The following is a 72,089-nucleotide window of genomic DNA, read 5'->3' as shown; positions in this document are numbered from 1 at the left end:
GGCAGTAAGGGGAGACAGGAGCTGTCCACGAGGGCGGAAGGGTTCTGAGCCTATCCTAGAGGTGGTCTGATTTTTCATCACAACCCACGGTAACACCTTCTGGCTGATCACCAGGCACCATCTTAGTCATGTGTGGCCCCAAGACCAGGAAGTGAGCATCAGTCTGCAAGTTAGGTTTCCTTTTCTCCATCATAGGTTTCTATTTCTCTGATGTGACGTGCCCTACAAGAACCCTTCAAAAATGTCCATGAGAGAAAAACCCAGCAAACATATCATCCACCCTCCATCTGGAGGGAGCAGTGACAGGTGACAACAGTATCAGAGATAAGATTCTTTCCTTTCCCCAGGTTCCTTCATCCTCTTGGCCTTGCCTGCAATATTCAAAAACAATATCCTTGGGATTGCAGAGACCAGGCATCTAGCTGAAAGCAAGCTCAGATTGGGTGAGGAATTCACCGTGCATTGATTATTAGACTCTACTCCACCAGAATGATATAATATTGGACTCAATATTTTGATGCTCAATCAAAAGAATTATTTGTTTAATATCTAAAAATCCTTTTGTAAAAAGATGGTTTTATCCAATTTCTTCTCAGAATGGAAGAAAAATTGAATTTGAAGGAACAAAGGGAGAAAAAGTGAAATTGATTCTTCTAACCCTCTTTCAAGTCAAGCTCATTCAATAAGCAGCTTCCCTCATTGTTTATTTTGTTTTCTCTTCCTGGACATCCTACAGCTATGGAAGTGTCCTGAGCTGAGGACATATGATGTAAGGTGCAGAGCTAGAACACTGCTAAAGTCCTGTATGAAGAGATGATTTTTTTCAACTCTTCTCTTGAGTGCCTTTTAAAACAACCTGGTCTAGCTGATGACCAAGCTAATAAGAGTTCTACTCTCTCTGAAGCAATCACCCTGACTTCAATAGTAAATACAGTGTGGCCACCATCATTGCCCCATGCCATTAACCACCAGTGCTGCAGGCACCACAACTACTTCCACCAATATCGCCACTGTCCCTATCCGCCATCCAGCACCACCACCACCACCATCACCATCACCATCACTGGGTTCTATTAACATTATCACCTCCACAGCTGTTATCAACTGCACCACCATCCCTAATCATCTCCATACCACCATGGTCTCCACCACTCTATCATGACCAACACCAGGATGGCCACCACCACCTCCACCATCACCTCTATCACTGCTGCTACCATCTAACCACATCAACCACCTCCAGCACCACCAGTTTATCTACCACAACTTCCTCACCAGAATCCCACAACTCTTACTACCCCTGCCGCCATGTCTCTGCCATCTCCACCACGACCCTCAGCAGCAGGGCCACCACCACCTACACCACCGGCATCATTGCTTACAGTTATGCCCTCCACCACCACTTCTCCACCATTGCCACCTTTGTCATTGTTGCAGCCACTGCCACCATCACTATCACCTCTGCCACAGTTCATTATGCATTCATTTCTGTCAAGCCTAGTGCCAAATACTGCCCAAGTAACATATTACTTAATCCTCAACTGTCTCTGAAAGTAAATCCTATTATTATCTTTATTTTACATGTGGAGAAACAGGCTCAGAGAGGTTAAGTAACTTGCCCAGAGATACAGAGCTGTATTTGAATCCTACTCTCTTACTTGGTAAAAGTAAATGAAATAATATGTGTTATTCTTAGCAGAATTCTCATTTTATCAGCATCTTTTTATGAGATCCTCATGACAGACATTCTTCCCTCTCATGATTTATCATCTTAAAGATATTCTTAAGGAGTTTAAATTAACAGAACATATATAGCAAACAGAAAATTTCTAAAATTATATTACACGGCCAAAAATATCTCCAAACCCTGATTTCAAAATATGTATGAGTATTTTCAAATGTGTTGTCATGGGAAAGGGCAACCAGTGGTGAGGGGTGGGCGGGACTACCCTGATCTTCTTAAAGAAAGAACTCTGCTTTCTTGGTGGTTGCTCCATTATGAATTGACCAATCGATTTACTTTGCCCTCATGTCAACAGTTTGGCACTCCTTTGCTGAATCACCCCATCAGTGAGTGAGTGTCGAAAAACATTTATGATTGTTTAATGAGGAGGAGCATTATCCCAGTCTCAGTGCCATCTATTAAAGCCTCTTTTCTGGGCTCTGGCTCCCAGACTGCTCCCTCTGCTGTACCAGCATCCTCCTCCCCTCTCCCTGGAGGCTATTCCACTTCCTTTCTGCTATTCCCTGTGTTTTTGATTAATAGAGAAACAGTCATCCCATCCACCAGCAAGATGACCTGGAGTTTGAGCTGTTACTGTTTTGTTTTTCCCACTGGCATCTCTATTCTCTTGTCCACACCCCTTTGAACAACAGAGCATGTTTATGGTGACACAGATGTTAGAGTTGACAATGCAGTTGGCTAGGTTAAGAGGGACGGCATTGTTTGGCAGAGGCCTGGGAGCCATGGCTTCATCCTGTGAGTTGAAAGTGGAGGAGGCTTGACTCCTTGCCTGTACATGCCCCTTAGGCTCTGGCTAGCATATGCAATCATGGATCCCTGGTAAAACACAAAGGCTGCAGACTGGAACAGGGTGGTTTTCTAGAGGAGAAGCAGCTGCAAGCTGAAGTGTCTGCGTGTTTAAAAATAATAAAATGCCATTTTATTCAAAACAAGGACTGAGAGACAAACTTGAGTCATTCAGACTTAGGTATTTGGAAGACATAGTCCGAAAAATACAGGAAGTGAGACTATTCCTTTAATGAAACCACTAATGATTTTTATTGCCAATGATAAAATTCAAGATTTCAAGTGAAAATTAAGACTTTCAAGAAATTTATATTTGCCACGGTGGGCTTGGGAGCTTCCCAATTATTAAACGCTTTTTTGATGAGATCATTGATGTTATTAATAAATGAAAAATTTGATGTTGTATAATAAAATGTGATACTTAGAATATCTACATAAATTAATGAATTAATATTTTCCAAATGATCAAAGCATGATGTTGCAAATGCATGCATTACTTAAGTATTCATTCGAAGTACAAAAATGAACCAATGGATTTTAATGTAACTATGTATAAAAAGAGTCCATTGATGTTTCCAATTTTGTGTTTCAACTAATCTTTAAGAAATTACCAGAAGAATGGGGTCTTAATTAGAATAAGATATATCCCATGCTTGTATAATTACATCAAAATGTATTCTGCTGTTGTATATAACTAAAAAGAACCAATAAAAAAGAAAAAATACTGCTCGTTGAGTTTTGGTGTAGTAGTAAAGAAAATATTCATGATTACTGAAAAGGCTATTAAAATTTCTTCCACTTTTCAAATGCATAATTTTATGATGTCAAATTTTCTTCATATACTTCAAATGAAGTAACATATTGTAGGCATCGAAAGCAGATCAGGTTGGAGAACCCAGATGTCTTCTTCAAAGTATATATTAAATAAATTTTTAAAGAATATATAACAATGCCATTCTTCTAATTGAATATTTGTTTTAATATTGGGAGTATAATAATTTTTCATAAAGATGTTGATGAGATTGTTGGTGTTATTAATGGGTTTGCTATCACTTTAATAAATTAGTAGATGAGATATTTTTTACTTTTTCAGTTTTAATCTTAAAATGATAAATATTTTAAGAGACTGCAAATTGGTGCAGCCAATATGGAAAAATCTTAAATGATAAATATTGATAAATAAAACCCATGTAAGCAGCAGTTTTGGGGTTCTAAATGAATTTTAATAACATAAAGTTTCCTAAAACTAAAAATTTAAGATAGCTACTCTAACACAGAAACACAGTAAGGAAAGTACTATATATTTATTGCTTTTTTGGTATGCATAAAAACATTGAACATTAACTGTGGGCATAGCACTATATCAGATCATGTAGGAGGAGATACTAAGAGAGATAAGACAAAGGTCTTGTTGTCAAGGGAGTTATAGTTTGGCATGATAGATGAACAATTATTAAGTAATACAAAGGAGTTTATATCAAAATGGGCCAAGGATTTAGGAATAAAACCAGAGACTCCGCATCTAATGAAAGAAAAAGTAGGCCCTAATATCCATCTTGTGAGATTAGGCCCCAACTTTCTTAATAAGACTCCTTTGGAGCAAGAATTAAAATCAAGAATCAATAAATGGGATGGACTCAAACTAAAAAGTTTCTTCTCAGCAAAAGAAACAATCTGTGAGATGAATAGAGAGCCTACATCTTGGGAGCAAATCTTTACCCCTCACACATCAGATCAGGTAGAGCACTAATCTCTATGGTATATAAAGAACTCAAAAAGCTAAACAACAACAACAACAGCAACAAATAATAACCCAATCAATAAGTGGGCCAAGGACACGAACAGACACTTCTCAGAAGAGGATATTCGATCAGTCAACAAATATATGAAAAAATGCTCATCATCTGTAGCAATTAGAGAAATGCAAATCAAAACCACTCTAAGATATCATTTCACTCCAGTCAAAATGGCAGCTATTATGAAGACAAACAACAATAAGAGTTGCCGAGGATGTGGGGAAAAAGGTACACTCATACACTTCTGGTGGGACTGCAAATTGGTGCAGCCAATATGGAAAGCAGTATGGAGATTCCTCAGAAAATTTAGAATGGAACCACCATTTGACCCAGCTATCCCTCTCCTTGGTCTATACCCAAAGGACTTAAAAACAGCATACTACAGGGACACAGCCACATCAATGTTTATAGCAGCTCAATTCACAATAGCTAAACTGTGGAACCAACCTAGATGCCCTTCAATAGATGAGTGGATAATAAAAAGTGTGGCATATATACACAATGGAATATTACTCAGCAATAAAACAGAATAAAATCATGGTATTTGCAGCTAAATAGATAGAGTTAGAGAAGATAATGCTAAGTGAAGTTAGCCAATCCCAAAAAACCAAATGCCAAATGTTTTCTTTGATATAAGGAGGCTGATTCATAATGGAATAAGGAGCGGGAACATGGGAGGAATAGACGAACTCTAGATAGAGCTGAGGGGTTGGAGGGAAAGAGAGGGAGTAGGGGGTTAGAAATGATGGTGGAATGTGATGATCATTATTATCCAAAGTACATGTATGAAGACACGAATTGGTGTGAATATACTTTGTATACAACTAGAGACATGAAAAATTGTGCACTATATGTGTAATACAAATTGCAATGTATTCTGCTGTCATATATAAATTTAAAATAAATAAATAAATATTAAAATAAAAAAAGAAATTAAAACAATTCAATTCCATGGAAACAAATACCCTGTTTAAAAAAGTGGCTATAGTTAATAATTCTCTATTGTACACTTGAAATTTCTCAACAGAGTAAATCTTAAATCTTCTTAACACACACACACACACACACACAAATGGTAACTATGTGAGGTAAGGGATATTTTATTTTGATTGTGGTACTCATTTAATAATATATACTTATATGAAACGTGATGTTATATACCAGACATATGTATAATTTTAGTTTTAATTATATTTTAATAAAGCTGGAAAAAAGATAATAAAAAAATTTGTATTTTTTCATTAAAAAGGGAGTTTATATCATCTTTCAGCAAATGTGCAAGATCCTATGCTGAGAGCTGGGCCTACTATGATGAATTTGACGTTCCCACATGTCCTGGTCATTTAATTACTGAGTCACATTGTTGATAAGCAGTTCAAAGATGGAGAACCTGACACAGTTAGTTAGGAACATGGTTAATTTGTTAAGAACTGATGATCAGTTAAACAGGGAAGATGTCCCAGAAAGAGTCATATTAATCAGAGACCTCCAGGAAGAAGAGAACTGGGTCTGGAGAGTGGCTGGGCTGGGGGAAAAGTATTCCAAACAGAACAATGTGGGAAATGGACCTAACCAGGAAGACACTTCCTTCCTTGAAGCACCTAATGTGGTTGAAGAGAGGGAAATCAGCCCCTCTGTGTTCAACATGTGTTCTTGGATCATGTTTCAAAATTCTCAGCCAAGAGAGTCTTAATGTTTTACTGTCCTGGGCAAACACCATTATTCCTTTATAGAGTTTCAATGCTTTGCTCTCCTAGAAAATATTGTAATTATTTATTAATGCTAAATGCTTTATTGGACAAACACTTCCTTCAAATAAATGTTCTTAGAGCTCCTATATAAGTGATCTTTGAAAGTTGGTAGCTTTGGATAAGGTCTTTTTTTCCTCCTTAGTGAGTATCACAGTGTCTCTTTTTCCCTGTGTCATGAATCCCTCTCTGTGCTAACCACAGGGCAGTTCTTGGAAGGGGTCTTTATTGCACGCAGATCTAAAATAAACCTATGATTCTGATATGTTAAAAAATCGGGTTAAACTGGTCTCTGAACTGTGGCTGGTAAGGAGTGTCCTTCCTTCTTGCAATGTAGTTCTTATAGAAGGTGAAGAAGCTTTATTTTCAAATTCTAAGTCTGTGTTTTTCTTTTATTTCCTCCCACAATATCAGTCTACAGAAATCAAAGAGAAAAGCAGGATTAAATGAGGATGGTTAAAAAACAAACCAGAACAACAAGAAAACCCTACAAAAGTAAGCAAGAGGCCATATTGTTGGGGGGGGGGGTTATAGATTTGGGTAAATATATTATTTTTACTCTAAAAACAAAGGGGAACTATTGAAGGTTAAGTTTGGGTAATGCATGGTCAAATGAGTGTTTTCAAAATGATAAATTTGTCTGTAGAGACTCGACTGGAGAAAGACAAGAACAAATGCAAAATTACCAATTGGAGCTATTGTTAGTCATCCATGTGAGAAATATCTTTACCTCAGAGACTTCCTAAATATGAGCACTGCGGACAGATTTGAGAGATTATTGCCAGGAGATACAATAGGGCTGATAATATATTGGATGCATGTGTGATGTTGGATGCGATCATGTCAAGCCAGGCCCCCTGCTTATGTAATGCCACAGACAGTGGTGTTGTTCACTAACATAGGAAACAGCAGGAGGACTGGATGTGGAGCAGAAATCCTGAGCTCTGGTTTGAACATACTGATTTTGAGTTGCCAATGAGTAATCAAGTTGGATGTGCTAAATGGACAAGTGGATATGGAGGTTCAAACTTCAGAGAAGAAGGCCGGGGTGTGAAATATATGCGTAGGGTTCTCACTGTACCCATTGTAGTTGAAGCACTGGTAGTAGATGAGCTTGATGAAGCAGAGCATATAAAGCAGGCAGGGAAGAATGCTGGGGTACAGTGTTTAGGATTACTCCTAACCCCAGAGTGAACTAAACAGGGAAGTATTTGCAGAAATGCACATAGATGCATTATTGCTATGATAAAGAAAGGGCTTCTTGAAGAAAATGGTTTTTAAATGTCTTTTTTTCCTGTTTATATAAAGACAAAAAAGTCTTTTGCAATTACTTGACAGGCTCAGGACTCTTAATGAGAAACTTGCATAACCTGGTGGCTTATTGGGTTATGAATCTACTTCACAGCAACATAAATGAACAGGAATTTTGGTCCATTTGCCAATGCATCCAGTTGGCTCAACCTCAGCGTATCCCTGAGATCTGTTTGCTCAGCATAGTGACCATGGGTTTCCATATTTAAGAGCACCACTTTGGGTCCTCAGAAATGACATTGCATGAGTTGCTTTGCCAGATACCTCAAATGAGAAGCAGAAACAGAAGCAGCACTGGAAGACAAAACCGTCCAGACCTTTCTTCTCTCCTCCATCCCTGTCATCTCACTTCTGCCAAGCAGTTAGAACATGCTGAAGAGATGACGGGGACAGAAGAGCACAATGGCCCTTGACAAACTGACCAAAGACTTTGTGGTTCCAATGAAAGAGGAGGTGGCAGAGCTCCCGAGGAAAGAGAGGAGAGAGAGAGACTGGGGCCTGGCAACAACAGCAGCAAAATGGCTTTGGAAACAACCACAGCAGGAATGATTTTCAGAAGGGAAATCATACATACCCCAAAGCAAGGACTATTATAGCTTGAACAGCCCTGATCTGAAATCTGAAATCCTCCAAAATATGAAACGTTTAGAGCACTGACAGGATGCCACATGTAGAAAATTCACACCACGAAACTGTTTCATGAACAAAATTATTAAAAATAGTGCAAAAATTTTCTTCAAGCTAAGTACATAGAATTGATATGAAACATAAATGAATTTCATGTTTAGTATTTGGTCCTATTCCCAATATATCTCATTATGTATACACAAATATTCCACCCCCCCCCCCAAAAAAAAATAACAATGACAACAAAACACTAGAATCTGAAACCCTTCCAGTTCCCAGCATTTTGGATAAGGGATACCCAAGCTATACTTGTATGATGACTGTGAAGGTGAGGAAGGTGAGAAATGGCCAAGATTGGGGCCAAAGAGCCTTTCCCCAGTTTGCAGAGATACATGCTGCGATGGACCTCATGTGGACCCATGACAAGTTCAGGGGAGGAAGAGGAAATTGAAGAGACAAGAGTTGGGTGCAGAAACAAGAAGGATAATTTATAGCTCACAACTAAGTAGGAGCCACTCTTGACAGAAACCCTTGCCCAGGAGATGGAAGTTCTGGGTACAGGGAGGTGAGGAGATAAACTGGGGAACCTCAAGTAGATTCTTGAAATCTCACCCCAACCCCCACCAGCCACTGCAGCCCAAAATATTCCGGGTGCTGGGCCTCACTGGACAGAGGGAGGCGTTCTGAGGGCTTGGGATGGGGCTTCACTGTCCAGCACAACATACAACCTTGAACTTGAGCTTGAGCTGAGTTTCTCCTCCCACCTTGGTGTATGGTGTGGAGATAGGAGCAGGGAGGGTAGAGCAGTGCTTGAATTTGGATTGTTCTGTATTAGAAACCAACAGTTTTTATGTTAATTTCATTTAGACCTAAGAGGAGTAATCAGATGATTTTTAATCTTTTCTTCCCTATACAATTTAAAAAGATAATTTTTAGGGGCATATGCACTAACATTAAGAGAAAGATTTAATTTGGGCAACTTTGATTCTTAAAAACAGAAAATGGCTGGGATGTAGTTCAGTGTCAGAGGGTTTTCCTGGCATGTGTGAGGTCCTGGGTTCCCAGTGCAGCAATCAATCAATCAATCAAAAAATTTAAAAATAAGGACAGAAAACAAGGCATATGAGTAAATACTGTTTGCCTCATTATTGGAACTGAATTTCTTGGATCTTTGTAAAAACCAGTTGTAGAGGCTCAGGAGGGGCTTAAGTCCTGTGTAATCACCCTGTCTCCTCCCCTTCTGCATGGTCATGTTTCCTCATTCCCCACCATCTCCCATATTTTCTGATTTCTTCTGGGTTGGGCTTCCTACTCAGAAGCAGCCCTAGTGTTCTGAATTCTCTAGTCCTGTGGATTCTGTCAGTAGCAGTCATAGAACCCAGGGGGCAGTTTCTGGTCTGTGTGCTAAGAAACTAATGAATTCCATTATCCTTATGGACATAAGTTGAGGAAACAATTTTTTTCAATAATCTTTTCATAAAATAGAAACTCTTGTGAACAAAATTAAGGAAGACTGTTAAAACTAAATGGTGTGTATATGTGTGTGTGTGTGTGTGTGTGGTGTGTGTTTAATTTTCTTTCCACTTTCTTTATTTCAAAAAATTTTTTAAGCTTTAAGTTCATTCTAGGATGTTTGAGGAGAAAAATATCTTCTGAAAATAGGTCCCAAGCACAGGGCACCTGTACATATGTCATATGTGGATTGCACCCACCTCTTCTCCCCCAGCCTCTGCATCCTGGGTTGTTGAACGCTACTCCTCTTATTTTGCTGTATTTCTATAGTTAACTTGGTTTCATTTGGGTGATTCCTTTGTGAGGGGAGGTAAAAAACAGAGAAAATTTTCCTGAAATTTTATTTCACTCCCTCATGCAAAAAAATTTTTAGAATTAAAAAAATTTAATGAATGTTGTGAGAGATGTAAAAAAAAAAAAGAACAAAAAAGTCAATCATAATTAGATAACTCAGAGATGATTATCATGAACATTTTATGTGCTTTTTTCTAGCCACTTAAATTATATTTTTGTATTATACATTATGCACCAGTGAAATCATGGAACACATATTGTTTAATGCCTTGTTTATTTGCTTCTCATGATAGTACATGTGACTTGAAAACATCATTTGTACATGTGCATGTTATTCTATCATGTGGAAAGGGAATGCTTTTTAAATTTTACCCTAATAACATGATTCATAAATAGATTGTTCACTGAGTTCAAGAGATCAGACTAGATTTATGTTCAATTTGGAATGGGGAGAAGATTCCATTTTGAGCAATATTTGTGTATAAAATATCTTGAGTTGAATTACAACTTTCCTCAAATTATGATTACTTTACATGGATGTGGTACTTGTTTTCTTTTTAAAAATTGAAATGTTTCTTCTATTTTATTCAAAACCTGGCACCTTTATGAAGAACTTTGCTTTTTTTTTTTGGTACTGGGAATTTAATTTAACCCATGGGTGCTTTACCACTAAGCCACATCCCCAGCCCTTTCAATTTTTTATTTCGAGACAGGGCCTTGCTAAATTGCTGAGACTGGCTTTGAACCTGTGATCCTCGTGCCTCAGCCTCCCGAATCGCTGAGATTACAGAAGCTGTGGGTTGGGCTATAATATTAAATTCCAAAGACATTATTAAAATTATGTAGGATAAATAAAAGACTCACTAAATATGGGCAAAAGAAGCTGTCTTCTGCCATTTTTAGTTTTCTGTATTTTTTGTATAGAAAATTCCAGGGAGACACTGGGGTGAACACACATTTACAGAGTTGGATGTGGTCACACAGTACAGTATGCACAAATGCCTTCTGCATTTATATTCACAAATAGTTTAGGACATTAGACTTGGAGAGGCTTTATAACGAATAGATAGAGGGGAGGATGTTAGAAACAACAAAAGAGCCGCCCTGAATTGGGAGGATGTAGGAGAGGGCAGAGACCAGTACTGTTTCTAAAGAGGCCTGCAAAGTTGGCACCTGTCCTTCCTGGATTAGTGATGCCCTTGAGAATCCAATGCCCTGGGAGCATAGTTGTTCTTTTAGAATCTTGTAAAGGGCTACTCAAAGAAAACAGACCACTGAACAGTTGTTCCTTTTCTTCTGTAGCACTGAACAGGATGTTATCAGTGGCTAATTTTAGTTCCTTATCATTGAGACCAGATAGCCGTTTCCATTCCAGGTCTGAGCCTGGCCAAACAATTCATAACTGCTCTGCAACTTCCTCACCAAGACATTCTGCTTCACTGAGTTCACCCTAACTATGGCACAAGATAATATGTGTTATGGCTTTGTAAACTGTACAGGGCCACGTGAATGACAGTGAAGACTCTTTCTAGCAATTTTTCAAGTATAATAACAAAATGTGCAGGTATAATAATGAGATTTTACAAATATAAATAACCACAGATATGCTCCATATCTGCCAACTCTAAAAATAGGATACAATGAGAAGGGGCAATTCGTTTAAATTCCATCTTTATCTCTTGTTTGTGACTTACATTTGATATTTAAGATAATGATTTTCACTTGTTCTTAAATGAAATGACATTCTCATATAATCCAAGGTTGGTCTGATTCCCCTTGAGGTTTAATTGTTGAAAATATGCAGAGAGGCACCTGTCAAAAGACTGGCAAGTAATTCCTGGGGAGTGTGGAGAGATGGTGAGTCATATCAGGCATATATCCTTCCTCCATAGGCTGTGACCCCAAGCCTTCCATAGCAATGGCTCGGTGTTGGTGACAATGTAGGAAACATATCTTTCCTACCTGCCTATCATGGGCCTGTGAGACACTGTGGGGCCTGGGCTGGAGTTTAATGTGAATAGTGATCCCCCTTAGACTTCTCTTGCTTGAGATCATGTGTCTCACTTTTAGTCAGTGCTTTCAGTACCTCTCAGTGACAACCGCCTTGGAGTATCCAACAAATGTGTAATTGGCAACCTATCAGACTGATCCCGCAATACAGTAGCTGATCACTCCAGGGCGCTTGTCATATTTATTGATTAACAAAATTTTTGTGTATAAGGCCATTTGGTGTGTGTTTACTGAATGGAATGGCCTCCCAGCCCACTCTATTTGAATTGTTCATTCCTTATCTTGCTCTTATTTAGGAATTTACTTTCTTCTTCTTCTTTTTTTTTTTTTTTTGTAACAGGGATTTAACTGAGCAGCATCCCCAGGCCTTTTTATTTCTTACTTTGAGACAGGTTATCAATGAGTTGCTAAGGTTGGCCTCAAACTTGGAATCCTCCTGTCTCAGCCTCTTGAGTAGCTAGTATTACAGGCATGCACCATTGCACCTGGCAGGAATTCCTCTTAATTTCCTGGGTTGTGTAGTTGAATTAAGGAGAGTGAGATGTATACAGGACACACTGTATAATCCTGTATACAGTGAGATGAATACAGGATTATTCAGGATTCACTCATGTGCTTGGTACATTGCTTCCATTACCTCAGCTCTAACACCACAATCCTCCCATTTCCTTTCTGCCCCAACTGTGGCCTGAGACAGCCAGAGCAGCCTTCTGGCTCTCCTGCTATGCTTCTGTGGGTCCCAGTACATATAGCCTGAATTATTGTGCATGAAATAAAGCTTATGGAGATTAAGCCACATTCTGACTGACTTGACACGTGAGGTCAGGTGTGGAATTTTCTACCTGTGTAACATTATGTCCACGCTCTAAGATCTTTTGGATTTTGGTGTATTTTGGATTTGAAATTTCTGAACGAAGCATGCTTAACATTGATATCTATAAATGGAGTGGAGGTGTGAGCACACAAGGTCCTCCTTTACCTTTGCAGTTCCACTTTGCAGTGCATCTACTGGGATTGAGATCTCTACCAAATAGGCTGTTGGGTTCCTGGTTTCCCCTACACCTTTGTAAATATGTTTAATGTTTCCTTTGGAAAAGGATCTGTAGTCTTACACTGAAACTGCTGTTTCTGTGTTTTCTTAGGAGGTTGTGTTCTCCTATTACCTATGCACATGTTTCTTACTGTTTTTGTAAAGAAAAAAAATTCTTGAGGCTTAAAGAGAGAAAATGGCTGAAAAAGGCATTCTTTGTGTTGCACATTGAACAAGTGGCTGCACTGTAGAGAATTCTCCCTTCCTTCCAACATTGATATGGAACTGGGAGCAGTTTGAGAAAAAAATGAATAGCAACAATTTGAGTTAACTAACAATCCAATGTTGTTTAGCAGATCTTTCATGTCTTTTGAAAAATGGTTTCATTCCTAACCTTTGAGCTCTCATGTGCTCTGCTGGGATTTAGGCTATGTGTTGTGCTGCCCATGGAAGCACACATCAGCTTCCTGAGAATAAGCCATGGTGTGTCTGGGGAAATGTTGAGGCTGGAAGGTGGGGAAATCTAGATGTCCAAGAGACAATGTGACTCTGTACTTCTCAATCACATCACTTCCAACAGTGGAGCTCAAATGGACAGTTCTTTGGGGTTGTTAATAAAACAATGATTTATGTTCCTGGCTTATCATGGTGGTTATGTCTATGAATTTCAGAAGCAGGGGTTCAATGAATATGCAATTATTAAGTGCCAACAGGATTGAAAAGGTGTGGGTACAACTGGTGCAACTGATGACTAGAGGAAATCCAGTTGTGATGGAGTATAAAGATCCCTGAATTTTGCTTTTTTTTTTTGGTAATTATGCTTCTACTCCTGTGTTTGCCGTGTCCATTTGCTGTCCATATTGATTCTCCAGCACAATACATTGCAGTGGAGATAGATTTGAGAAATACATTAAAAATATTTGCCAAAGAGACCAATTTTTCAGGAAAATATAATGAATTTTCTCATGGTCTCAAATGATTTATCCCAGTGACTATTCATCAAGGCTGGTACAATAGATTTTTCTTTCTTCCTGTTTTCTCTCTCTCTCTCTCTTTCTTTTGTGTGTGTGAAATTGTAGATTTCAGCAAAAGATGATAAGACTTCTGACTTTGTGGATGCATATAGAAAAATTCAACAACTGAAGTGGTAGTTAATGTTAGGGTCATTGGATTTATTAAATTGGTCTGTTAATAGCAAAGTCTCTAAAGTAATCTTTAAAAACTGGAGAAATAAGCAACTTCTTATGTCTTTCAACCCCTCCTCCTTATTTTCTCTATTCATTAGGCAGAAAGACAAAATTTCCTTGGTCTCTGATGAATGTTCCCCAATGGAAAGTACCCAGGGAGGTTCTGTTAAATACTACAGCTAAGAAGTAATCTAGTACAGAGGTCTGTTCCCTGTGTTTCCTCAATATTTAAAGGTTTCATACAATTTACATTGTAACACTTTTAGATTTATAGAAAAGTTGCACAGTGTCTACAGAGAATTCCCAGAATGTGACCCAGCTTTGTACACGACCAGGGTATATTTGTAAAAACTAAGAAATTCACATTGCTACAAAATTATCAACTACAGGATTTACTTCGATAGTTTTTCTATCATTTTTGTTGTTGTTATTGCTCCAGGATTCAATCCAGGAAGCTACATTGCATTCCTTAAGTGTCCTTATTCTCCAATCTGTGACAATGTCTCAGCTTTTACTTGTTTTCTGTGACCTTGACAATTTCGAAGAGTGTTGCTCAAGTATTTTGTAGGAATGTTCTTCGGTTTGGATTTGTTTGAGGTTTTCTCCTGAGTGCACTGGGGTTAAGGGTTTGGGGAGAAGACACCACAGATGTGAGGTCCCCTCTTCAAGGTGCCTTGTTAGGGGACACTTGCTATCAACACCACATTGTTGGTGACACTTAGTCAAGGTCCTGTGTTCCAGGTTTCTCCCTCTAAAGTTACCTTATTCCCTTTTCTATAAGCTATTTTGAGGATACATATGATGAAAGCCAGCCTGGACCCAAAGTGATGGGAATTAAGTTTCACCAATTGGGATAGGGAAAATATATAGATGTCTTTTGGTATTCTTCTGTAAGGAAGGTTAATTCCTTCCCCATGTATTTATTATTTTGATTAATTATTTATATCAGTTTGGATTCATGAGTATTTGTTTTATACTTTGAGTTACAACACAGTTTTTTTTTCCCATATTCTTCCTGTTAGCATCTGGACCTTTTTGATCCCACAATTTTTATTAGTGCATCATAGTCATACTTCTTGATGGGATTTGTTGTTGTGTATTTGTACATGCACACAATATAATGATACAATTTAGTTAATATCACTCCCCAGCACTCACCCCCTCCTTCTATACTCCCATCCCCTGGTCCCGTCCCTTTCCTCTATTGATCTCTCTTTGTTTTTCATGATCAATCCAATATTATTATTTATTTTGTTGCTTAAATTGTTAGAATATTGTTCTAATGTTCTCTCAGGTGGCTCAGGTGTCCTTTTGACAAGTCTTAGCTATTTTCCTCCCTTCTTCCATTCCTCATTCCTTAATTCGTCCCTACTTTCCTTTTCCCCTTGGGAACTACACCATTTTTCTGGCTCATCTTATAGTTTCCTAGTCCCATACCCCAGAATCGCTCATTTCTCCAGGGAAGCACAGTTTCTTTAGCACAGACATTTTTTTGTCCAGAAAGTCTGAATTTTAGTCCCAGTTATGCCACAAGCTACACGATCACCTAGGGCAGGGTTCTAAATGCCCCAAGTATCACTTTCCACAGCTACAAAAAAATCAACAATAATGGTCCCTATATCATAAGGTTCTGATGTGGAATAATTACACAAAAGTTCAAATATGTGCTCTTGGTTTTGTTCTCATTGATTTCCTTCCTTTGCTGTCAGAGGCTGTGTGAGGGATACGAAGAAAAGGGTGGAAATCCTACAAATCTCTGAATGGCAGGGCTGGAAGAATTGTTTTAGGAATGGAGGCAAATCTATATGGAATATATGTTTATTGCTTGGGGAAAAAATGGTTAATCTCTCCATGACGTAAGCAGCCCCAACATGGTACTACTGCCAGTTGACTGGCAGGTTCCCAAGGGAGTGGTACCATGTTATAGTGGAGTATTGACAATATGGGATCTCAGCTGACATACTGGCTAGTTGAGGGTAGTTAGGAAAATGTCCAGATTTTCGAGCCCTGTATTTTTTCAATTTTTTTTTTTTTTTTTTTTACCACCATGGCCACTTTGTTCATAGGGCCTCTAAACAAATACTAGTATATATGGGAAAAAGATTGGCTGACATTTACAGGACAGATAATCATGTCTACTTGATTGTCACTGGCTTCCCCACTGTAAATATCTCTGGGACACATTTATGTGAGATTCTAATATTTTTTGTACTCTGCTGTCACTTGAGTGGCTGGTCTTCCACCACCCATGGCACTATGTGGACGGTCTCACTCCCAAACCCTACAAGGCTGCACAGTGATTCTCCTGTTAGGGTTCACCAGGACTTTAAAAATGACTCTTTGTCTGCCCTAGTTATTTTGACTATCCTTGGGATTGCTGAAACATAAGAGCCAAATGGGAACACAGAGCCATCAGGAAAGGGTAGCAGAGGGTCTCTAGGAGCAAACAGGGAATACTCAACAGAGGCTCCCTGACCACCCCTTAGTGACTCTCCACCATGTACCTGCTTTATTTCCTTTATGGCACCTGCAATTTAAAAATTTATCTTGTTTATTTATTTACTAGTTGACTGTCTCTTATACTACAATGTAAACTCCACCATCTGTCCATCTTTTCATTTCTATACCCCAGTGCGTGGAATAATACATGACACCTGATAGATCCTCAGTGAATATCAGTTGAATCCATGATTCATTGTAAGATTTCTTCTAGCTCTAATATTCCATCTTTCACTGTGTCAATAAGCGTTCAGAACTATGAACCAATCTTATGATGATAAATTTTGTTTCAAATCATCACATAGTCTGCATGGCTCAGTGGTTCTAGAAGACCATTATTTTCTGTCAGTCTAGGGAATCTCTCTTAATGAGACAGCCAGCTGTGGCATAGACTAGCTATGCACTTTGAATTCAGGCAGGCACATCTAAAAACTGTGACTCTGTTTGAGGCCCATAGGCATTTTTCAAATGTTTGGCATGTATTTGCATAAAATTGCAAGAAGGCACATGGATGCCACCTTCTGCCCCAGTAAGAATGGGCCTTTGTAACCAGGGAAAGGACCTGGTCCCAGTCCAGTGCAGCACTAGAAAATTCCTCAGCCAGACATCAAGAACAAGGGACATATTGTTCTCCTAGACCCTTGTGCACAAGTTATCTTAACTCCTCAGTTCCCATGTCCACTTGACCCCTATCAGTGCCACAGGGATAGCTGCCAATCTCCAAATTCTGGGAAGTTGGAGGTGCACTCAGTCATTTATATCCTCAACCCTCCTTGCTGGTTATCAACTGAAGCAATTGTATTCAAGGTTGAGTTGACCAAAAGCTCACTGGCTAGGAGCCATTTTGAGGAGGCAGTATTCAATTTGTATTTTAACCAGAAAAATGACCTAAACAAACAAATAAACAAAAATATAGGATTTGTACAGTCAGAAACTGTAGTTAGCTTTCTTTCTTTCTTTCTTTTTCTTTCGTCTTTCCCTCTTGTCAATTGACACAGGACTCTGGGTTCCTTTTCTTGGCTACACCAGGAGGACCAAATGGCAGGATGTGGAGCAGTTGTATGGAGGTGAAATGAAAAAAAAAAGGATCATTTGAGGATATACTTATTATCTCTCACATTGGTCATATCCTGGAATCTCTACTTTGCAGAGAGTTGTGACCCTCTAATGCCCTCTCTGGGATCCTCCTACAGGACCAAGGTGACTCAAGTCAGTTCCTCCTGGCAATATGGTATTGTGGTTTTCCAGATGGACCAAAGCTCTTCCTCCCTGAGGCTGGCAGCTCATGGGAGGGAAAGTCTCCTGCTCTGACCCCTCCACCTCTATCAGGCTAACATATGGGCCCACATAAATTCTTTGCTAACCCAAGGTGGAAATTTTCAGAAGGGAAATATAAGGCAAGAAAGGTAACAGAAAAAGTTGCAATGAATTTAGAACTTCTTTGCCTCACACAGGGAAGACCTGTCTAGGTTCAGGCAAAGATGGTGATGTTCTGGCAGAGATGTGTTCTCCAAAAAGCTCATGAAGTTTTCATGTTAGGGCCCCCTGCCTTGCGTGGCCTTTGAAGGTGATATAACAATTTAAGTTCAGGTGTTTGTAGGTTTTGGTAATTTGTAAATGTAAGTAATTTTTAATAACAAGTGATTAAGAATTAAGAATCATCATCTTTTATATTGCCATTCCATTTTATTCTCTGACTTATTGGTGCAGTCAAGGGGATTTGTGACATGGGAGAATGTTTTTAGGTTTAATGTAAAATGCTTGTGTGGTTCTTGTCACTGCCATGTATTGTCACTAGCAGCTGTCCTTGCCCCAGGAATAGCCACACTGTTATCTTAAAGATTATAAAATATACAATCATAGTGAAGAAAAATTATTTAACCTCTTAGCAGGGCTATAGATTTTGCCCTTAGAGATTCCAATGTTTTCTTTAGAAGCATTGGGTATCTTTCTGGCTTTGTTTGTGATAGAGGTTGGGATGGTTGATGGCATCTCAGAATGATTGCACCAACTGAGCTTGTGCCCAGCTTGAAGGAAAAGTAACTGATAAGTTCACAATTTAATACTGCTGATGGAAATCACCATTTTTGAATCAGTAGAATTGAATAAATCACCACTAGCAATGTGTTGTATTAAATCCCTTCACTTTATCTATTTGACAAATATTGGCTGGAAAATTGAGTGCCTATATGACAAACACAAAAGAAAGTATAATCCCTTTAGGGTTTTTCTATATTTGCATAAAATTGAAAGAAAAAAATGAATAAAACAGAGAAATATCAGAATCACAAGACATTCAAAATAGCAATGATTATTGTTATGATTATTATTATGTGCAAAAAATAACTACAGCTAATTCAGTGTGGCTAGCACTCCCTATTATTGCCATATTTCAGACACTGGGTAACACTTTTCATATATTATTTCATTAACTCTAGTCTTCCCAATAAGCCTATGAAGTTGGTGCTCTTGTTATTCCATATTAAAATGAGTATTCAGAAGTGTGGAGAAGTGTCACAAAGTCACGTTCAAGTTCAGCGGAGCTGTAATTCAAGCCCAGTGCAGCCACTGCTCCCCATCTCCACATTACGCTATGAAATCCTTCTCGTATGTGGTACTGCCATCCCAATATGCTGTTACCAAAAGAAGGAACAATGAGACATGGCCCAATCTGATATCGACTTTAAGGATGAGGGTTGAAGTTCCTCTTTTCGTTATGATAAATAGCTTGTACCTGCCAGAAATAACCATAAAAAATGAATTTTCAAGAGCTATTGAATGTATTATGGAAAGAGCAAGACAGTCAGGATTGGAGGGTCAAGATCCTAAAAGAAAAGGAAAAGATTAATGTAAGCTCTACATTTGCCACCATCTTTCCCCCACAGAGCATCCGATGGTGCATGTCATAGAGCAGTGGATTGGTGGCCTTTGTGTTGCAATGTCCAAAATAACTGACCAGAACAACTTAGAAGAGAAAAAATATTTATTTTGGTTTATAGTTTCAGAGATTCAGTTCATGGTCAGCCAACTCCAGTGCTGCGAACCCACGTTGAGGCAGCATATCATGGTGAAAGAGTGTGTCACAGGAGCACTGCTCTGCTAATGGCAGCCAGGAAGCAGAGAGAGAGAGAGAGGGGAAGGGACAGCAGGGAAGATGTACACTTCCAGAGCATATCACCAGGTGACCTACCTCCTCCAGCCACACCCACCTGTCTACAATTACCACCCAGTTAGTCCATTTAAACAACCACGGACTGATGAGGTTACAGCTCCCACAATCCAATTCTTTTACCTCCAAAGATTCCTGCATTAATACAGGAGCTTTTGGGAGGCATCTCATATCCAATCCATAACAAGCAGAGAGCTCAAAGACCTACAACTGGGGTAAAATTAAAATATAGGGCTATGAAGTAGTCAGGATTTGAAAAGCCAAGACCCCAGAGAAAAAGACTGCATAGGAATGATCCTAAATTTTGTCATGTGTAAAAATGTAGAAGAATAAAGATCATTTCCAACCCATTCCCAGTTTGATCTATGAGGGTAAATAGCCTTAATAACAAAATTGAACAAGGTTAATACAAGAAAAACATTATTTTCCATCTCTATCATGAACTTAGATCCTTAACCAAATGTTAGCAACAGGATGTAGTGATATATATAAAAAGGATAATACATTGCAACAAAGTTGGAAATATTCCAAGAATGCAAAGTTGGTTTAACATTTGAAGATCAAATGACACAATTCACTGAATAAATGAGAAAATGAGAGCAAACCATGTGATTATCTCACTAAGCGCATTAAAATATGTCAAATCATTCATATTCATCCATGACAGAAACACTTATAAAAATAGAAATAGAAGGAGAAGTCTTTAATCTGTTAAAGTTTTTCTATAAAAGTCCTATCACAAATTTCATGTTTAATGATGAAATAATGAAAAGTCTTCCTTGAGATCAGAGAAAAGATATGAATCTCTACTATCACCATTTTTCATTCATTGACCTGAATGTACCATCCAATGCAATACGGTAAGCAAATAAAAGGTATCAGAACAGGAATAAAGAAAGAAGGCTGTCTGTTATGTTTTAAATGTAAGGTCTCCCCCAAAAGCTCATGTGTCAGACAATGCAAGGAAGTTTAGAGGTGAAATGATTGAGTTGTGAGACCTTAACCTAATTGGTGGATTAATCCACTCATAGGGAGTAACTGGGTGGGATTTGTAGTCCAGTAGGGTGTGGCTAGAAGAGGTAGGTCATTGGAGACATGCCTTTGGAGTATATATTTTGTCCCTGGTGAGTGGAGCTCTTTCTCTGCTTCCTAGTTTTCATGTCCTGACCCCCTTTCTTTCACTACACCTTTCTGCCACAATGTTCTGCTTCACACAGAGCAGTGGAGTAGGTCATCTATAGATTGAGACCTCTGAAACTGTGAGCACTAAATAAATTTTTTCTTCTTTAAAATTGTTTTTACCAGGTCTTTTGGTCACAGCAATGAAAAAATGAACTAAAACACTTTCTTTATTTGCAGATGACATGGTATGTGTGGAAAATGTATGTGAATAATAAAAATAGTGACCTACTATAATTAATAAATTAAATTAGCAAGGTTGCTGGGTATAATGCAGTATGCCAAAATAAATTTTATTTCTATGGACTAGGAAAGATCAATTAGAATATAAAATTTCAAACATTTTAAAAAGTAACATTAAAAATAGTAATACATTGGACTAAATCTAATGAAAGATCTGCAAGAAAGATCAATAGAGGGAAGAGTGCAGGGAGTGGGGGGAAAGAAAGGGAAGGAGAGGTACTGGGGTCTGAATCAGAATAAGGCATATTGCATGCTTGTATAATTATGTCAATTGGATTCTACTGTAATGTATAACTAAAAAGAACTAATAAAAAAGAAAAAAAGAGAAAGATCCTCAATGTATTTGCTTATAAAATTCTAAAACATTACTAAAATAGATTTTAAAAAGTAAGTGGAGGAAATACATAATGCCCATGAGTTAGAAGATTAAATATTGTAAATATGTCAGATCATCCCCAATTTTTCCATAAATCAAAATAACAGCAGATATTTCTGTGGAAACTAACAAGTCCATTCTAAAATGTTTGTGAATATATAAAGGATCAAGAATAGCATAGAAGAACTGGAAGAAGAACAAAGTCAAAGAACTTCCACTATCAAATTTCCAGGCTAGAAGTCCAATGCGGTGAAGGTGGGAGTTCATAACACACTTGAATCAAAGTGTGGAATATGATATGTCAAGAAATTTGTAATGTTTTGAACAACCCACAATAAAAAAAAAAATTTTGTAAAAAAGGACAAAATTCAAAGATAAGCCCAGAATCAAATAAATGCGTATCAGCTTTATTCAAAATAAAAAAAAAAATTTCCAGGCTAACTATAAAGCTACAGTAATTAATGGAGTAGTGTTACTGTAGTACTAGACAAACATGCCCCCAAAACAAGATAGATCAGGAACAGACTCATATATATGGGCTTCTGATTTATAACAAAATTGTTACTACAGTCCAGAATTTTTCAATAAATGTTGTGGTAGTAATTGGATATTTACATGGAGAAAAGAATCAATTCCAGATAGATCACAGATCGAAATGTGTTAAGGCAAAGCAGTAAAACTTCCAGAACAGCAAAGGGAAATGTTTTATGATTCTTGGATAGGCAATTTTTTTTAAAAATAAGACTTAAAAATGTCCTCAAGGCACCACTGAAAGACTACAAAGGCAAACCACAGAGGAAGAAAACCTTTGCCTACAGAATATATAAAACTCTTCTAGATCAGAAAGGAAAATACTGGTAATGTTCAACAAGGGCAGCACACTTAAGGGAGAATTTCACAAGGGAGAATTTACAGATAAACAAATGCAAAGTGTACATTGGAAAACTGCTTATTTAAACTGGAATGATATGCATATCAACTGGAATGGGAAAAATTAAAAAGCCAAACAGTACTCAGAAGAAGTGAGCTCTCACAAATCATCTGAGGGTGTACATTGAAATGGTAGCCTTGGTGATCTATTTGGCAATGTCCACTAAAGGAGAAGATGCACATTCCCTAACACCCAGAAATTATATGACAAGTTTGTGCACAACAGAGGAGGTATAAAAAATCGTTAGAAGCATTATTCTTTTTTTTTTAAAGAGAGAGTGAGAGTGGGAGAGAGAGAGAGAAAGAATTTTAATATTTATTTTTTAGTTATCGGCGGACACAACATCTTTGTATGTGGTGCTGAGGATTGAACCCGGGCCGCACGCATGTCAGGCAAGTGCGCTATCGCTTGAGCCACATCCCAGCCCCAGAAGCGTTATTCTTAATAGCCTCAAAATGGAAGTAGCCCAAAGGGTAAATGTCAATCAATAAATTGTGGTTTATTTCTAAAGTGGTTTATTTCTAAAATGTTTGTGAATATATAAAGGATCAAGAATAGCGTAGAAGAACTGGAAGAAGAATAAAGTCAAAGAACTCTGTTCTTTGTAGCCCAAAGGGTAGATGTCAATCAATAAATTGTGGTTTATTTCTAGAGTGGTTTATTTCTAAATAAACAGGGAAAAACAACGAACTTCTGCATTATGAACAACAGTGTAAGAACATGTGTAGATTTTGAGTAATAAAAAGCAAGGAACAGAAGTCCATTTATGATTTCATTTGTATATAAACAGAATTAAACTGATGACAGCAGTGGGGATGATGGCTGTCTTCAGGGATGTGTAGGTAGGTCGATGAGATAAAGGAGGGTTTCTGAACATTTGATGGATACATTTTATCCTGCAGTCATAAAGTGTGTGTAAAAGTTCTTAGATCTGTTCACTTAAGATGCATGTACGTTTTTGAATGAATGTATACTGTAGTGGATTTTTTTTTTTTTTAAGTTTAAAAAGAGAGATGTGACTTTTTTTTTTTTAAATCCACTGAGAGCCGGCTCTTTTCCAGGACTTATGCCAGGATCTAACCATATAAAAACAAATCAAGGAACTTACTGACTGGTGTTGAAATAAACAAACATACAGTCTATATATGATAACAGATACAAGGGGCCATAGGAAGGCCGCATGCAGGGGAAATGTGTGTTTTGGCAGATGGTAGAAGTGATTCCATTATCAACTCTGTATGGAATTGAAAGTCAGTGTGATTTTGTTTGGAATAGACTTGAACAAATCCAGAAGTCAACTGGTAGCCTCTTTAAAAAGTTAATTGTTATGGTTTAGATCTGGAATGTTCTCCAAAGACTCATGTATTGAAAGCTTGGTCCTCAATGTAGTGATGTTTGGAGGTGGGGTTTGGGGAAGTGATTGTCTCAAGAGGTTTCTGAGCTCATCCATGAATTAATCCATCCACGGAGTCATAGCTGAAAGTACTATTGGGAAGTGGAGGAGACTGCAGAAGGTGGGACCTTAGTTAAGGGGGTGATTCCTTGGGGACTACCTCTTGTTCCAGCCCTTTATTTTTTTCCTCTCTGCTTCTTAGCTGCCAGGAGGTGAACAGCTTTGCTTTGGTGGAGCCTCCCTCCACAATATTCTGCTTCATCACAGGCCTAGAAGCAGGGGAGTTGGTTGGCCATGGGCTGAAATCTTAGCAACCGTGAAAATACAGCTTTCCTCCTTTGAATCGACTTTCCAGGTATTTTGCAACAGTGATGAAAGCTGACTGACACATGGATTTCATGAGAAAATGAAGTCAATGGGCTCCTATTAAAAAAGAAGTAGAAAAAGAGCTGAAAACGTGTAATGAGAAAACGTAATGTGAATTTTTGTTTCTGTAAATTTTAAGAAAAATGTTGATTTTTTTTAAACTAATGGGGAATGTTTAAATCTGGACTGGCAATTGGATGATATTACTTGACTTTCTAATACCTGATTTTGATGAATTGTAGCTTTTCATCTTTTTGTTGTATAAAAGTCTGCCTATTACAAGGCACGTGTGCTGCAGTGATTAAGAAGACAGTGTCATAAAGCTTACTTTTAAGTGTTTCAGAAAGAGATATAGACATATGTGGGCAAAGTAAGTTTGGCCACATTATTGAAATGAGGAAGTGAGTGTACAAGTTATCACAGACCTACTCTTTTAAATCGCTTGAACATTTTCATAAAATGTTTTGGAAATAAAGAGAAGTCTCTCAGGCTAGAATGGCATTTGCTGACTGATGTTGGTAAAATCACATAATTTCTCTATATCTCCATTTCTTCAAATGAATGATAATCATGGTGCCAACCTTGCTGCCTTTTTGTGAGGAATAAATAACTTAATATATGTGAAGTGCTCAGAAGAGTCTGTGGCTGGAGAATATTGCTTTCATGTCCTAACTCAGCAATCTTCACAGTGTGTTTCTCTCACCAAAAGTTCTGGCTCTTCATTCATTTTTCTAATCAGGATTTATTTTTGTCCTTCACCATTTGCTTCACAACTTAAGACTATTAAAACTCACCCTCCACTTCTCCATTCTGATATGCATATCCATAAGCCCTTTCTGTGATCCATCTCTTTCCATGTGGTTCCTTAGAAACCTGAGGAGTTTCCAGCTGCAGAAAATCTTGCCTCTTTCTCAGTTGTTTTCTAGTCATCTAGGAAGATGAGAAAATAGGTGGGTGCTTACTTATCTCCAAGAGATTCCATAGTTTCACCTTTAAGGCACAGAAGAACAACAAACTCATAAAATGTGGCTGGTGAAAAGTCTAATGTGGGTCCCCAAACTTGACTGTCCACTTTAGGTATAGCCAAAGGAGCTCCCTTTCTTCCATCAGTCAAGTGGGGGTGGGGGAAAGGGTTGAGTCGAAGGTGTAGAGTTCCATAAGAAGTGGTCATGGGGCTAATAGTGGTGGGCATTTATGGGGGCTGGGAGTTCTGCTTTAGACAGCTTTGCATCACTGTGACAAACTACCTGACAAAAACAATTTAGAGGAGGAAAAGTTTATTTTAGGCTCATGGTTCCAGAGGTCTAGTCCATGCTTGGACAACTCTGCCCCTCTGGGCCTGAGTACAAGGATATGACAAGGGGTTTACAGCAGTGGAGAAGCAGAGAAAGAGCAATGAATGAGGGACAAGGTATAGTCCAAGGGCATACCCCCAGCGACTGATTTCCTCCAGCCATTCCCCCACCTTCCTACAGTTAGTACCCAGTAGTCCATTCAAATTATTAATCCATCAAGTGGATTAATTCACTGCTCTCATAATCTAATAATTTCACCTCTGAATTTTTCTGCATTGGGGATTATGATTTTAAAATATGAGCTTTTCAGAGTGCATATCTAGATCCAAACCATAGCAGGCCCTTTCCCCCTCTTTAAACCTTGTGACAACCCTTCTCCTGAAGTTGGGAAGACAGGCTAAAGTACTACTTGAAGATCAAAGGAAAGGAACTGAAGTCCCAAGCTCCTCACTTTATTCATCTCCAGAAAGGGGAAAGTAGGGACATTCATTAGCACACTGTTCGGCTCTCCTGGTCATGCCCACAAGGAAAGCCAGTAAGTCTTAGTGAGAACTTTGTATCTTGGAGACGCAGTTCTGCTCAGGCCTCTGGAGTCCTGGGGCTGCCCTGGCTCAGTTTTCCCATTGTTGATGAGAGGGACAAACATAAATCATCTAGGGGAGGAATCTGAGGGTAACTCAGAAAGTGGAGAGATTCACTACTGCACCTTGTGGGTGGAGGAAAAAGGAGTGATGCCAAGTTTGGAGAATTATAGGAGCTGAGGATGAAGAAAAAGAGAGTGCTAATAATGTGTAGGATGCAAAAAAAGGAAGTGGTGGAGGTGCTGTGATGGAACAAAGAATTTCTTCCCCTGGAGGGAGGGGTACTTGGAGGACAACCCAAAGACAAAGAGGGATGCTGAGTGGTCAACCTGCTGGACCAGCCCCTGCTGAAGACACCTGTTGCCATGCCAGCTCCAGGTCTCCTTCCCTTTTTCTTCCCTCATGTGATTGTGCATGAAATAAGGTATATAAGCAAAGGACATTCCATGAGAAGTAGAAGAATTTGAGATTCTTGGTACAATGATATCTAATACATTAATTGTGATATTATGAAATATATATATATAGCTTTCATCCTTCTTTCTTAACCTATAGGTCCCCAAGCCTAGCAATCTCCAAACCCTTAAGAAAGTCTTTTATATGCTAATGAAATGACTGGTGGCTAATGGCCCCTAAGTAGCTTCCAGAAGGGGGCTGGTCACCTAAAAGTCCAAGGTATGATTAGGAAATTAGGATTTTCAGCCCCACCTTCAAACTCTGAAGTAGATTGGGAACTGGAGATTGAGTTGATCACCAATGGACAGTGATGTGATCAGTCATGTTTATGTAAAGAACATTCTTAAGAACCCCAAAGGACTGTGTTCTGGAAGCTTCCAGAGAGTTGAACACATGAAGGCTGCTGAAGGGTAGTGCTCCAGAGAGCATGTGGAAGGTCCTGACCCCTTCCAACATGCCTTGCCTTGTGCCTCTTTTCCATCTGTTTGTTTATCTATGTCCTTTGTGATATCTTTAGAATAAATGTGCGAGCATGGGTTTTGTGAGCCTCTCTAGGAAATTAATTATACCCAAGGAGGTATTCACAGGAACTCCAAATTTATAGCTGGCTGGTCAGAAACGTGGGCTCCAACCTGTGCTTGTGACTGGCATCTAAGGTGGGGGCCATCTTGGGGGACTGTGCCTTCAACCTGTGGGATCTGATGTTATTTCCAGGTAGATGGTGTCTGAATTCAATTAGAGGCTACCAGCCTGTTCTGCTGCAGAATTGCTTCTTGCCTGGCGTGTGGGGAAACCTGCTGCACATCTAAACTAAAATTAACAGGAGAGAGAATCGGAAAATCACATTGTTTGGGATTTTTTTCATCCTATATCCTTTAGATTGATTTAATTCTATTTATATATATTTATATATTGCTTGTTGTGCTCCTCTACTGTCACTTCTGGGGAGCATACTATTTTTAAATGTGCCCCAGCATAATACATATCCTTGGATATGCTGAGAGTGAGGCATTGGAAACAGAGCTTGGATTTCTTCAGATGCCTTGAAGAGCACTTGTTCAATGAACTAGCGATACAGACAGATGACAAAATAGAATCTTTCTGGCCCCTAGTGATCCATATCTTCATTGTATTCCTATTCTTCCAAAGAATTGGAAAGATTTATCTCATTTTCCCAAATTTTCAGCTAGTCTTGTAAGACTCTTTCAAGCCTGAGGAAAAAATTAAACAGTTCCCACAGTGATAAAAATATCTTCAGTTTGCATCTTATACTTGGGATCTGATGGAACAATAAAACTAATTAAGATGGATTCATGGCTACTAGTAATTGAAACTAAGTAGGAGAACTACAGATTTGATTTTTGTGGATTGCTCGAAAAGAGGGTGGGAGATCTAATTTCTTTTATGAGGTGGTCTATTGCATATGTATATTGGCAAACTCAATATTCAGTCAGGTTTGTGTAAGACCTGGATTGAGTTTACTATTCTGATCATGACTGGATTTTAGCCAAAATGCCTAGTGAGGAAGGATAGATGGCTGGTGTTTAGTGTGTACTTGACCCTGAAGTTTGAGGCTCTGGGTCCACTAGGGTTTTCTCTGTCATCTTGGGGCACAATCACTTCACATCTCAGTTCCACAAAGTTGGCCATGTCACAACTTTCACATGCTTCCCTTTGTAACCGTATTGGAAACTAGTGGGTGAGTCAAGCATTGTGAATTCCCTGGAAGAAAATGCTTTATGATCTACCTATTATTTACTGTTAAGCAATGAGCTGAAGAACACAATGACCATGTTCCTCATGACATAATTTATGATCCTCTTGCTGAGACCATATTACCTTTTCCTGTTTTGAAAACTCAGCTGCTTTCGAAATGCCCTTCCTAATTTAAAATATGATAATTTGCAAAAGTGTCAGAGACTGGCCTCTGAGCATCATTCAAAGTGGGCCAACATTGGCTTGGGGACCTTGAAAAGGCTTGTGTTTCTCCTTTCCAATAGTTAGTTACAGTTCTCCTTCCCTCTTATATAATTTCAAGGAGATACATAAATAAAATCCCTCTTGATACCAGTCAGTCTCATTTTATCATTTTAAATTTAGAAGGGGAGTCACATGGAGTGCTATAATTTTGTTCAGTTGTGAATCCAGTATTCAGAGATATTAGCACTGGCATTGTTACTGATATTCTTGGCCATTTAGAGATGCCCCCTAGAGATAATGCCAGTCAAAATGTTTCTTTTTCAGATGGCCAAAAACAGGGTCTTAAGACCCAGTGAAAAGTGGTTTCTTGCTCTTTCTATTGTTCTAAAGCTTCAAGAGACAAGATGTTAAATGTGGTCAGAGCCTAAAGCATTTCTTGTGAATATCCTTCGTGGTGGTAAATCTTTGTCCTTTAAGACCAGCTTTTTTGGGAAACAGCCTGAAGTCATTTAGAACAAATCTGGTATGAAATAAGGAGGACAGACTTGCTGGTGGTGAATACCTTACTCTGGTCAAAACTAAAGCAAATAAATATCAAGTAATAAGATTGGCTTCTCATCTGCTCTTTCTCTCGTCTTCTCCTTGAGGACCTGAGCAAGAAGCTCTATAAATGATCAGGGCAGCTCAGAGAAGCAGGATCTATCCAGAAGATGCATTACCAAGTGCATTCTAAAATCAAAGCTCACTGGGTAGAGACAGCTTGCCGTGGTTGAAAGAACACTGGTTTTACAGTCAGGCCATCCTGATAATTAATTAATTGTGTGGTTCCAGACAAATCTTTGAAACTCTCTACTCTCAGTTACTCCATCTATACTATGGGGAGTCCTAACACCTGTCTCAAAAGTATCATGAGCATTAAATGAGATTACCTATATGTTTAGAGGACCCAATAGAGTGAATAAAACCTGTTGCATGGTAGGGGTCATTCGGCACTAAGGATTATAATTGTGAACCTGCAAGTCCCAATCTGCCCATTCTGACTTTTGAGAACAATTGTCAATCCTTCAGCTTCAGTGTGTTGCTCTATATTTTTCTTTATCTCTTAGTAGGTAGCAATCTCTCTAAGAATAGGTACTTTTCTTGTTTATACCTAGGACTTAAAGGTCTAAGCCAGTAGTTGAAAATTGATGCTTGAATAAACAATTGAAGAGATGAATGAAAAAAATCGAAGGTATCTCTATGAATTAGGATAATGAACAAAGTTGTGGTAGCTAAGAAATATGACATAATGGCTTAAAGAGCACTGCTTATTTCTTTCTTTTGTACTTGTTTCCAGATAAGCTGTCCCTGTCAGTGAGGCAGCTCTGCTCTACATGGTCATTCAGGGAGCAGTTTCTTCCATATATTGTTCCCCTTTCCCTAGGTATCACCATGTCTTCTAGCAAATGCTGAATCCCCTCTTACAGTAGCCAATGGATAAGAGAAAGGCTGTGGGGAGAGGCATGCCCACTTATGTGAGAGCACATTAGGCTTTGAGAGGTTGCACATCTATCTCCTCATAACCCCAAGGAGAGAATGTATGTAGAGGGAGGCTCCAAATGACACAGCTCACTGTAAGGAAGACTGGGAAATGTAGTCTAGTTTTATACCCAAAATGCCTGGCTTATGCCCTGATCTCCATCCAAGGAAACTCCATTTCCCAAACTCTCTGGGTTTCGGTTAGGGTTAGCCAATGTGAAGCATAGTGAAAGACTGAACAGCAGGAACAGGAAAGAAGGCATGGAAGTTTTTCCTCTCTTGTAGCAGTGTGTATTCCATTACTCTACCTCCCACCAGACAGTTATCCCTCTATGGTTCCAGATCACCCACAATATGCCCATCTTGATCCTGGCTTTCTGGACTGTGGTAGCATTACCTACTTCTTTAATCCCCTTAACCCTAGAAGTAAGAGCAGTTTTCTGATGCTTCTCACTTCTACGTTACCTCACCTCCTCCTATTGGCCTTTTCAGCTCTCTCATCCCCTGTGAAATCACTTCCCCATGTTAATTCTCTCTCTTTGAAATACATCATGGCTTGCATTTTCTTTACAGGACCCTGTTGGAAATAAAAAAAGAGTCAAATGAGCTTTTATGCTTAAAGGTTAGTCTCCAACACAACAGACCCCTCTGTCTACCAAAAGTTCTTCTTCTTCTCCTCACCCATAGAGCATGATCTCTGTTACTCAAGCCAGGAAATCCAAAGTACCACTCCTGAACCAAGCTCAAAATGAAGAACCTTGGACCTACTTTTTATGTTCATGTTTAGCAACCTACAAAAAGGAGTTGATTTATCTGTACTTCCCTACCACACATACTTGGCACACCATAGTAAGGCAAGAACAAACAGGTAAACTGCAATAAATACTCTCAAACAGATAAAGGAAGATGGCAGAGCACCTAGCAGTTACTGGAACAGAACCAAGGACGTCTTACAGGACAGACATTGTGAAGATTCCCTGTCCTGGAAGGGGAATGAGCTGGGCTTCAAAATCTTTAAAAGCAGCTCTAATCTGGGGGTCTCTGTTGCTGCTGACAAGAGTTCGAGAAATATCAGAAAAAATGCTGCCAGTGTCATAGCAACTCAAGTCTATGAAGATGACAATAGACAGAGGAACATGGGATCCAGCTGTCATACAGACCACCATCTGTTGGAGCCCAATTGTCAGTTTTCACCCTCACCGCGAGGTTGATATCTTCCTTCCCAAATCTCGTGCAAGAACGTCTCAGAGGGAGAACTTAAAGACACCCAGAACCTTTAAGGCAAGGGACTAGTAAATAAACATGGGGTGTGTCAATTAGGATCTTCCAAGGATCAAGCACCCACAGGGAATTGGTTGTGCAAGATTTATGAGGAGAGTTATCTCTGGTTGATAAAGGAGAGAAAGAAGCAAACAAGCAGGGAAAGCCTTCACATCCCAATGCAGACCAGGCTTGTACAGGGAGAGAGGGAAGGAAGGACAAGGTAGGACAAGCCTCAGGTGGCAGTACGGTTCCAAGAATGTCTTGGCCAGGCCAGTGGGGAGTCCTTATGCAGTAGTTGCCCACTAGAGGATTCCCTCATGGGGGTTGGGGGACTAGGCTGCCTCTAGAGCCCTTGCTGTACTTTGCAGTGGTTGTCGATGTTGTGGGGGACGTGTGGTCTTAGAGCCAAAGTAGTAAATGAAAATGAGAGGAAACCAAAGCTCTCCACCAACCACCACCTTCCCTGTACCAGGTTCTTTTGGAGATCTGAGTGGCATACTCCCTGGCCATCTAAAAGGGGCAGAACTGGGCAGAAACAGAAAAGGCATGTTGTTGGTTTTAACAACTCTTGGCACAATGCCTCACTGGGTGTTCTTCTAATTATCCTTTCCCCACCTGTTCATGTAAAATAACTAGTGTAGCTTCTAGTAAGCAATAACCATTTTCCCCTTGTTCTTGTCTTATTGGAACTTTTAGGTTAGGGGAAAATCAGTAGCATTATGTGAAAATAAAATACTGTAATGAAAAATGTTCTAATCTGATTAAAGAAGGCACAAAATGTCAGCTCAGATTAACATGCCAGGTCACCTTTTTACAGCCTGGAAAATTCTTGGAATACCAATGCAAGTTGGTGTGACTTGTTTTCTGAGTTTTGTGATTTGGTCCTGAGTCCGTGTCCTGTTGCTATGGCTAGCACTCAGGAGCCTTTTGCATGTATGGTTGGGTACTATTTTGCTTAGGTCATTTCTTCAGTCCATGCCCCCTCATATAATATACTCAGTGATATCTGTGCTAGCACTCCATAATCCATGTAAATGCTTATGCAAAATTGGATGAATATAAAGCAATATTTATATCTCTGTGTGTTAGCCACCTTTTGCTGCTGTGATAAAAAATCCTGACAAGAATAACTTAGAAGGTGAAAAGTTTATTTTGGCTCATGGTTTCAGAGGTTCAGTCCATGGTTGGCCAACTCTGTTGCTCTGGGCCTAAGGTGAGGTGGGACACCATGATGGAAAGGTGTGGCAGAGAGAAGCTGCTCAGCTCAGGGCAGACAGGAAGCAGAGAGGGCGAGAGCAAGGAGCCAGGGACATGATATAGTTTCCAAGAGCATGCCCCCAGTGACCTACTTTCTCCAGTCATGCCTCACCTGTCTATACTTACCACCCAAATCGCTAATTCATCGAAAGGATTAATCCACTGCTGAGGTTACAGCTCTCATAATCCAATCTTTTGACCTTTCACCTGCACTGGACTGACTGTGCTATCAGTTGTTGCCTCTGCTCCAGGGACTATGTGAAAATTTTTCTACACCACTCCCGCCTCATTAAATTCCTTCATCTGTCTTAGGAAATAAGAATCCTCACTTTTCACTTGAAGAAACCAAGACTCAGAGATTGAAAGATTTCTCTTTGGTCCCAAGCCTGTCATGTGACATAGGCAACATTTGAAGAAAGATTTGGTGGACTTCCAAATGCCACACCAACTTGGTAATAAAAATGAAAGCTCAATACCTTGAGGAGCTGATGAATGGTTAGTGCTTTCAGTCCTTCACGATTAGCCACATCACCCACAGACCTGCTGCAGGGCAATTAGAGCTCGGTGGCCATGGTGCCCTGTCATATTCCTGGTGTCTCAGGCAATGCCTTTAGTTTGCTTTTCCTGATGCAAAGAGCAATTTGAGATCTAGCTGCGAGAAGCAGCAGGGTTGATTTCATCTTCTTGTCTCTGTCCTTATGAAGAAATCCCAAAGCATCAAATGGGATAATGCATTCACATCTGAGAGACTCAGAACGTTCACCACTGAGAGTTTTTGTACTTTCATCAGTTTTGCACCCTTTCCTGGTGTCTGCTGATAACAAGGGCAGCAAAACAGAACAGAGGACAGTTTGCCTGGTTCTTCCTTGGCTGAGCTGAGAGGCTGCTAAGGCCCAGAGAGGCCTGATTCAGGTAAGCATCACTATAGGTCACCCTTAATTTTTTCCACTTTGCCATATAATTATGTCAATTTTAAGGCTGGAATTTTTTATCATAACCAAATTGATATCACTTGCACATTTTATACAGCCTGCTATTTAGTGAATGGTTATTAGGTACTAGACACTGGGATAAACGTACATAAAAATGACCTCATTCAGTCTTCCCTATAATTTTAGATAAGGATCATTAAAGGATTTCTAACCCATTTTATAGATGAGAAAAATAAGATTCAGATAAACCAAATTCCCATAGCTAAGGTGAGATGCCAGTCTAGGATTCAAACCCTGTCTCTCTGACCCTAAATAAACCCCTCCCTTCATCCCTGTACTGAGAGTCACATTCATTACCTCAGCAGTAATGCGCTTGCCAAGCCACCTGCACGGGTTAGGGTATAGAAATTCTCAATTCCATGTATTTTGCAACTTTTGCTCTCTAGATATTCAGATGTTATTCTGATTTCCCTGAAAATTTGGCTTAATGATGCATAAAATATTCCCCAAAGTGTTGGTCAGTCAAATCGCATTTACTAGCGAGCAGAGGAATACCGTATTCTGTTGCAATTAATTTCCTCCATCTCAAAAATATATGTGGAATTGAAACAGGTAATATTATTATTATCCCGTTGCAAATGAGAAAAATTGTAGTACAGAAAAGTTGAGGGATATATCCAAGCAAGTTTATTTATTCACTTAATTACTCTTATGGTTTACATTATGTCCTCCCCAAAATAAACAGGTACGTTGCTGGGGCAATTGTAGGAAACGAATGCTATCATTATTTTTGAGTCTCCATTAAGTGCCAGGCACTGAACTAGGCTAGAGGTAGAAAAAGGATTTACAGTCAAGCACTGACAACAGATGTTTGATCAACAATGACACAAACAAATGCTGCAGGTTGTGATACACACTGTGAAGAAGAGGAACTTGAGATATCAACCTCATCTGGGGTCAGGAAAGGTTTCCATGAGAAGAGAAGAGGAGACTAAAAGGGAGTCAAGGAAGGGGGTTGGATGGGTATGAGTGGATTTTCCAGGAAGAGGGAGTGTCTTGTGAAGTCATACATAAAAGTACAAAAAGAAGAGGGCAGGAGAGAGGCAGAGGGTAGAGCTTGGGGCTTGATTTTGCTAATGATTGCAAGTGTTCAGCTTGAGTCCTATGATTTCACAGTTTGTCCAATTCCCACCTTCCTTCTCACCTAGCATGGGACCTAAAGAAAACTGTATGGTGCAGGACCAGTTTTATCTAGAAAAAGTTGTCAACTTGTACCCCACTGCCAGGTTTGCACTTGGTCACTCAAGATCTCCAATACCCCTGCCTTGCCTAAGCCTCAGTCTGAAGGGTACCAGCTGGGAGGATTGATGCTTGCTTTAGGCTTAGCTGCCATTTACCCAAATGCAAAGGTCTTGAGGAGGTCTCCTTGGTTACAGTCAAGTGGTCTGTAACTTCAGTTTGTGGCTGTAAATATCTTTTTTCAATTTCTTAGATATTATGAGTTTGAGTTGTGCTTGAACAAAGGAGTGTCCTGGTGCAATAGAAAAGGAAATGATTTATTGCCTCCATCACCAATGACATGGAAACTATCCTAGCATGAGGCGCAGTGTGCAGGACCTGGGGTTGCACACACCCCGGCTTTTCCACTTTCACCCTGTCATTTACCTCAGACTTGATGTGGTCCAGGTAGAGAGAAGAATAACAGTGTTTACCTCAAATTAAAATCTTTGTGAGGATTAAATAAAAACCCTTCACAGAGTAACTACCTGCACCTTGGTAAGTACTCAAGTGATGCTAAATAGTATTAATATTATTATTATTCCTCCCATTAATTAAAGCCTGCAACAATAAAAGCACACTTTTTTAGACTTTAAGGTGACTAAGTAGTTCATAGATTCTTTGTAATCAAGACTAAGCACTGGTAAGTGATTAGTGGCTGTGATGTTAATTAACTCTCTGTAGTAAAAAGGGACCTGGGAGAACTCTGCCCTTAAAGAGTTGACTGCAATAGAATAAGCTCTATTATGCAGAGGCTCTGGTTGGGGGCCCTCTGCTTTCCACTTGGAGGAAATAGAAGGTAAGAGAGCAAGAACACCACCAGTCCCCTCCTTTTTAATTAGAAAGCACTAAGAAAATGAAAATGCATAATAAGGCTCTGCAGTAGTTAAGTGTAATTCAAGTAATGTGTGCCTGGGGACTCTCTCCATCATTGCTCCAAGATGCAGAGCAGTGCAGTTAGGAACTAGCATGTCAGAGCCTCGGCGACAGCTGGGCTTGTTTGAGTCTCAGCTCCATCACTCACTAGCTGTGGGACATTTTCAGGATACTTAACCCTTCCTGAGCCTCAGTTTCTACATTGTAAATGTATTTGGTAAAAATATTGGTAAATAGTGACACCTACATCTCAGTGTAGTTGAAAGAGTGGAGGAGGGCAAGGTGACCAGTGATGGTACAGAGCACCTTCTGTTGAGAATTTAACACATCCCGGAACACCATAGGCAACCCATGGTATTGTTTTGAAGAAATTTAAGCATCCTGTGTATCATCTTGCAGGTGAGGGATTCCCTGTTGGAAGTAGGTGGAAGTTTGCCTGTTTTCAGAATTAGAGATGGAAATTTTATAATCAAACAAACTATGAGAAATAAAGAGTAAGGACAGGTGAGGAGAGGGCTAGAGGATTTCAGAGTCTAGAGAATTCTTTGTAAAGGGTTAAGTGACTTAGACCAGGTGCATCATCATTGCAAAATGATTAAGTGAAGAGCCTCTTCAATTCCTGTCTCTGCCATCATTAACCACACAGTCCTGTTGCTGCCTCTAGACATTCATCTAGGTGTAAAATAGTGTGTCCCTCTGTTATAGAGCTGAGGCTTTCCGAGAAACTGAGGGGCAACTGAAGACCCCCCTTCAAGCCCTGATTCTTTGGATCAAATCAGAAAGATTTCAGACATGTTGCTCAGAGTAACAGGAATGGAGTTTATTGAAGGGATAGGAAAAGACATTCTCAAGGGAAAGAGTGGGTCCTCTCAGAGAGGAGAGGGACAAAGTGCCTCACCCACATTCCAGTTTTATTGGGGATCCCACAGAAGTTTCCGGAGGGTCCTGCCCAGGTCCACCTCTTGACTTTTGACTGACAGCAGGGTGATATCAAACTTTCAAGTACCCACTGCCATGACAACTTTGGGTCACCATGGTTGATGCTGACTAGTTTTATTTCGATTCTTAACCATAGATTCTTGCAAATTTGAGTGTTAGGAGGAATTATCCTTATCTCCTTGAGCTTCAGAATCTGTTCACAAAAGTTTCCTGGGTTCCTCCTGTTGAAATTATCTCAGGTTTGCATTTCTTCTGCAGAAAACAGGTAGATTGCTGAGGAAGGTGACATTTTCTGTCCACTTAGGCCAGGAGGGCTGCAGATAAATTGCTTCTTGGAAAAGAAAGCATGTGGAGGTAAGCACTGTGGGCCCAATTTATAGCATTATTCTCTTAACCTCGTGTTCCCATCATCCTCATCTGTCTGTCCCCTAACACCTTCTTGAGTAGTTGGCACTGAGTCCAGCACCTAACATGTGGCAAGCATTTAAAAATTATAGCTTCTGAGTAGACCTGAACTGACTTGATAAGTGAGCAACTAATCTGTTCTGAAATTAATTCAAGATTAAAACTTGACATCTTGTCATTCAAATATTAGGTCTGATTAAATTTTTTCCCACTGTAATTTTGATTGAATTTCTTCATTGTTGATCCTAGTGCTCCCTGAAATAGAACAATTTTATACAAAAATTTCAGTCAAGATAGTTGCTGCAGTGTGGAGTCAAGGGAAGAGACTTCATTATGCACTCCAAGAATTTAAACAAGATTTCACACTGCAATCATACAGGTATTATTTCTCATATTTCAGACTTATAGAAGGCATAATAGAAATAGTAACTTTTACTTTAATTTTTTTTTCTGTTCAACAGTTAGGTCCTAACTGCCCTCTGACCCAGGGAAGGCAGACAGAAAGCCAAAATAAATGAATTTCTTGGCTTTTTCTAAAATTGTAAACCTTGAGGGCAATGGGGCTGGTTCTGAGCTACTGAGAGGGGGAGGCCGTTGGGGTGATGAGTGGCAAGTGAGGGCAATGGTGAGATGAGTGGGTCATGGAGGGGGATTGCACTTGAATTTGAACTCTGCTTTCCGGTTTTGGATTCCTGGGACTATCAAGACTGCAGACAGGGTTGCAAGATCATAATTTGTTTAAAGACTGGTCTACCTTCACAGGACTTGTAGAGATTATACAGCTTTGAAATAAGAAACTCAGGGCTGACTGAGGTCCAGGATCAATAGCAAGCATAGAAAAACTCAATGCTATAAATAGTGCCCATTGTCTGCCTTTCTCTAATTTGTCCTCTTCTGTATTTCTTGCTCAAGTCAGCTGATGACTTTTCACAAAAGGGAAACTCTCAGGCAATTTTGAGGAAAGCAGAAGGATATGCCCCGTGACCCCCTTCTAAGAGTAAGAAGCTGGTGTTCCTGGAGTTCTGGAGTATCTGCAATTGCACGCCTTGTGGGCTGCTCCCTGATATCACTGACTGACTTCTGAGAAGTGTGACTGAGGTGATGGAATGGAATAACAATCTGGATTCACTGGATTCCTGGGAGGTGATTTTTGCATTGTGTTTGCTCTGCATAGATCCAGGTTTCTGTCAATGCAGAGAAGGAAATTGTGTGAGGACCTCTTGCCCGTGGTATTATTATTACTACTGGGAGCTGTTATTGACCAATGGTAGCTAGTTGTTATTTCAGAAATTCTGTGAGCCAGTTGTTAAACAGAACCATTAAAATTTAAAGTAAATGAACATGCACTTAAAGTATATTAAAATATTCAAAACACCACTTTTATTATTTTATTACATTTTTCCATTATCTATACTCTTGATGTTAATTATATACATGTTAACTATAGGACAATACAATTAATTAATGGTATGCTACTGCCACTCTCTCACATCAATTTGATCATCAATGAAATTGACCAAGGTGGGATTATTTATGCACTACAGAAACAAGCAAAACCTACAAAACAGAACTTTGTCCCCGCTGGAGAACTAGTTGAAAATAACCAGGAGGCTCGACCTAGTCTTGGGAGTTTAAAAAATCTCAAGGAAGACCAGTACTGAATCCCAGTCTGTGAACTATGGTACAAAGGTAGATACTGGGGACTTGGGCATGGAACTCCCAGGATCACATTGGGGCTGGAATGGCAACCCAATTGTGTCTTCCTGCTCCAGATTCATATGTTGAAGCTCTACCCACCAATGTGATGGTATTTGGAAATGAGGCTTCTGGGAGGTATTTAAGTTCTTTTACTATTATCATGACAAAACACCTGAGACAGGCTAACTTTATGAGGGGGGGGAGGGAAATAGTTCTAGCTTAGATTTAGATGCCAGAAGTCCAAATGGAGAGAGCTCAACTTTGGTTGCTTCAGTTTACGGCTGATGGCAATGGTAGGAATGAGTACAGAAGTGAGCAATTACATCTCAAACAGGAAGCAGAGAGACAAGGTAGGGCCTGGCTCAGGTTTATTTAACAATCCTCCCACAAGAACTAACCAGGATCCTATGAAAAATACCTCAGTCCCTTCAAGGGCACACTCCCAGGATCCCATGGGCCTGCTACTAGGCCCCACATCTTAGAGTCAAGTTTCCATTCCATAGTGTTTTAGGTGATCAAACAAAACCCAAGCCATAATGGGAGATAATTAGGTTTAAATGAGACTCTGGGATGGTACTAGTGCCCTTAGAAGAAGAGACAATAGAGAGCTCACTTGCTCTTTCTTCACCACGTGAGGATAGACCAAGAAGGTGGCTATCTGTAATCAAGGGAACAAGCCCTCACCAGAAATCAGACACTTCAGGGTCTTGATCTTGGACTTTCTAGCCTTCCGCACTGCGAGAAATAAGTTGGTAGTTTCACCATTCAGTTTGTGGTATTTTGTCATAGCAATCTGGGCTAAGTCTTTGGGTGAGGGGCATGAAGATACCACAGGAAGGGTGACCAGGCCAAACAGGGGAGTTCAGGGATAGGCAAGGGACCTGCCAATCAAGGCATCTGAACAAGAACACTGGCACCATACAGAACCCACAGGGGAGGAATAGGCAGCTGAAATATTTTCTGATTCCAGCCAGTGTCAGTGAGGGTCCAGTCAAGAGAAAGAAATCACACCATTTTACTTATGGAGAGAGGATTTAACACCAAGAATTATTTTCTAGATATAAAGTTGCTATCCAGTTAAGTGAGAGGCAGATTATAATTCTAAGGTTTCAAGATGTCACAACTGTAGCATGACAATCTTTTCCAGGGTTGAGGGTACAGATGGAAGAGACTGGTATTTTTTAAACTTAGAGGAGGAGTCCTGTGAAAGTGAAACTCAGACCCTTCAGGCATGATCTTGTTTGATCGCAGCTGGAATCTCTCTGGACAGGGGAGAGCAATCAGCAGTATTTTTGCAAATACTGAAAAAACTGGATTCAGCTGTTGCCACAGGGTGAAGCTGCCAATGCCTAGTGAAGAAGCTACCCAGGCTGCTAAGAGCCTGAAAGAAAACAGGAAACAAAGGAGTAAGTCCCTTCTATCATGGCAGCCCCACAATCTCCCTCCAGCGCCCCCTCTTGGCAAGGCCTAGCAAGACACCAAGTGGAAATGTGATTTACTGACCACTCAAGCAATTGGAGCCCTTGGAAGGCTGCCCCCTAGAATGAGGGACACCGCCAGGTCCAGATGTGGGTGGGAGCCTGAAGTTCCATAATAGACAGTGCTTCCTTCCTGCCAAATCTGAAACTGAAAGAAAAGTGGCCTCACTGCCACCTTGCCAAAGCACTGCGTCGACTCTTCCAACCTCAAATTAAAAAGAAGAAAAGAATGTTTCAGCTTTTTCAAAGGTTGAGATATTAAGGGATGGTGTTTGGAAGATAGGATTCTGGGGAAAAAAATAGTGTGGATGTCTGTGACAGAAGGATCTGAAACCAAGTGAAAACCTTGAGAAGAAGCCCATGTTCCATCAGCATCTATTTAATTGGTTCATTTAAAACAGGTTTTTGTTAAGCTATTTTGCATTAGGCAGAAATTTAGTCATCTTATGTACTGGGCATTTTTACATGTATTTTAAGTTTCATACTTTTCTCTTATTTCTTAGCTGACCTCCTTTCTAATAAGTGTCGAAAAATCCATCTCTCTGCCTTGGCATCCAGTGATTATCAATGAAAACTTAGGAGGTCACCTTTTCTGATGACAGTACCTCCTCCAGTAGAGAAAAAAAAATGTATCCTCTTGGAAAGTGTCGTAGCAACTGAATTTCAACAGCTACAATCTGCTGCTCTCTTCTTTCAGGAGGACCAGTCTCCAAGGTTAAATGTTAAAGGATGAAATGGTGAGGGAGACACAGTCACTACCTATAAGAGGTGATAATTTAATTGAGGAGGGAGGAACACAACAAAGACAGTACTGGGGGAAGGACTTGGAGAAGTACTTGCAGAAGTGGCAATTCTGCCTACAAGTATGTTAGGGGGCTGGAAATAGTTGAAGAGTGGGAAGTCTTCAGAGAGAAGGGAACGTATACGGTAGGCCCTGAATAATAAGTGGGAGCTTGCTAGGGAGAGCAGGGAGAACATTCCAGGCAAAGAGAGCTCTTCTTGTGAAAGAAGAAGAGTAACAGGGAGATGCTGGAGAGACAGCTCTGCTGGTAAGAGGAGGCCAGGTCAGGAAAGCATCTTACGTGTCCTATTTGACATTTATTCTGGAGGTGATGGGGAATCATCAGAAGATGTATATGCAGCAGCTATGTGGGTTCCAGAATCCCAGCTGTCCATCTGCCAAACAAAACACTTCAGAAAAACTCTGAATCCTGACAAGCCCAGAACCCTGTATACCTGCATACCTCAGCTCTAGCTTCATCTACTTTGCAGGCACCAGCTAGGGATTAACACAGCTGCCTCTCATGCTATGGTTGGCTGGCAATGACCCACACCATTTTTCCTCTAAGAGCACACACTTCCTAGTCGGCAAGGCTCATTGAACAAAATCATTTGCAAAGGCTTAGAAACAAGAACTGCTGATAAGTGGAGAACCACATGGCTGTCACTGATACTGTTGTAAACACTATAAGCTGCAGCTCAGAGCAAGGCCCCCAACTAGCCTCCTCCTCCGTCTGCATTGAGTTGTATTAATTAACTACTGTATAACAAACAACTTAAATGCAAAAAGAGCTTAAAACCACCAAGAATTGTGATTTCTCAGGCATCTGCAGTGGGGTTGGGGTGGCTCTGATTCATGTGTTTCTGGTACTCTTTCTAGAACCAAAGGGCTAGCCTGGACATGTTCTTCTCGCAAACATGGCTAAAGAACAAGAGGATGAGTAGAATACCCATAGAGTCTAGGCTTGAAACCACTCACTATCTCTTCCATTCATATGTTATATGAAATCCAAAAGAAAATCATGATGAAAAGCCACATTTAAAGAACATTTCAGAGTGGAGGGGGAGACTTGGAGGTATGAAGATGTCAAGTCTAGGAAATTGAACTGTTGAACTGGGCCTGAATGGAAACTTTTCAACTGGACTAAGTCTACAAACAGCCAGTAACATCTTTTAATGAATGTTACAGCAGCAACTGTCACAATTGGACTCTATGTGGACATCATAATTGGACATTACTATGCCTAGCTTAGTGATGCAGAGCCTAGTATTATAATGGCTTTTCTGGATGAATTACCTTCTTTCCCATGCATCTTGTGGCATTTCCTTTATCTTCTCCATTCCTTCAACATCCTGTGCATTTGAAACTTCTTAAGAGCATTCATTCAGACCTGAGTCTGGTTCACAAATTGCATTTTCTTAAACTTGAGTAAAGTTTTTATAGTCTCTGAGCTTAAATTGATTGACAGTTATTGGCCAAAGTCATTTTATGGCCAAGCCCAAAGTAAAGGCTATAGAAAATACAACCTGCCCACCATGAGATCATCAAAGATGTGGATTTATGGAGAGAAGAGGAATTAGAGCCAGTAATACAATCAATGGTACACTTCTTGATGACTTCATTATCTTCTTCTAACTCTTTCTTCATCATTTTGATGGGTCCCAACTGAGATGGAAACTCAAATTTCAAAAGTGATTTGGAGGTTCTGTACAGTGTCAACCTGTTTGAATATATTCCCCAGAATTCCTTTTCCTGTTCCTAGTGTCATAGGTGGGAATTACCATGAAAGAAATTTGTTCTCATTTGGAAGGGCAGTGTAGGATCATTGGGCACTTGTGGATCATGATCTGGTTGGCATGGGGCAGCAACCAAGCCTTGTATTTTCCATCTTATGTTAGATATCCTCCATCAACCTCTCTGAATCTTGTCCCAGTTATGCATGATAGAAAGCACCAGTATGACCTGCTTTATTAAGTCTGGAAGCACAAGTGTGACCAGGTTCATTTTCATGGGTTCCAGTTTGTCTTTGCTCCCTCACTTTATGTCCATCTTTCTTTCTGATTGACCACTGGAAGATAGATTATGGATTGGCAAAATTCATTTATTTTTTCATTCATGTTTTTATTATTTATTCATAGATTTACTGAACATCGGCTATTTGATTATCTCCCTGCTCTGAATATAAATGTCTATAACATGACTTCTATACAGTAGGGTTGTGCCCTGAAGATGTTTACGGTCCACTGACAGGGAAGGAATAAAGAAAGGATTATAGGGAAATACAGTGACTTCTATTATAAAGAAGCACTGAGTGCCATACAGATAGAAATGCAGAGTACCTCAAGTTCCTTGGGGGAATTAAAGATTGTCCCAAGAGGTATCAATCAGATGAACTGAGGTTTGAGGGATGAGTGGGTTTTCACCAGTTGGACGATGGAGAAAGGCTTCAGGAATGTTATCATTATACCTGGGGATGGGGATCCATTGCTGATATGCTTTTAAGTGTTTGACTAATGGAAGGAAAATGATAGCATGCTTCCTTACTAAAGTCTTTATTCAAGTTATGACTTCCAGTGTCTTTGAAGAATGTTTGGGATGATTTAGCAAGAACATGTGTGCTTCTACACTCCCATTGTGTAGATAAATCCCTTTTTCTTCATTTCCTATTTACAATCTAGAGTGTCCTATGGGAACAGAAAGAAATGTCAGGTATTGAAACCACAATGACATCAGTATCACAGGTTCAGTCATTGCGGATTATAGATCCAAGGGATCCTGATCCATATATCCCTTGGCCACCAGTGTGGAACAATAGCTACCACGTGACTTGTGTTACCTGACATTTAAGATAGGAGTACTTCCTTCAGAAAGCATGACTACCCTACTATCCTGGGACATGCTTTCTGGCAGGATACCAGAACCTCCATCTCCACACAACTGGTCGTTCATTAATCAAGTTTTCTCTCTTATATTCAACAATTCTTGTCTAATTTGGCATTTTCCTCCACCCCTTACAGCTATCCTCAACCATGGATACTCCCACCATGCTATTAGAGTCAGCCCCCTCCAAAGCATGCAGAGAATGCTCTGAGCCCATCTGGAAGACATACTCATGAATTTGTTTTGGCTTTTACTCCTGTTTTTCATTTTTCTCTCTCTTTCTAGCAGTATAATTTGGACAAATTATTTAAATTATTTGAATTTAAATTCTATTTTCTTATGTTAGGATATAATATTTGTATAACAATTATGCTTATATCATTGGTTTGTTGGTAGGGTGATAAAAGTTAATAAACATAATGTGTTTAGAACAGGGTCTGGCTTATCTGGTGAAGTATTTATAAATATTAGTAGTTACTGTCAAAACTCTTCTCATCTCCATCACTTTTTGTCCTCTTGTTTACTGTGTTCATTGACATCGCTGGCCCATAACAATGGAACACCACTGACAAAGCAGTAAATAACTATAGATATAAAAGAATGCAAACTCTTCTAGTCCTGAAATACAATCTGTCTGGTGAGAAAAAAAAAAGGACTAATTAACTTCAGAGAATAAGCTGTGATGCCATTCTAGTTTCCTGGGGAAGCACCTGTTATATTTTTTTAATTGGTGACTTCTCTTATCTCCCTTGTCCTCTCCAAGATGTACTGCACTTGTAGAAGTTCTTAGAGACCAAATATTCTGTGAACATAAAATATTATGGCATCAATAATGGCTCTAACCTAGAAGGAAACAATCAATGTGAAACCTAGTATTAAATCAGAGCTGTGTGACTGAAGGTGAAGCAGAAAAGAGTCTATAAACTGTCAAAATAATGGGTTTAACCAAAAGAGAAACCACATGATGAGAAAGCTTATAGTGGTGCAGAGGTTGAACTGTGGAGAGAGAGAAAGAGAGAGAGTTTAAGAAAAGAGAGAGAGAGAGAGAGTGTTTTACTGATGATGAGGCAAAGCATTTGCTAAGATGGGTGGAGGGGGAAGCAGGAGGAAGCAGCAAGAAGTGTTTAAGTGAGAACTGAAAATTTCAAAGTCATTTGTGGAAGTGTAAAAGAAGAAGGAAGCCATGGATTTCCTAGAAATCAAGCTGAGAGGAATGAGCAACAAAAGTTCAGGCAAACAGAGGAAGGCAGAGAGGAGATCAAATTGGAGGCAGCCTCAGATCCACAGGGAGGTTTAAAAGTGAAAAGTGCAGAGTAAAATTAACATAGAAAGCCAGCTCTGAAATTTCAAAGACTAAGGTGCTTCAGAGACAAAGGAAGATGGCTTTAAGAATCCATGAAAGAAAAAGCATATGGTGGAGAGAAGGATTTGTAAATAAATAAAGTTATGAAAAGAACTGAGAAATAATGGTTTCATTCAACAATATTTATTGAGTGCCTATATTGGGCCATATGTTGAGATCCATGCTGGAGCTGGAGAGATTAAACAGCAATGACACCCACCATCATCATCATGATTATGGTCCTCAAATATGGGCTATGGCTAGTGATGCACAGCCAAAACCATCTACATTTCCATTGGTTTTACAAACAATATTTTATTTGATCCTCAGAATAGCCCTGTGGGCATAGAGGGCAGATATTATTATTTTAATTTCACACACGAAGAAGTGCAAGCTCAAGGCGATGAGGCTAAGGTCCATTTGGCACCAAGGCCAAATGCACAGTAGGAGTAGAGACCCAGCCTCCTGAGTCCTGATCGTGTCTAGTCCAAAAGGCTACATTGTAATGGGCTACATTTGTGCTGATTAAATCTGGACTATTTTCTGAGATACTTATAAATCTGTATTTCTTTCTTTTTTTAACTTCTAAAATATTATTCTTCTAAGAAGCCTGAGGCATTTTACACATTTTACATTCTGATTCATTCAATCCTCCTTGGGAAACAAAGAATGACACATAATTCCCAACTGGTAGGTGCTTAATGGAAAAAACAGAAATACAACAATTTACATTTCCTTATAAGAAAAAGCTTCTGACCTCCTGGTAGGAAAGCAAATGTAAATTAGTAATGAAATGAGGTTAGAAACAATAATGAATTCAGAACATAATGAAAGAGTCCCAAGGAAAAACTGGAAATATTTGTTTTCAAAGCTATTTGCTCAAATGGTCCCAAGGACAAGAACATGAGCACCAGACTTGACCACAAGGAGAAGTCAAATAAACAGGATCAGGGGAATGGCCAGGCTGGACATCATTCTGAAAAAACGGTCTTCACAATATGGCCAATGTTTTCTCTTCTTGTAATCGCATTTTTCATGTCATGCATCAATTAATTGATATGGTGTGTCACAAGCTCATATTTTCAAGGTTCTATGATTGGGAGTGTTGTCCTCTTAAATGCATGTTTGTTTTCACATGATTTAGTCTGTAATTTGTTAGAAGAACTAGATGTTGTGTTTTCAGAAAAGAAAGCAACACAAACCTTAATATAAAATACCTTCATTTTCTAAAAGCTCCTGCTTTGGCTGACTTCATTTACCTGCAGGGTCAGTATGAATCTCAATTCCTGCTTCCCTTCCTCTCCTTCACTGATCATCCATCCCTCCCTTTGTGGGAAGCCTGGGATCTTTGGATTTCTGCCTTGTTCTTCTGTGCCTGTGGAGAGGCATACGGTCTTGGATCAATGGGCAGTTGGGAACATGGTTTAGTGGTAAGGGGAAAAGAAATGAATTTAAGCTGGGATCTTTAGTTTTAATTCTCAATGAATACATGTGAGTAAAGAAACTTCCAGATTTTCCTTCTGAATGACAGAGATTTCATACAGTGAGGCTGAAAAGAACAAAAATTCCTTAGCTAACTTTATTTCCAAAGAGTCTGCCCAATTTCTAAGTGTCTCTGTGATTCTGGATTCCATCCAGGCCCCAATATGGCACCTCCAGGCTAAAAAGAAAAAAGAAATTTCAGTGGCAGGCTTGTCCCAAAGGGGAAGGAGTTCCAGAAATGTGACAAGATTTCTGACAATTTCTTTGGGAAGAATGTAAGAACTTTGAACATGTCTGTAATAAGCTTACAAAGGAAGGATTTGAATGTCTAATTGCTTTTGGCCTTGGTAGGGTTTATGTCCAAATGTGCAGAGACAGGTGGCAAAATCCCACCTTCACGACCTTCTCATTCCTTCTCCGGAAAGGGATGGTCGCTTTGGACAATTCCATAGCACTGTATCTCGGAGAGAAAGAGCAGCAGAGAAGGGGAGGGATGTGGAAGGTCTGGAGCCCTGGAAAAATAGAGTGTGTTGCTGAAAGGACTGTGGCCTCACTGACAGCTTATTCAGAACAAAGTGTTTATAAATAACTACCCTTTGCCTAGTGCACATAATTGGTGGACAAAGATGGAGAGCCTGTCACTGCTGGAAACAATGCCACTTAGCTGAGTTGTCTGAACCTGATTGAGGGAGCACATGGACTCTTGAAAGAGACAGGTAACAAGCTTGACTCTCAGATATATGCTTCCTTCCCCCAGCTGCTCCGACTGGCCGGAGGGAGAATCTCAGTGACCACCTGGAGCTCTGGGAGTCTCCTGCCAGTCATTCTTCAACTTCAGCTGGGAACAAATGGTTCCTTCTAAAACTAGAAGGGTTCAAAGGGAGCAAGAACTTGGGCACACAGCACTGCCCAGAGCCACACAATTCTCCAACGGAAATCTGTATTTATCGTTCTCTGATTTGAAAGACAAAATAATCCATCTCTTCTTTTCCTTAGCGTGAGGGTTAATCTGGATTGTCAACTTGATTGGATTGAGAGACACCCAGGAAATGCTAAGATTAAGAGACCTCTGCCTGTGTCTATGAGGGTGACTCCAGAGAGGTTGGCGTGTAGAACAGCAAACCAAGGGGGAAGACTCATCCTGAATGTAGGGGGCACAGTGAATAGGCTGCGGACCCAGATGGAACCAAACGCAGAAGAAAGAAGCTGAGGCAGATGGGAACTCCATTCTCCTTGAGTAGGTATGGCTTTTGCTGTTCCCATTGCCTGAGGACACCAGACACACACTCCTTCACCCTACCAATGTGAACACTCACCAGCTCTTCTTCAGGAAGCTTCCAGGTCTTTCGTCTCAGATTCAGACTGAATCTTTGGTCCCTGTGTTCTGAGGTTCCAGTTTCTTGGACTTGAACAGCTATTGGTTCTTCAGTTCTGCAGCCTGCAGACACTGTTGTGGGACAATTTGGCTACTCAGGTAAGCCACTAACTCTTCTTTCATAATCACACATGCATAACCATTGGTTCTGTGCCTCTAGAGAACACTTAGGAAACATGTTTAATTCTTTCCTAGAGCAACAGGACATTTCTGCGTGTATTTACTCAATGGTCAGCATCTGGTGAAGATGAGAGAGGATTTAGGTCTGAGAAACAAACAGAGTCAAACATCTTTACCTGCCTTCCCCAGACCACAAGTTAGGGCTACAGAGTTCGATGGAGTTATGTGGTGAAGTAGAAGGTAAGCAAAATCGTTGCCATTAACCAATACACTGATATCTAGAAAATCCCTTTGACTGAGAAGAAAACCCAGGGATGAGAAAGAGAAGACAGGAAAAGAAAATGAGAAATACTGTGCCCATGATGTAGTAGATGCTTCTTGCTCCCCACAGACACAGCATTCCTTCCCCCTGCTGCCTGGAGTGTCTCCTGCTGACTGCTAATGTCCGAATGGCTCTAGGGGGATTGCCCTCACATTAAGAAAGATGCCTCACCCAAGGCCACACCCATTCTTGGGACAGCCTCCATCTAGCAGCTGCCAATGTGGGGGTCCAAGGCTAGCACCGTTGCTTTCATTCAGATCAACACTGGAGAGCTGATCCAGCTCTAGGACTCTCTATGCAACTCGCCGAGGCCTTTGTTGAGACTGCATTGCCATTTCCCTCCTCCCTCCAGTCAGTGACACCTCCAGCCCCTTGTGACTCTCACATGCACAGGGACAGGCCATTTTTGCTTCAGCTGGGCACCAGATGAAATAATTGGCTTGAGGTAAGGATCCAATGATATAAGACATGCAATCGTCTTCACCGGGGAAAGGTGTTTGTAGGAGCCCATCCTGATTGAAAGGACAAAATATTTCAATCTTCCAAATAATGCTGGCATCTTGCACTACAAAATATAATATGTGTGATGTCTTCATGTGGGGGGGGGAGTGGTATGGACAGCTATGTATACTTAAATTCATGGAACTTAAAAAGGTATATGCTGTGATTCTAGTATAACTTGTATTTCCAACATATGTGTGTGTCACCATCACTGGACTGTGAAGTCAGTGAGAGAAGGGATTGTGACTTATTTTTTTTTTTAAAGAAAGAGTGGGAGAGAGAGAGAGAGGAGAGAGAGAGAGAGGAGAGAGAGAGAGAGAGAGAGAGAGAGAGAGAGAGAGAGATAATTTTTTAATATTTATTTTTTAGTTCTTGGCGGACACAACATCTTTGTTTGTATGTGGTGCTGAGGATCGAACCCGGGCCGCACGCATGCCAGGCGAGCGCGCTACCGCTTGAGCCACATCCCCAGCCCAAGGATTGTGACTTATTTTATATCTTGGCATTTGTGTCTGAGATCAGGGTCTGGCAATACAGTTGTTCAATATTTGAAGTGAACCTAAAGACAGCTCTTTTTCCTTGTTTATTCTTGAACATCAGTGACCTTTCCAATTACCTTCCTTTGACTGAATCTTCTCCAGGTCAGGGACCATTCGCATCCTCCACTGGGCTACAGCCATTCATTATTTTAACAGTTACTTTTCAGGCATCTCTGATCTTTGTCTTCATGGAACTTACATCCTAGCAGAGACTACAGAAAAAGTATTGCTATATAGTCACAGTAGTGGTAATCCCTCTAAACGTATGCAGCCCTTATAAGGAGAGGTTAAAAGAGTGAGACTTGAGTGAATCTGGGAGCTCATCAAAGACTTATCTTGAGGAATGATTCTTGAGGCTGAAGAGTGAGTAGCATCAGCCTGAAAGGAAGGGGAGAGGGAAAAAAAAAAGCATTCCAATCATATGTGCACTTTGGGAACCTAGGTATGTGTCCAGGGCATAGGAAATACAGGGGATTTGGCTTCAGGATGCACTGAGATGGGAAAAAGACCACTCAAACAGATCATGCTTTTGGATTTTATTCCAAGGTCAGAGGTGAGTCACTGAAAGATCTTAAACAAGAGATAGGTTCTTAAAGTATTAGGTTTTTTTTGCTCTTATATTAGCAGGGTCAAGAAGAGATCTGAAGACTAATTAACAGGCTACTGAAGTTGTCTTAAGAGAAAGCTGAAGTAACTTGAAAGAGAGTGGACTTTTTTAGAACTATTGAGAAGTGAGTAAGTGAGGATTCGGAGACTGATTGGACTGGAGAGGAATAATTTGAAGGTAAACACAACTGAATCCACTGTCCCTCAAGTAATTGTGAACTTCCAACACAGAAGTTCTTGTGGAAATGATACTATTTTACCATCCAAGGAACAAGTATACATTTTTTTTTTCCATCTGAAAAGTATTCTTTGCAATGAGATAGACTTCAGCTTTGGAGTGTCTTACAGGGCTTGGATTCACATAAGGGTGAACAACAACAACAACAATAGCCTGTTGGGTACAAGAATATTATTGCGTTGGCTTATGTTCTATTGAGGCATGGACCTTATGTGACATAGCCACATTTTAGCCATATAAAAGAGAGCGCAACCTCCTTCTCATATTACTGGCTAGAGCCACAGAAGATAGCTGGAGAATGGCAAGCTTTCAGTTCTAATTTTTCATTTAAGAAATGATTCAGCTCTTGTCTTGCTTTGGTGTCACTTAAATTATGAAAGTCAAGAGGAGCAAGAATGAAATTCTACTCCCTGTCATTGAAATTCGTAACCTTTACCACCCCAAACATACAACTTCCCCGGAAAGTGTTAGAAGCAGGTCCTGAAAGTTGCCACTCGATTTCTCTGTGACCACAGTGAGAGGAACCATACAGCACAAGATAAATATGAACAGGTTGACCACAGCTTCTTACTCCCAACCCTCTGCAATGAAGCCTTGACTCGGGTAATGCATATATTAATTTGACAAATGTTTTTTGAACAAATTATACACATGTGACAATTTATGAATCAGCACATAACATGTATGAGTACAAGACTAAAAGGGAATAATCAATAACAACTGCAGGAACTTGCCTAGAGCTGCCCAGGAAAAGGGGGATAAAAATAAAAATAGCTGTAATTCTTCAATCCTTCACTAAACAGCTGGTAATATAAGAAGATATTCAAAGGGAAATGCCCAAGTCTTGAACTGTAAGGCCTGGGAAACCTCAGCCTCAGTTTCTTCATCTGAAAACTGCTCATACTAATTGAATCGCCATAGAACTTTCAAGTTCTACTTCTGGGATTCCTTATTTTACTGGGAGGTTAGTCTTTTTCTCATGACATATTAAGGCTCACATATTCCAGGGAATCTACCTCGCTGAGAGGCAAAATAGCTTTGGGCCTTTTTTAACCCATTACCTCCAATCCCCAGAAGTTTCTGGCAAAGACTTCACAATAAATGAAATCACACTGCTCAAAGTAAAGAGATAAAGTATTGTTTCTTTCTATTTTAATCAAAACACAACTTCATCAGGATATGGTTTAGAAACAATGACTTAAAGTTTAAGTCTTTGCAAGCAATCTTTTTGCAAGAGTGCACACGGTAAAGTGGTGATAATTGAGTCAAGGAAAAATTCTGTCATTCCTTCTGAGGACATTGCTGACATAGCTAGAGCACACCTGGGAGGCACACAGTAAATGCCCATCAACCATGAAAAATGAAACTCTTCAGGAACAACAAGGAATGAACCTGTACTTCCTCTGCTGGCAAAACCTGGGGCGTGGCCTGGAGTGACCTACTCTCCCAGTGGGGTGGGGACCTGCCTAGAGAAAGTGCACATGGGACACCAAATCCAAGGGCAAGTCCCCGTTGTAATTGTTTCTTAGAGCAAGTTTCCAGAAAGAAGTTAAAAGAAAGCATTCCTGATTTTCCATTTCTCAGTGCTTTGGAATTGACTTTTCCTCATTTGCACCAGATGCTTAAACCCCAAGACTGATTTTCATGACATCATGTTAAATTAACCTCTCGTGTAAGGAGACCACTTTCTGTAATGCAAAGATTGGAAGCAAACAAAACAGAACCAATATTTCCGCGGCTATATGTAGGCCAGGACTTAGCTTCCACCATAGGCCCATCTGCCTCAGGACTGAATCTTATCTGATCATTTCCATGGCAACAGCTGTGGGATTAGAATAGGATGAAGGTTTAGGAAGAGTCGCTGGAATTCAGGCCTAGACGAGTGAGGATTATTTAACTACACACTTGTGTTGCCATGGAGACGCAAATTTACAAATCAGGCAGGATTTTTGCTGCTCAGTAGCGCAGTATTATATTCTTAGGGCTGCTTCAAATCCCTCAATTCCATCTTCTCTCCCTTGGGGGGGGGAATATCCCACTGGACACAATTTAATTATTCCCCAATACTTTCTATTTTCATTTTTAGGGCAGAAATATAGATAGGCTAAAACCTAAGTAATTGTTAGGACCTAAATACTAAGTAATTGTTCTTAGCATGCATTTCAGGTTTTTTTGTTTTTAAGTGAAATTTGGCTTAAAGAAAAAGAATCTCAAACGTGATAGGGAACATACTCATGCAGAGTCAATTAAACCTCATACGAATCCGAACCAAAATTATGCTAATTAAAAATATTTATTATTATGATGATATTTAACATTTCTAGTAGCATTAGATATCCCCAGACTTCTAGTTCATTTTATAGCAAATTAATGTCAAGAAATCAGCAATAACTCGTGTTTAACCATGATTAGGATTGACAAACCACTTTTACCATTATGAATTGATTTCACACTTTAAATACATAAAATTTTTATTTAAAAATATTTAAAGAGTGGTTAAGAAAAGCAACAATCTTACATCACAGCTGAAGCCACATCCCTTCCAGTTATATCAGAGCATTTGCCATAAACAGAAAAGCTCACAATATGATTCTAGCCATCTTTTTGTTGTTTCCCTACAAACTCAAATATAGTCATTTAGGCCAGGGATGATGGTGTGCACTAGCAATCTCAGCATTTTGGGAGACTAAGCCAGGAGGATCACAAATTTGAGGCCAGCCTAGTGTTAAAAATATCTAGTTGCTCCAAAGTGGCTGGGAAAAGCAAACTTTCACTCCCTCCAGAAGGAGCATGCTAGTAGAATCTGTCCAGCAAGGGGCCAGGGTGGGCAGTCCTCCTGTTTATATTTGTAAGGCAGCACTGCCCTTGACCCTGATTGGAGGAGCTCTGGGTTACAATCTATGCGATTAGGCTAATTTTAAAATTGAGGCGGGCAAAGGGAAGGGCTATAATTAAAATGGCTACAATTGGATACAATTAAGGCTATGCTCTGAAAATGGACCCCCAGACTTTTTATTTCTCACACTGGGCCATTTAGTCAGACCCTCAGCAAGAATCCATCTCAAAATAAAAATAAATAGAACTGAGGATGTAGTTCATTCGTGAAGCACCCCTGGGTCAATCCTCAGTAGCAAAAAAGAAAAGAAAAAAGTTATTTAATATTTTTCCCACCTACACGTTCTCCCTCCCCACCTCGGTGGGTAAAAATACTCAAAGCCTCACACACAGCTACCTCCGCCCTTTGAACTTATCATTCCACCAGCTACAGAAGTCAGTGCCTTCACAGGGAGTTGTCAGAAGTGACTTTCCTCAAGGTGAAGCAGGAATACAAAGACAGACCTGGACCATCAGTCAGAGAATCATAAAGTCAGAACATGAGCTGACATGGCCCTTTTTTGGTACATTGTTAATGGGCCATTTGCATTTTGATTGTGTCTCTGGCAGGAGTCATGGAGGCCTGGCTGTCAAGAAGGAAACTGCAGAGAACAAAGCAGAGCAAGCACCTTCTCCGGAGGAGCAAGGAATGCTGAGCCTGAAACAAATCACTGCAGCATCTGGAGGACTTCAGCTTGAGCAGAGCTGGGGCGTGGTCAGGGCTGGGGCATGGAGATTTTGAAACACGCAGCTTTCTCAGCCTTGGAGAATGGGCTTGGATGTGTGAGGGCATTATTTTGCAGGACTACCTGGTTGACCTTTATCAAGATTCAAGGGCACATGGCTTTTAATCCATGAAGGCTTCCTAATAATGATCCTGTGCCAATATGCAAAATTTTAAATTTTTTGTGTAGTATGTAGTTGTGAAATATATAAAACAAAAAACACCCACATTTGGAGACAACCTGAGTATTTCTTAATAGGGAACTGGTGATAAAAAAAATATGGCAGAAAATAGTCAACAAACATTGTGCTGCTGTTATATAAATTAGAGTAGTCTATATGTGCAAACATGAAATGATCTCCGAAATACAGCACTAAATGAGACGAAGGAGATGCAGAATAGTGTGTGATCTAATTTGTGCAAACATACAGGCATCATAAAGACATAATATGTAAATAATTTCTAGAAGAATTCATAAAAATGTTGACAGCAGTTACATCTAGAGAGAGACAGTGGTTCATAGAAAAGAGGGGAACATTTATTTGTCTTTTGACACTTTTTAGTACTCACACTTTTAAAAATGTGCAACATGTATTCTTTATTTGTAAAAATTAGTTTATTAGAAAATAATGGAAGGGAAGGGATTGAACAGGTGCAGCAGATGAAGAAAAGGTCAGGGAGGGTAAGGAAATAAAAGATAAAAAGGAAAGAGAAACAAAGGACTACTTCAATTGGCAGGAGTAAAATGATCTTTATAGGAAATTTTAAAAATTAAACAGCTTTGTTGACATATAATTTACATACCATAAAATTCCATACCATCTTAGAGTGTAGAGTTGCATGGTTTTTAAGTATATTTATAAAATTATGCAATCATCACCATAATCTAATTTGAGAACATTTGCATCCCTTGGAAAGAAACCTCTTACCCATTAGCAGTCGCCCCTCATTCTCTGCTCCCTTTACACTCATTCCTTGGCAATAAGTAATTTGCCTTCTGTCTCTATAGATTTGCTTATTCTGTACATTTCATAAATAGGATTTATACAGTGTGCGGTCTTTTGTGACTGACCTTGTTCACATAGCATAATGTTTTAAGATTCACCCATGTCATTCAAACCATGTATGAGTACTTCACTTCTTTTTATTGCTTAATAATATTCTACCATATAAACTTACCATCTTAGGCTCCATTAATAAATTGATAGACATTTGGATGGGTCCCATTTGTGTACTACCATAAATAATGACCATTCATATAAAATCAAATTTTTATTTAGATGTTTTGTTTTGCTTTTTTTTCCTCTTGGGTAGATACCTAGAAATGGCTAGATAAAAAGATGTCTATCCTGAATGAAGTGAGATGAAATCTTAGAGTAGTTTTGATTTGCATTTCTCTAATTGCTAGAGATGTTGAACATTTTTTTCATATATTTGTTGATCAATTGTATTTCTTCTGTGAAGTGTCTGTTCAATTCCTTATCCCATTTATTGATTGGATTTTTTTGATGTTGAGTTTTTATATATCCTAGAGATTAATGTTGTATCTGAGGTGCATGTGATAAAGATTTTCTCCAATTCTGTTTCCTTTGCTGAGAAGAAGATTTTTAGCTTGAGTCCATCCCATTTATTGGTTCTTGATTTCACTTCTTATGTTTAGGCAATTATCAAGAATACAAGCAACAATAAATGTTGGCGAGGATATGGGGGAAAAGGTATACTCATAAATTGCTGGTGGAATTGCAAATTGGTGCAACCATTATGGAAAGCCATATGGAGATTCCTAAGAAAACTTGGAATGGAACCACCATTAGATCCAGCTATCCCACTCCTTGGTTTATACCCAAAGGACTTAAAACCAGCATACTATAGTTATGTAGCCACAAAAATGTTTATAGCAGCTCAATTCACAACACCCAAACTATGGAACCAATTTAGATATCCTTCAATAGATGAATGGATAAAGAAAATGTGGTGTATATACAGAATGTAATATTACTCAACCTTAAAGAAGAATGAAATTATGGCATTTGTAGGTAAATGGATGTAGCTAGAGAATATCATGCTAAGAGAAATAAGCCAATCCCCAAAACCCAAAGGCCAAATATTTTCTCTGATATGCAGGTGCTAATTCACAATGGGGGGGAGATGCTAGAGAAAAATAGAGGCACTTTGGTTTAGGAAGGGGGAGTGAAGGGAGGGAATGGGGTATAGGGGTGGTAAGGATAATAGGATGAATCAGACATTATTACCCTATGTTCATACATGACTATCCAACCAGTGTGATTCTACATCATATACAGAAGAATGAACAGTTATACTCCATTTATGTATGATATATCAAAATGCATTCTACTAATTAGGAGAAATAAAAAATCTTTAAAAAAACATAAAATCAAGTTTATCTTTCTTTGCAATAAAACATTACTCTATTGGGGTTGGGGAGGTGTCTATCTAGGACCGTAAAAACCTGCCACAAAGCTTTCCAAAGAGAGTGTTTTTGTTACATTTCTACCAGGTTTGTATGAGTTCTGGTTCTTTTCATGTATTTATTAACCTTTTGAACATCTTTAAGTCTGTTCAGATCCTCTACTCATTTTTAAAATGGGTTACTAATCTTTTTATTATTGACTTGTAAGAGTCTCTACATAAAATATCTATGACTTGCAAGTATTTTCTCCCATTCTATAAGTTGTCTTTTCACCTTCTCAATGTCATTATTGATGAAACTTTTTGGCTTTGATGAAGTCTATTTATCATTTTTTCTTTATTATTTGTACTTTTGTGTCTTATCTAAGAAAATATTGCCTAACAAAGTCATGGATATTTATGCATATGTTTGCTTATTTTAGTGTGTTTAACTTTTACACTGAGGCTTATGATCCATTTTGAATTAATTTTTGTTTAAGGAGTAGGAGAGGGATCTAACTTCATTATTTTGCATAGATATACAGTTGTCTTTGCACTATTTGTTGAAAAGTCTCTTTTCCTTCCATTAACTAGGGAAGTCATCTATGCTTGGCCTTTTCTTTGTGGGTATTTTTTGGTTATTAATTCAAATCTACTTATTGTAGATCTATTCTGATTTTTTTCTTCTTGAGTAGGTATGTAGAATTTTTGTATGTAATTGCTTTTACTTCAAATGCGAAGTACTAAGGGATTTGGGGAAGTGAGGAAGGAAGAAAATTGGAGACTCAAAAGAATCCTAAATCTATGTTACACATTTGGGGAAAAAAATCTTATTTTCTCTGATGTGTATGTCCCCAATCCTGTGTGTATAGGAATGAGGTAGTTGAAGTCCCTCATTAAAGCTAAAATTCAAGAAAATAAGAAACATGGGTTCTTCATAGCATTTGCAGCCAGATGTATAGTGATTGCTCTGAAAGAATCCCCTTAAGAATGGGGGTAGCATTTAGAGAAGAAGGTTTTATTTACCTACTAAAAAGCAGGGAAACTTATAAAAGCCATCTACTTGCAGGAAGGCGGAAAAGAAGCAATCTTATTACAGATGTTTGATAGATCAAACATTCATGAAAGCTAGCTGCTCTCAACTTCTTGCAGTTTTGTAGTCTTGAGAAATAGCCTCAGGAATATAAATAGTTATCCATACAGAAATATTTTTGATGAAACCCTGCTGTCATGAACAGCTTTGTGCAACTAACTACTAATATAGAGACTGAGAATACTTTTTAAGTGGTGCAGGAGCTGTGATTCAAAGAAAGTGATCTATTGTGAATCAATTTGCAATGTGGAATCTCATGGAATGCTAGATGAAATCGAAAGGCAGCTTGCATCTTGTTGGCAAGATAGAATAATGAGATTCGGCTATAGTCAGAGGCATTTCCCTGTCAATTCCTTGAATAAGTGCCTGCTCATGCCCCTGTGGGGGCATTTGTCATGAAAACCAGGTTCAGGCTACAATGACATCTATGTGTAGTTTGCTGGGGACATATCATGCCATACAACGGAAGATTCCATCTCATAATGGCTTATACATTTTCTCAACAAAACATTTTGGATATCATTATGAAGCCTAGAGAAAAGGCCCTCCTTAGATGTAGATGAGTGAACATTGCTGTCAATATTACAGTCTCCAGATCCCATCCAGATTAACAGCTGTGCCTAATGCTGACATCATGTATCCTGTGGTTGACCCAGGACACTCAGCAATAACAGGAAGGTACCTCTAGAAGACCTGGCATAGGGAAATTCCTTTTAACTGATCTCTTCCTGGTGCCATTTGAATAAAATAAAATGAAATTACATTTCCTTTTCTTCATTTCTTGTTCCATTTTCTTTGATCAGTCACTGTTGATCTCCCTTGTAAGTAAAAACACTCTGAGTGTGGTAAGAAAAGCTTGTTGACCTCCCTTTGTGTGGTTTAATTTGGTACCATACCACAGTGAATATTTTTAAAGAAAGTTTTATATGTGGTAGGGGGAGTGTTTGATGCCATGCAAAATTTTAATAAGACCAGAGAAATAAATTCAAGCCATTTATTGTACAACACTGTGACTGTAGTTAATCACAATGTGCTGTAATCCGGAAAATAACTAGTAGATTTTAAATATTCTCACTACCAAACAAAATGCAACTATGTGGCTTAATTTAGCCATTCCACAGTGCACTCGTCATTTTAAAACGTCGGGTACACAAAAAACTAACAATTTTTATTTGTCAATTAAATGAATAAATTTTTAAAAACATGTGCTTGACTAAGCTGAGTGCCCACCAGCTGAAGTCTGTGGGAGCCTCAGAAAGATGGGATTATATTTTTCAGACAACAGCCTTCACCAGATGCCCATGACCCTGAGTGATTTCCATTGACTTAATTGTTAGGGAATCAGAGGGCACTGCTAGATCCCTAATTACTCTTCAGTATGGTTTCCATTAGTAATGCTTGTTCGTGTGTGTGTGTGTGTGTGTGTGTGTGTCTCAGAAAACAGGATAGGGAGAAAGACATCTGCTATAATTTGAGCTCTGTCCCCAAATTTATATTTTGGTGGAAGTGGTGATGCAGCCCAGTGGCAGGATGCTTTCCTGGCATGGGAGAAGGCCTGGATTCAATCTCTAGTGCTGCAAAAAAAAATTTTAAAGTCTTATTTTGAGTCTAATCCCCAGTACCTCAGGATAGATTTCATTTGGAAAGAGAGTCATTGCAGATATAATAATTAAATGAGATAATTAAGGGGGCTTTAATCCATTGTAGCAAATGTTCTTCAAAAAGAGGATATTTGTTCACAGAGATAGGCACACAGAGATAGGAAAATGCTGTGAAGAGATACAAAGACAGTCATCTACAAGCAAAGGTAGGATCTGGCTTCTGTTCTTCCCTTAGCCCCCAGAAACAATCAACCTGTTGAAACCTTGATTTTGAATTTCCAGCTTCCTGGGTTGTGAGACTGAATTCCAATGGGGAGGCAGCCAGAGCCTTGTTTGGGGGTTCTTCTTCCTGCCAAGGAGGGTGAAAGCCACCTGAGAAATTAAAGACTAGAAAAATTAGTGAAGAACAACAACAAAAAATAAGAGTCAGAAAGGATAGTTTCAAAAAGGTGGAGCCCCTGATAGTCCAATCCATGCAGGAGCTGGAGCTAGACAATTAGAAAATGGCTCCTGCGGTTTATTTAAGGAGGTGCATCAAAGGCAGGGATAAAATTTCAAGGGTGGAGTCCTGCTCCCTGGTGTCTTGCAGTCAGCAGGTTGATTGGCAATTTGGTAGGTCACACCCATCTCAGAGGGGCTGTGCAGCTACAGCAGGTCACCCCATCTCCGGTGCTGTGTGGGACAAGGCAAAGCGGAATAGAAATTCACAATGTGCCTGGGCAGTCAATCAGAGGAAATGTCCACCGGAAGTTCCCAGACACCAGGTTATTCTATTCACTAGGCTATAATGCACAACACAGCCCACACACAACCCATGGACAACTCAACAAATTTCTGTTGTTTTTTTCCTCAGGTTGTGGTACTTTCTCAGGTTATGGCATCTCTATGGAACTAATGTAACTTCTGGCGCCTTCTGTGCCCTGGTGTCCTTGTCTCTCACAGGAGAGAAGTATGGGAGCTAGCTCTTCTAGAAAAAAACTTTTCTTCTGGGAAAAATGGTTTGAATACCAGTCACCATTTTCTGTACAAAACAAAGCACAGTATCTCTTGCCTCAAGCTGCCTGAGGACTGAATCTCCATCTTTTTTGAAGCATGAAATCTACTTTCTCATTTTCCCAAAGTGTACTTGTGGCCTATCAGCCTCATGCAACACTGTGGAAAAGGAAAGCAGCAATTCCATGGTTACATGATCTTGGGAAATATTGCACAGGCGTTGTGGAGACTGAAGGCTCTGAGAAGTCCCACCGAAAAGAAACCGCTCAGCCTTGTTAAATTCAGTGTTTCCCTATCACATTATAGTTCATGTCCAGGATAAAGATGGCCCCTCTCCCTGTTCTGAAAACAGAGGGATGTCGCAGATAGGAGCCTCATAGCTAATTATAGAGATGGAAATGCAGAGCTGAACCCATGAATCACAAAAAGTTCACTTCCTTAACTTTCCAAAGAAGGCAAAACTTCCAGTTGTCAATGGCTATTTTTCAGTATTCCTAAACTAACCATATCTCCACTGGTAAGCATACTGTCTGCTCTCTGCTGAGCATGCTGAGTTTTGAACACCTGACTGGTGTTGCTATCAGCATCTTCACAGAGACAGTTCTTAGACAAATTCTGGAAGTCTTTTGGAATCCAAGCCAAGCCAAGCTAAGCCACGCCTTTTGCATTCTTTGGTTGGTTGAACATGCTGCAGAGATGTGCTCTTTGGCACATCCATTACAATACCTGTCACTTGGTCTTTTGGCTAAAGTGGTATAATGTGGGGTATCTGAATCCAGGGGAAGAATTTTCTAGTCTAGACCTAAAATGATCAAAGCAATGAGTTTGGGATTTTGCCTGGTGGAGGGTCAATGGAATTTCCTTCCTTATATGTGGCTTTGTACCATCACCTGCTAGAGATTGAAGTCAAGTCATTTTTCCTTGGATAAAGTGCAGTTCAAGGGCCATGTCTTATACCTCCCTTTTGCTCTGATTATTCTTCATGCATGGTGACAGCCATTGTACATGCTCAAAAATTACAGAATCATAGACTTCAGAGATGATCTTTGGGAGAATCCAGTGTGGGGGTTGGGGCAGTGTATGGATGTCTTAAACTTTGGATGTATTATTTTTAGGCTTCCTTGACGTCATGACTAGTCATGCTATGGTGTTCTTAATTTTAGTCTCTGTGATTTCTGCTGAGATCCTTAGCATTCATGCCCCAGGCATCATACTGGTGGTATCCACTGCAGAGATGAATGAGACATTCCTTCCCTCATGAGGCTTGTGCTTCCATGAAGGAGAAAAATGACCACACATTGTGCAAGACATAGGTGAGTATCAGGAGCCTGAAAGCATGGTGGGGAAACCCAAGACCAAAACGGAGAGGGTATAGGAGGACTTCTTAGGACATGTCATGCAACATTCAAGAAAAGCCCTGAAGGACAGTTAATCCTAATGCGAAGAAGAGGGGAGAGGAGTTTTCCAGGAAGAGAGGAGTGTGGGAGGGAAGGCTTAAAAGCATGAAACAATGTAGGGCCTTTAAGGACCCATGCACCAAACGGCTGCTGCTGGAGCACAGCACTGGAAACTGGGGGGAGGGGGGAGGGGAGTGCGTGTGCTTGCTTCCACTTGCAGTGAGTGGTGCTTTTGGTGATAAAAACATCTCACATTGGACATTTTCTAAAAAACAATTGTTTAAAAATGTGCTTATACCCTATCTTCTCACAGGATTATTATAGGTTTTAAGTCCCCATAGAGAATTCCTGAACTAGCCATATGTGCCATCTGTAAGTACGTGCTAATTTTAATTATTAATTTCAAGACATGCTAGTGAGTTATATTGGATACTTCTTTAGGAAAGAACACTCTGAAGCTCTTTGCCTAGATCCTATTTACTTTTTCTTTCTTTTTTCTTTTTTTTGCCAATATAAGTTCATTCCACATAAATGTTTTATTTTTTTCTCAAAAGGTATATAAACATTTAAACAGTGTAAGTATTTAATCAAAATATTATTTCTGCCAAGACTGACTGATTGATTTATCCAAGCATGAAAAAGATCTCAATAAAGCATCTCTCTGATGAGTCATTTTTCCCCCTTGAATTCCACAAAAATACCTGTTTTAGGAGGAGAGGAGGAGAAATCAAGGCAACAGAGCTGTGTCAACAAATGCTGTCAGTAGTTCTCTAATGAGATTGCAGGTGAAGCCTTGGCTTTGGAGTCAGACAGCTCCAAGTTCAAATCCCACCTCCACACTAACAGGCTGTGAGAGCTTGAATAATTCATCTCTGAACTTCCTTGATCTCATCAATAAAATGATGCTAAAGCTGTTGGGGTTGTTCTGAGAATTAAATAAGTTAATCCCAAAGCACTTACCATTTGTCTGGCACATTTAAGTTTTAGATAAATAAAACTTGTTATTATCAATAATATTATAACTCAACCTGTCTTTGTTGAGATGGAATAAACACAGCAAAATCTAGAGCTACACATCTCCTAAGACATACACTTCAGAGAAAAGATAACAGGAGATAGGATGAAGATGTGCTGTCAGGGACCTGTCAGCCAATTCATTTGGAGTCATCCATTCTTGAGCATTTATTGAGCACCTACTATATACAAGGTACTTTTCCAAATATTGGGGATGTAGTAATGAACAAAACAAGCAACAATTACTACTCTCATAAACCTTGCATTTTAGTGCAGGAAGAAATACAATAAAAACTTGAGTAAATAAAGCATGTAGTATGCCAGATGGTGATAAGTACTATACTGAAAAATAAAGCAAAGAGGGAGGAGTGTGCATGCCAGAGTTTGGAGGAGGGTGTGTAATTTTAAACAGAATGGTCAGTGCCAAAAAGCTCTGTGGAGGTGACTTGGCATTTGTACCCATTCACAGAATATCCTGCTGGGGACCCAAAGTGACACCTACAGCTAGGAGCAGACATTAGGAGCCAGAGGATGGTTATGGGTGATACTCTAGGAACAGTCCTTATAAGGTACTCAGTTGCTGTTTCCCATAGTGGTCTTTTGTTGTGTATTGGGGGTCAGTCCCTTTAGATGTGGGCAGTGTCGCATGCAAGTCATAAATGCCAATCAAACATGTTTGAGACTTGGAGAGGTCCCTGCTGCCATTTGGAGCACATCTGGAAAGGGAGCACCAAATAATAGAGCCAGCACCACAGTGCCAGGGAGCAGCCAGGCACAACACCCTGTGCTGCCGAATTTACTCTTCCACCCAAATCACTCTTCTCTAACAGAAATGGGAAAGGAGGAGCACTAGGCTCTGTTGTGAATTTGTTGGTGGGACTTTTATTTGTGCAAATTTCCCCCTTTCTGAATGGGGAGAAGGTAAAGCAAATGGTAATGCCAGGGAGATGTACTGTGGTCCCTTGCTTCCCAGCCTCACATACAGAAGTGACTTCATCCAATAAAAAATAGCTTTATGACATTCAAAACTGATTTCTTTGCCCAAGATATTACTATTTAGAATGTTACTCAAAACTGTGATCTCTACAGGAACAAAATGTTTAGCAGAAATCTCTGCTCCACGAGAAGGTTAAATTAACAGGCCACGGATTCTTTTCTGGCTTCGCCAAGGGACACTATTATTTATGATCTCCTACTAGGTTCCAAGTATAAAACTTGACACAGCTATCAGTTATTAATTCTTTCAACTACCGGTAACAGAAAGACCAGTTGCCTGTGCATTGAATGATACATTCATTTAATTATGATTGGGTAGAGAGTCCACTCTGGAATCAGGCAAATAATATCAAGAACATGGACTCTAATAGCTCTCTACCCAGCCATCTTTAACCTGTTGGAATATTCAGTTCTTGTTTTACTGTTTATTAGGTGCTGTACCAATCACCATACTGGGCAAGATGAAGGAAAATAATGGACAGCTTCAGCATCTTCTGTCCTTTTGATCAGGAAAGCAAAGATTTCCTACAAGTACCCTAGGCAGACTTCTCCCTATGTCTCCTTGGCCAGGACTGGTATCATGAGATTTAACCCTACTAACTGTGGAGGGTTAAACTTTAGATTCAAGCAATAGGTTGCAAATTTGAGCATGAGAATCATTTAGAGAGTATGCTAGAATCCTGAGTGCTGGACCCACCCCAGACATTCTGATTCAGTAAGTCTGGGGCAGGGCTGAGAATATTCATTTCTGGCAAATTCCCAGGGGATGCTTCTGCTGCTACTTCAAGGACCTACTTTGAGTACCACTGGTGTAAAGGAAGTCTTTTATATCTTTACTGACACTCTGTATTTGCCTTTGCCTGAACTTTTCAATATCTTCTTATCTGTTCTTCCTGTCTTTCATGCTATGCATAATTGCTAGTTTGAGTTTCCTAATCCCATCCCTGATTATATTATCTACTTAAAAATTGCCAGGGGTTGGCATTGCTTAATATTCTTGGAATCTGAGGTCTTTCCTTAAGGAATACCAAAGTGCATGTTTCCAGATATTCAGTGTTAATCATCTATGGTTCATTTATATGTGGCCATTAAATAAGACTTTGTAATGACTCAGTTGTATCAGACCAATCATCTTTTGTGGATACTTATCAAAGCTGGCTAAAACACACAAAAATTAGCTGTGTGAAAATATCATACAGTACCAAAAATAGACAGGACGTCACAGGTCAAAATCTAAGGAAAAAATGGGAAATGCATGGACAAATTCTTCCAAACATTAAGGAAGACAAATTCCCAATGTTATGAAAACTTCCAGAGAATAATAGAAAAGGGAGAGCTTCCTGACATGTTTAATAAAACTAATGTAACTTTGATACCAAACCTGATGAGGACATTTTAAGAGAAGAAAATTGTCTGACAATCTCATGAATGTGTTGGTCAGTTTTGATTTATTGTAACACATATATGAGACAATCACCTTATAAGAAGGAAAAGTTTATTTTGGCTGATGGTTGGGTCTGTGGCAAGGCAGCATATAATGGCAATAGTGTGTGGTGGAGCAAGATGCTCACTCACCTCAGGGTTCCTGACAAACAAAGAGAAAAATAGAAAGGGGCAGAAGTTCTAATATCCTCTTAAAGGTCACATCCTCAATGACTTAACTTCCTTCTCCCAGGACCTGTCTTGTAGATGTTAAACCACCTCCCAGTTGGGGATCAAGTCTTCAACACATGAACCTTTGGGGGACATTTAAGATCTAAACTATAACGAACAAAGATGAAAAATACTAGGCAAAAAAATTTAACAAGTTGAACCTAAAAGTGTATAAAAAGGACAATATATCACACTAAGGTGGAATTCAGTAATGCAAGGTTAGTTTAATATTAACAGAAAAAAGATTTAAAAAATCACTAGATCATATTAGTAGATACATAAAGGTCATCTATGAAAAATGACTTTTAACAAATTGATGAATGGAAGAACACTTAGTTAATTTGATGAAGTATATCCACAGAAAATCTTGCACAAACATCTTATGTAATTTAGAAATAGTGAAGGCTGAATTTGGATATGAAAGAGGATGCCTCAGTAACCACTTAAGTTTGACATCACACTGGAGATCTTAAGAAGTACTAGAAGGAAGTTCAACATACTAACGGGCAGACCCATGTTCAGGCCCCGGCCCAGCCCAAGACTGCCTTGCTGACCTGCACAGGAGCCCAGGCTCAGGGTAGGCCCAAGGTAGGCCCAGGTCCACCATGACTACCAGTAGACCCACATTGAAGCCAAGCCTCGGCCATCACCATAGCCCCCCTCCCATGCTGTAGCCTCCACCTTGTGACAACAGACAGGGCCTAGAAGCAGCTGCATCTCGGAACAGGCATCCCAAAGCCAGTGTAAGGTCCACCCTTTCAGCCCCATCTCTGAAAGAGGTTTCATCCATTTTGGGACACCCCCACTGCTATCTCAAGTTATCTCTGCTATTGCTGCCATCAACTTTAGTTGCAGTAGCACCCATTGTAGGACACTGGCAGGGTCTGGAAGCCCAGCACCAAGGTGGGGTACAGATAATCTGCACGGACACTACAAGATTATATGGTAGAAATTGTAATACCTCAGGTCCACATTGCAAGAAAGGAAGACAGACAACATGAAAAAACAAGGGAGGAAAGTGACCCAAACAGACAAGGATACTACAATAATAGAATCCATGGACAGTGTAGTTGATGAAATGTCAGAGCAAGAGTTAAGAATATACATAATTAAAATGATCTGTGAATTAAAGAATGACCTAAATGAGCAAATACAGTCAACCATTGATCACACCAATGAAGAGATAAGGGAGCAAATACAGGCAAACATTTATCACACCAACAAAGAGATAAGGGAGCAAATACAGATAGCAGAAGATTACTTTAAGAAAGAGAGAGATTCTGAAAATAAAACAATCAAAAACCCTTGAAATGAAGGAAACAATAAACTAAAAAAAAAAACCTTAATAGAAAGTATCACCAACAGACTAGATCACTTGGAAGACAGAACATCAGATAATGAAGACAAAGTATACAATCTGGAAAATAAAGTTGACCACACAGTGAAGATGGTAAGAAACCATGAACAGAACATTCAAGAATTATGTGATAGCATCAAAAGACCAAATGTAAGATTTATCAGGATAGAGGAAGATACAGAGATTCAAATTAAAGGAATGCACATTCTCTTCAATGAAATAATATTGGAACATTTCCCAAATAAGAAGAATGAATTGGAAAATTCAAGAGGCTTACAGGTCATCAAATGTACAAAATCACAACAGATATACACCAAGGCACATTATAATGAAAATGACTAGCATACAGAATAAGGATAGAATCTTAAAGGCATCAAGAGAGGAATAGATCATGTAAGAGAGAGACCAATACATATCTCAGCAGATTTTTTTCAACCCAGACCCTCAAAGTCAGGAGATCCTGGAATAACATAAACCAAGTTCTGGAAAAAAACAACCAAGAATCTTATACCCAGCAAAATTAAGCTTCAGATTTGATAACAAAATAAAACCTTTCATGATAAACAAAAGTTAAAAGAATTTACAGTGAGAAAGCTTGCCCTACAGAGCATCCTCAGCAAAATATTCCAGGAGGAGAAAATGAAAAACAACAATGAAAATCAACAAAGTGAGAAACTACACTAAAGCAAAGGCCAATCAAAAGAGAAACCAGGTCAAGTTAAAAACCAAAAATAAACCAAAATTTCCAGGAATACAAATCATATTTCAATAATTATCCTGAATATGAATGGCCTAAATTCATCAATTAAAAGACATAGAATGATAGATTGGATAAAAAAGAAGACCCAACAATATGCTGCCTTCAAGAGACTCATCTTACAGGAAAAGACATCCACAGACTAAAGGTGGGGAAAAAATGTACATGGATCACATAAACAAGCAGGGGTTTCCATCCTCATATCAGATAAAATGGGCTTCAAAACCAAAGCTAGTGAAAAGGGATAAAAAAGGACATTTTATACTGTTTAAAGGATTCATACATCAACAAGACATAACAATCATAAATATTTATGTCCCAAACAATGGGACATCTATAAACCCTTCTGAAATAGAAGAACCAAATAGACCACAACATAATAATACTGGGTGACTTTAATACACCTCTCACCACTGGATAGATCTTACGAACAAAACTAAACAAACTATAGAACTCGACGATACAATCAATAATGGACTTAACAGACATACGTAGAATATTCTTTGCATCAATGAGTGAATACAGTTTCTTCTCAGCAGCACATGGATCCTTCTCCAAAATAGACCATATGTTATGCCACAAAGCAAGTATTAACAAATACAAAAAATATAGATACTACCCTATATTCTATCTGACCATAATGGAATGAAATTAGAAATCAATGATAAAATTAAAAATTAAAAGTGGAGACTAAACAATACACTATGGAATGATGCATGGATAACAGAAGACATCATGAAAGAGATAAAAATATTCTTAGACGTAAATGAGAACTCTGAAATGATACAACTTATTAAAATCTCTGGGATACTATGAAGGCAATGCTATGAGAAAAGTTCATTAAGCTCATTCATTAAAAGAAGAAAATGTCAACAAATAAATGATCTTACATTACATCTCAAAGTCCTAGAAAAAGAAGAACAAACCAACACTAAAGGTAGTAGAAAACAGGAAATAATTAAAATCAGGATAGAAATCAATAAAATTGAAACAAAAGAAACAATTCAAAAAAGACAAAACAAAAGCTGGTCCTTTGAAAAAAATAAATAAAATTGACAAACCCTTAGCCAACCTAGTGAAAAGGAGGGTGAAAACTCAAATTACTAAAATTTGTGATTAAGAAAGAAATATGACAGCGGACACTACTGAGATACAGAAGACAGAAACTATTTTGAAATTTTATTATCCAGTAAAATAGAAAACCTCGAAGACACTAACAAATTTCTAGAGGCATATGATCAACCAGACTGAGTCAAGAGGATATACACAATTTAAACAGATCAATTTTAAACAAGGATATAGATGACACCATCAAAAAACTAACAACCAAGAAAAGCCTGGGACCAGAGGGATTCATAGCTGAGTTCTACAAGACCTTCAAAGAAGAATTAATACCAATACTTCTCAAAATATTTCATGAAATAGAAAAGAAGGGAACCCTTCCAAACTCATTCTAAAAAGCTAGTATCATCCTGATACCAAAACCAGGCAGAGATGCATCAAGGAAAAAAAATTTCAGACCAATATCCTGATGAGCATTGATGCAAAAATTCTTAATAAAATTCTGGCAAATCACATACAAAAACATTAAAAAATAGTGCACCATGATTAAGTAGGGTGCAAGATTGGTTCAATATATGGAAATCAATAAATATAATTAATAATCACATCAATAGACTTAAAGATAAGAATCATATGATTATGTCAATTGACACAGTGAAAGCATTTGACAAAATACAGCACCCTTTCATGTTCAAAACACTAGAAAAACTAGGCATAGTAGGACACACCTCAACATTGTAAAAGCTATCTATGCTAAACTCAAGGCCAACATCATTCTAAGTGGAAAAAAATTAGAAACATTCCTTCTAAAAACTGGAAGAAGACATGGATGCCCTCTTTCACCACTTCTATTCAATATAGTCCTTGAGATTCTAGCCAGAGCAATTAGATAGACAAAAGAAATTAAAGGGATACAAATAGGAAAAAAAGAACTCAAACTATCATTATTTGCTGATGACATGATTCTATGCTTAGAGGATCCAAAAATTCCACCAGAAAACTTAATAAATGAATTCAGCAAAGTAGCAGGATATAAAATCAATACCAATAAATCAAATGCATTTCTATATATCAGTGATTAATCCTCTGAATGAGAAATTAGGGAAACTAGCCCATTCACAATAGCCTCAAAAAATTAAAATAATTGGGAATCAACTTAACAAAAGAGGAGAAAGACCTGTATAATGAAAACTATAGAATATTAAAGAAAGAAATTGAAAAAGACCTTAGAAGATGGAAAAATTTCTCATGCTCTTGAATAGGCAAAATTAATATTGTCAAAATGGTCATATTTCCCAAAGTGTTACACAAATTCAATGCGATTCCAATTAAAATCCCAATGTCATTCCTTATAGATTTAGAAAAAGCAATAATAAAATTCATTTAGAAAAATAAGAGACCCAGAATAACCAAAGAAAACCTGAGCAAGAAGAATGAAGCAGAGGCATCACAATACCAGACCTTAAACTATATTACAAATCTATAGTAACAAAAATGGCATGGTATTGGCACCAAAATAGATATGTAGACCAATGGTACAGAATAGAGGACACAGAGACAAAACCACATAAATACAATTATCTCATGCTAGACAAAGGTGCCAAAAACATACATTGGAGAAAAGATAATATCTTCCACAAATGGTGCTGGGAGAACTAAAAATCCGTATGTAGCAAAATGAAAACAAACCCCTATCTCTTGTCATTCACAAAACTCAACTCAAAATGGATCAAGGACCTAAGAATTAGTCCAGAGACCCTGCACCTAATAAAGAAAAAAATAGACCCAAAGCTTCATCATGTCAGATTAGGACCCGACTTCCTTAACAAGACTCCTAAAGCACAAAAAATAAAATCAAGAATTAATAAATGGAATCAATTCAAACTAAAAAGCTTCTCACCAAAAGAAACAATCAATTAGGTGAAGAAACAGCCTATATTTGGGGAGCATATTTTTGCCACACACATGTCAGATAGAGCACTAATCTCCAGGATATATAAAGAACTCAAATACTTAATACCAAAATAACAACACAATCAGGGTTGAGGAGCTGAAGAGACACTTCTCATAAAAAGATATATATTTAATAAACAAATATATGAAAAAATGTTCAACATCTCTAGTAGTTAGAGAAATGCAAATCAAACTACTCTAATATTTCATCTCATGGCAGTCAGAATGGCAGTTATCCAGAATACAACAATGAATGTTGGCAAGGATGTGGGGGAAAAGGTACACTCATACATTGCTGGTGGGACTGCAAATTGGTGCACCCAATCTGGAAAGCAGTATGGAGATTCCTTAGAGAACTTGGAATGAAGCCACCATTTGACTCAGCTATCCCACTCCTCAGTCTATACCCAAAGGACTTAAAATCAGCATATTATAGTGATGCAGCCACATCAATGTTTATAGCAGTTCAATTCACAATAGCTAAATTGTGGAAGCAACCTAGATGCCCTTCAATATATGAGTGGATAAAGAAACTGTGGTATATATACACAATGGAATATTACTCAGCATTAAAAGAGAATAAAATTAGGGCATTTGCAGGTAAATGGATGGAGCTAGAGAATATCATGCTAAACAAAATAAACCAATCCCCAAAAAAACAAAGGTCGAATGTTCTCTCTGATGAGTGGGTGCTGATCCATAATAAGGTGGGGGGAGGCTTAGAAAAAATAGAGGAACTTTTACTGGGCAAAGGGGAGAGAGCGGTGGGAGGGGACATCATTACCTTAGGTACATGTATGAGACTGCACATATGGTGTGATGCTACATCGCATGCAACAAGATAAATGAAAAGTTGTGCTGTAATTGTGTACAATGAATCAAAATACATTCTTCTGTCATATATACCTAATTAAAATTAATTAATTAATAAAAAAAAGAATTACAAGAAGGCAAGAGTAAGCACTAAAAGGAATAATAATTACATTAAAACAATAATTATTCACAGATGACCTGACTTTATGTATCAAGTAAGAGTGAGATTAAATATTTACATTGATTAGCAAAAGATGCATTTCAAGAATATATAAAGAAACCAGTTGCAGTAGTACACTCCTATAATCTCGGTGACTCAGGGTTGAGGCAGGAACATCACAAATTCGAGGCTGACCCCAGAAACTCTGTCTCAAAATAAAAGGTTTGGAGGTGTAGCTCAGTGATATAGCACCCCTATGATCAATCCCCAGTATCACCCCTGCCTCAATAATTCATAAAGAAAATCTAAAAATCAATACAAAGGAGACTGAGATCACATTGAAAAAAATGAGGAAAAAAGTGAGGGATAGAGACAAAGACTTATTGGCAAGTGTTAACAAGGATTTAAGCAATAGCTGTTTGGAATATATATTGGTGCTAAGTTTTTGGAAAATTGAACACAGGTATGATGCATAAGTTGCACACCCATGTATATCCAACAGAAATATGTTCATGAGTGAGTTATAACAGGACTCTCAGAAGCAGACCCTAAGATGAGTGTTTGTGTATCCTCAATTTATTGAGAACAGGCTATTAAGAGGAAGTCAGGGATAGGGCCAAGAGAGGAGGAAGTTGGTCAAGGGTGTGATTTCAGGCAAAGACCAGGGAGGGCAGATTTGGCCTCACCTTTGAAGGGAACCATAGGATATAAAATATGCCTCCGAATACAGTCTCACTTGAGGTAGCAGAGCTGCAACCCCACACACCTGCAAGGGGCCGGTTTTGGCTAAGGGAGGTGAAGATCAGAGGAAAAGACAAACTTTTATGCACTTCTCTCTTTCTTCTTCTGTGGAAAAGTGGCTATTGGGCTTGAGATTTATAGGTATGGTCTCTGTCCAAGCCCAGATAAGCTGGAGGGTACACAGGTGGCTGGGCAGAGCACCCATGATG

The sequence above is a fragment of the Marmota flaviventris genome, chromosome 2 (genome assembly GCF_047511675.1).
Source record: "Marmota flaviventris isolate mMarFla1 chromosome 2, mMarFla1.hap1, whole genome shotgun sequence".
NCBI lineage: Eukaryota > Metazoa > Chordata > Mammalia > Rodentia > Sciuridae > Marmota > Marmota flaviventris.
This window is presented reverse-complemented; position numbering follows the sequence as displayed.